The 72,089-nt window shown below is 31.6% G+C and overlaps 7 protein-coding genes across 8 annotated transcripts; 4 read left to right on the top strand and 3 right to left on the bottom strand.

Annotated features, from left to right (window-relative positions):
• Positions 1-12,302: 12,302 nt before the first annotated feature.
• Positions 12,303-12,737, top strand: LOC122723968 (S-protein homolog 1-like). Its single transcript, XM_043958102.1, has one exon. The coding sequence runs from the start codon at positions 12,303-12,305 to the stop codon at positions 12,735-12,737; it is 435 nt and encodes a 144-aa protein (XP_043814037.1).
• A 3,044-nt stretch (positions 12,738-15,781) lies between these two features.
• LOC110618448 lies at positions 15,782-17,790 on the top strand. Its single transcript, XM_043957979.1, has 2 exons — positions 15,782-16,346; positions 16,479-17,790. The coding sequence occupies exons 1-2, from the start codon at positions 15,963-15,965 to the stop codon at positions 16,569-16,571; spliced, it is 477 nt and encodes a 158-aa protein (XP_043813914.1). The 5' UTR covers positions 15,782-15,962; the 3' UTR covers positions 16,572-17,790.
• A 9,861-nt stretch (positions 17,791-27,651) lies between these two features.
• On the top strand, positions 27,652-29,548 carry LOC110619456 (putative F-box protein At1g23770). The gene has a single exon (XM_021762914.2). It carries the CDS (start codon positions 27,697-27,699, stop codon positions 29,326-29,328), a length of 1,632 nt encoding a protein of 543 aa, XP_021618606.1. The 5' UTR covers positions 27,652-27,696; the 3' UTR covers positions 29,329-29,548.
• A 3,301-nt stretch (positions 29,549-32,849) lies between these two features.
• LOC110619444 (tubulin alpha-2 chain) lies at positions 32,850-35,055 on the top strand. The gene is made up of 4 exons (XM_021762896.2): positions 32,850-33,087; positions 33,469-33,703; positions 33,795-34,165; positions 34,258-35,055. Exons 1-4 carry the CDS (start codon positions 32,995-32,997, stop codon positions 34,909-34,911), a joined length of 1,353 nt encoding a protein of 450 aa, XP_021618588.1. The 5' UTR covers positions 32,850-32,994; the 3' UTR covers positions 34,912-35,055.
• Positions 35,056-38,245: 3,190 nt separating this feature from the next.
• Positions 38,246-41,298, bottom strand: LOC110619840. Its single transcript, XM_021763408.2, has 4 exons — positions 40,958-41,298; positions 40,635-40,864; positions 39,413-39,520; positions 38,246-38,491 (listed from the first exon to the last, which is right to left on the bottom strand). Exons 1-4 carry the CDS (start codon positions 41,151-41,153, stop codon positions 38,369-38,371), a joined length of 657 nt encoding a protein of 218 aa, XP_021619100.1. The 5' UTR covers positions 41,154-41,298; the 3' UTR covers positions 38,246-38,368.
• A 3,927-nt stretch (positions 41,299-45,225) lies between these two features.
• On the bottom strand, positions 45,226-49,991 carry LOC110619369 (pyruvate kinase isozyme A, chloroplastic). 2 transcript variants are annotated; one of them, XM_043958432.1, is made up of 7 exons: positions 49,270-49,991; positions 47,701-47,787; positions 47,418-47,621; positions 46,797-46,915; positions 46,396-46,639; positions 45,854-46,088; positions 45,226-45,741 (listed from the first exon to the last, which is right to left on the bottom strand). In XM_043958432.1, exons 1-7 carry the CDS (start codon positions 49,798-49,800, stop codon positions 45,413-45,415), a joined length of 1,749 nt encoding a protein of 582 aa, XP_043814367.1. In that variant the 5' UTR covers positions 49,801-49,991; the 3' UTR covers positions 45,226-45,412. The 2 variants fall into 2 exon arrangements, with proteins under 2 accessions (XP_043814367.1, XP_021618462.1); XM_021762770.2 differs by having other exon boundaries at positions 47,418-47,608; positions 47,700-47,787; positions 49,270-49,989.
• Positions 49,992-50,970: 979 nt separating this feature from the next.
• LOC110619371 (pyruvate kinase isozyme A, chloroplastic) lies at positions 50,971-55,635 on the bottom strand. The gene is made up of 7 exons (XM_021762771.1): positions 54,760-55,635; positions 54,146-54,233; positions 53,854-54,038; positions 53,134-53,252; positions 52,277-52,520; positions 51,957-52,191; positions 50,971-51,613 (listed from the first exon to the last, which is right to left on the bottom strand). Exons 1-7 carry the CDS (start codon positions 55,285-55,287, stop codon positions 51,285-51,287), a joined length of 1,728 nt encoding a protein of 575 aa, XP_021618463.1. The 5' UTR covers positions 55,288-55,635; the 3' UTR covers positions 50,971-51,284.
• Between the last annotated feature and the right edge of the window lie 16,454 nt (positions 55,636-72,089).

The following is a 72,089-nucleotide window of genomic DNA, read 5'->3' as shown; positions in this document are numbered from 1 at the left end:
TGAAACATAAAGAGTTATTCTACTCACCTCAGGCTAGCTCTGACAAGACACTGAAGCAGCTATCTCACTGCTGGGGTCCTCGGTTCCTGGGGTCCGAACCTACACAGGTGGACTCAAATGAGGGACCAAATATACATGAACATGACTCTAAAATACTCCTCAAAAACCCTCTAAAACACCTTAAAACAATCATAGAAAACATGCAAATGAAGGCTGAACAGGGCACTTTCGGCGGCAGGTTCGGCGGCCAAAAGTCCCTCCAGAGTCGAAACTCAGCCACTTTCGGCGACACCTTCGGCGGCAGAAAATCCCTTCCAGAGACGAAACTCATGCATGTTCGGCGGCACCTTCGGCGGCCGAATCTCCCCTCTAGAGCCGAAAGTCCACTTTCGGGGGCAGGGTTCGGCAGCCAAAGGCTGGCCTCCACAGGCAGGTTCGACGGCCGAAAGTCCCTTCGGCTGCCGAACCTGAGTTCTTCCAAAGTGGCAGAACTCAGCCATTCAATGCACATTTTGCCTCCCAAACCATTCAACATGCATTTACCTATTCTACAACAAGCATACACAAGCCAATAAACATTTAGGGGTCTCAAACTATCCTAAACCCCAACACAAACACAAAAGGCAACTCAAACAACATACATTACTCATAAACTCAACATTAACCCTAACATGTAATCAACTAACTTACACATGCATTTCTACCCCATAAACTTCATAAAACTTGTTTAAAACATACAAGAAAGGTAGGATCTAAGCTTACCTCTTGAAGATCGAGAGGAAAGACGATCCTAACTTGGAGATGGGAGAAATCTAGCTCCTTGGACCTCCAAGCTCCAAAACTTGCTCTAAGCTTCAAAAATCTTCAAAACCAAGTTAAAACTTGTTAAAACTCGAAAGATTTGAGAAAAATCATCAAAACCAACCATGGGAGAGCGTGGACTCACTGTTGGCCGAAAATAGGAGAGAAAGCTCGCCCATTTTCGGCCATGGGTCCCTTTATAGGTGGCAAGCCAGGCCACCTTCGGAAGCCGAAGGCGACTCCAAAACGCATGCATGTTCGGCGGCCGAACATGAGATTCAGTGGCCGAACATGAGCCACATTTAGAAGCCTGACGTGCCCCCCTAAATTATCCCACGTTCGGCTGCCGAACCTGGAAATGCCTCCATGGTCTTTTTCATTCAAAACTCAATTTCTTTCTTACTTAAAACTTTAAAATACATTAAAACATTTTATGAAAACACGATTTTACTCTTCTAGAGGTTTTCGACATCCGAGATTCCACCGGACGGTAGGAATTCCGATACCGGAGTCTAGCCGGGTATTACAGGCGCCAACTACCTCACGTTCTCTTTTTTGCAAGTTTAGCCAATCATAGCACAATTCTTTTTTCTGGCCGCATCATTTGATTCCACTGCTGAGAATCTCTTTGTTTATCTGGATTAAAATTGGTCTCTTATCCTTTCTCTCTTAAAAAGAAATCTCTCTTTTCTCTCTCAAAATACCCGGCAATTCACGAGTTGCTGCTGCTAAAGTTGCTATCAATAAGGATGTTATCATTTCTTCCATTCCTGGCAATGGACAACACACACTCTCTATGGTCAATGAGGAAAATTCCAACATCTAAGCATGGAGCAAATACTCCAGTACATCAAAAAGTTGCAGGTTATTTTTAGCAATGTAAAGCTCGGGAGGAGCCATCACTCATGACTCCCAGGGGGCCTCCGTTGATATCTCAAGGACTTGGACAGGGGCAATCCAGATGCGGCCTAAAGGGAAGGACAAGTTTGAGGAATAGGAGTCATCAGACAATGCTCCAAAGGACGTCGGTTGGAAGCTGGTGTGGGCTGCTCAAAGGTATCAGGAAGGATAGGAAGAGGACAAAAGGATGAGCCAAAACAAAGACCAAAAGTTGGAGAAGCAAGGACATAAGGGAAACCATAAAAGTTACCCAGTCTCTCGAGGAAGGAATGACTGAGGTAAGTATAAGAATTATACCCCCATTGAATAACTCACAAACACACATTTTAATGTGGATTAGAAAAAACAACAAGGAGATCAGGTGGCATACCAAGCTCAATCCTAAGAAAGCCGGAAGGCGAGACAGGACTAGATACTGCCACTTTCACGAAGACCACAGACATACGACGAAGGAGTACCGACAACTAAAAGATAAAATCGAAATGTTAATAAGAGACAGTACACTCTTTGAAAGTTCGCCAAAGAGGGTAGGGAAGAGAAGAGACATGAACTCGAGGTAACAACCCTTGGAACCACCCCTAACAGAAAACCTGTAGGGGTTATTCATGTAATCACAAAAGGGCCCAATGATGGTAAGGGAAAAATAAATGAGTTGTAGAAAGATGTCCTGAACGGTCAATAGTATAGACAGGTCATGTGCCTTTAATGCAGGAGACTCAGTCCTCAAGAGAACAAATGTAGCAGATGTCGAGTCTGGTAAGTTGGGCAAAAACTGGAAAGGATCATTTAGGATCTTGAAGGTTATTCGTCTAGGGTCTTATATGCTGGCCAAGTTGGATAGCCGAGTCATTCTCCACTCCTGGAGTATTTGAGAAAATTTTATCAATAACAGTTAACAATGTATTTTTTTATGTGTTGTATTCTTTAGTGACAGTGAACATTAGGGTTGCCTTCTTCAAAAAGATTAAAGAGCATTCATTAAAAGTCATAAGGCAAGTTTCGTCAAGCCACAATCCGGGTGTTGGACCTACTAAACAAGGCCATAAGGTGAGTTCCGCCAACCTATAATCTAGATGTTGGATACACCAAAAAAGGTCATAAGGCTGCTTTAGCCAGGCCATAATTTGAGCGTTGGACAGTAGAAACAAAGGCATCTCATGCCAGGTCATAAGTCGGGAATTCGCCATGCCATCTGGATGTTAGTCCCACTAAAAGGCCACAAGGTAGCTTCTGCTAGGCCATAATCTGGGCATTGGACCGTGGAAACAAAGGCATCTCATGTCAGGCCACAAGGTAGGAATCCGCCAAGCCATCTGGGTGTTAGTCCCACTAAAAGGCCATAAGGCATCTCATGTCAGGTCACAAGGTAGAAATCTACTAGGCCATCCGAGTGTTAGTCCCATTGAAAGGCCACAAGGCAGTTTCAGCTAGGCCATAATCCAGGCATTGGACTATGGAAACAAAGGAATTCGATGTTAGGCCATAAGGCCAAAATACACCAGGCCGACCAACTGGGTGTTATTCCCATTTCATAAGAAGTTTTTAAGGCATTTCATACCCAAGCCATAAGGCAGGCATAAGTTAGGCCACGCGATCAAGTATTGGTCCTATTTTACAGAGTCTCCAAGACATTTGTCATTACTCTTATAACCACACCCGAAAACCCAAAACTTTTTGAAGGAAAAAGGCCCTTTAACGATTGGAGAAGGCAGGACGGGCTGCTCACATGGAGGAAAATGGTCGGAAGCTCGCCAGAGTTGGAAAATGCCCCAAAGCTCGAAAGTGCTCAAAAACCTGCTAGGGCTAGATAATGGCCAGAAGCATGTTAGGGCTGGAAAGTGCCCGGAAGCTCATCAGGGCTTCCAGGCTGGGAAGTGCTCGAAAACCAGCTAGGGCCAGATAATGCCCAGAAACTCGTTAGGGCTAGAAAATGCCTGGAATCTCGCAAGGACTAGTTGAGGCAACAGAAAGATCAAAAACTCGCCAAGACGTTACTATATTGCTCAGATCAATTTTGGCCAAGGAGATGGACAAGTTCTTAGATTGGGCTGGTTGGCAAGACAAGTAAGAAGAAAGCGAAGACAGCACGCGCTTAGCCCGAGTGGAAGCTGACTTAGTTTGACGAACTGAACTAAGACCGTACGGTTCCACTTGGGATAGTGGGTATGATGTATACTCTAGATATGATGTATACTCTAGACCATGACATATTTCACAACCAGACCACTAGGAGGGTATTCGCAAAGTCAATGACCGGGTGTCAATCCTGGTTAATAAAATTCTCAAGTCATTATCGTAACCGGGTGTTAAGTTCGATTTGTTATCTTTAGTTTATTTTATAGCTACAAAACAATTGTCATTTATGGGCAACAACAGACAAAGCGATACGAGTAGGAAGACCAATCCAAATAAGCTATATGCCTCAAATCGTGAAATCAACTGTCACCTTCAAATCTAAAGAATTGAAGACCAGAGGAGAGACTTCTGATATTACACAATAATCGTCTAGAGAAGGCCATGTGCTGGCACTCGAATATAGGATCATGTGGCAAGGGTCTGATCAGACGATACTCGGTCCCACCGAAGGAAAAGAAGACTCGCACGCTTCAGGTTGGCTCAGTTCGACTCTTCACAAGACTCACCCTCCCCTGGAGAGGTCAGGTCTTCATAGGAAGTTACCGTTAGCGGTTACAATCCAATAGATCACGCCTGTAGACACGGGATCCCCGACCAATTAACCGGTGAGATCCCTTATTAACGAGTCGGCCACATCATTGCTGGATTCTCAGAAAATACTATAATTAATTTTGTTCTCTTACAGTATAAAGCCAACTATAACAGAGATAAAGGTACACAATTTTCTTACAGTACTACTCTCAAGTTCTACATTCACCCTATTCTTCAGTTTACTGACTTAAGTATCAGATCTCACGTTCTCTTTCTTACATGCTTAGTCAATCACAACACAACTCTATTTTTCAGTCGCATTAAATATGATATATTTATAATTTCTAAATAATATAAAATATTTTTTATAAATTACAATATAACTCTATTTTTCAATCATATAAATATAATATATTTATAATTTTTAAATAATATAAAATATTTTTTGTGAAACGCTAGAGCCCGTACATTTTCTTGTACGCACTGTTTCATTAACTCGTTGCGCTACATTTTGTTTATTAGTCATTATTTTTTTGAGTATTTAAATAAAATTTATTTTTAAATTAGTAATTTAATTATAATAATTAAATAAAATTTAAAATTTTATTTTATTTTTATTTATATATATATATATATATATATATATATAGGGAAATTTACTTTTTAGTCCCTGAGGTTTAACGTAATTAACACTTCTGTCCCTCTATTTTGGCGACCCAACACTTAAGTCCCTCACTTTCTCTTCCGTCCAAATTCGTAGTCCTTCCGTCCATTTAAACCGTTTGGTCAAAGAGTCAAAAGTGAGAGGTGATAATTTTTTCCAGAAATACCCTTCTCTTAATGTGAAATTCCTTTTTTTTTTTCTCTTTCATGCTTTCTCTCTCCAGTTGCAGAAGAAGAAGAAGAAGAAGAAGAAGAAGAAGAAGAAGAAGAAGAAGAAGAAGAAGAAGAAGAAGAAGAAGAAGCTGCTGTAGAAAGAGTAGGAAGAAGAAGAAGAAGAAGAAGAAGAAGCTGCTGTAGAAAGAGTAGGAAGAAGAAGAAGAAGAAGAAGAAGAAGGAAGAAGAAAGAAGAAGAAGAAGAAGAAGAAGTTGCAGAAAAAGGAGGAAGAAGAAGAAGAAGAAGGTTAATTTTGTCAATTCACGTGTCCCAAACGGCTATTTTGGACGGAAGGACTACGAAGTTGGACAGAAAAGAAAGTGAGGGACTTAAGTGTTGGGTCGCCAAAATAGAGGGACAGAAGTGTTAATTACGTTAAATCTCAGGGACTACAAAGTAATTTTCCCATATATATATTAAAACCTTATCCATTATCTAAGAAAATAATGATTTTGATATGTGATGTAACATTAAATATTTTTTTCAACATAAACTAAAAAAATAATTTTTTCCTTTTAAATGGATTTGTATAAAAATTGATTAAAAAGTTAAAAAAATGGTTTTTGTCACCTTATACAACAAAAATTAAAATAATGATTTTAATATGTGATGTAACATTGTTTTTTTTTTATATATAAAAAATAAAATACAAAAGTTTCTAAAAATTGATTTAAAAAAATTAAAACTAATAAAATTTTAACTCTATTTAATTTAGAAAGAATTATAATATGTTACATTTAAAATTAAAAAAAAAGGTATATTCTATAATCTATCTATAATTTTATAAAATGTAATTTATAAATCTATTATTCATAAAATTTAGTGTTGTAATAATTTTTCATTACAATTAATTCATTGACATTAGCTGTACAGCATGGAAGGTGGAGATTATCAAGTGACGGTGTATATGGCGCAAGGTTATTTTATTAGATAAAAAGTTTTTTAAATTAATTAATAAATTGTCATTAAAAAAATTGAGAACTTCTATTTTATATTTTACTAATACGTGTATGGATTATGTCCACCGTCGTGACTATTTGATTCAATCACATCCACATTTTTGTTTATTAATATGTCAATTTTTAAAAATAAAATAAAAAATTATTAAATTATATTCTATTCCTCCTATCATTTTTTTAATAAATTTTATTATTTTAAAATTATTATTAATTTTTTACACTATAATAATATATAATTTTATTTTTAAAAAAATTTTTAAAAAAATTTTTAATATTTAATAAAATTTAATATTGATGGATATAATTAAAAATTTAATAAAAGAATTATCTTTTAATATATATAAAAAAAGATAAATAAAAATATGAAACTGATGGAATATTTATTAATGTTATAGATTAGAGGACAAAAAGTATTCAATTTTTGAATTATTATATTTACGTTTATTACAGTTATGTCAATTTTACACTACTTATTTATTTCACTTCACAGGTCATCAATGAGAAATTATTGATAGTTGTTAATGGCGATTGGTATAAAAAACGACAATTTAATTCAAAATTATAAAATTTTACATAATTTTTTTTAAGATGAGAATTAAGAAAATATGAAAATTTTTAAATATATTTAAATGTATTTATCAGATAATAATTTTTTGTTTGAGAGAGTATATTCTTGATGACATGCTATTTTATATAATTTTTTTAATTATTGAATATAAACTCATTTGAAATATAAATAAAAAATAATTAATATTAAAAGGTTAAACGTCTTTTTGTGTTTTCATAATTTTATTTAAATATTTTAATTTTAAAAATTATGAAATTAAAATATTTAAAATAAAATTATTAAAATATGTAAATATTTAATTTTTTTTAATATTAATTATTGGTCTATTGAAAGAAAACGCCAAAATTGTTTGGCAATTTGTAATTATATCAAGTTACATAAGATTTCCCCTATGCAATAGGATACTTTACGGTATTGGTTTTTTTTCACGATTACAAGTATGCTCGATTATTTATTTGATTTGATTCAAAATCAAATCAAATTAAATAAATTAAAAAAATTAAATTTTAATATTTATAAAATTGAATTAATTTTAAATAAAAATTGATTTGAATCGAACAGATTTAATTTAATTCGGTTCAATTTGATCAGTTAAAATCAAATCGAATTGAATTAACCAAAATTTTTAAAAATAAAACCAAACATACCTGGTTCCTTAAAGTTATAACTGTTTTTTAAACCGTTTCTAGCTCATAATTGAGCTCAATACCTATTTTCACATTTGGGCCATTAGTAAATTATTTTGAGTCCTTTATATTTAGTTAAATTAATTATTTAGTTCTTATTTTTAAATTACTTAATTAAAATATTTACTATTTCTAAAATTAGACTTTTTAATACTCCTGGCAAAAAAAAAATATTATCCAACTTGTTTTAATGTTGAATATCTAAATCATTGAGTTTTTGTAATTTCCTTTTGAAATAAGAGTTTTTTAATTTTAATTATTTATATTATTTTATTTTTATAATTTCAATTATTTGTACTATCTAATTTATTTGATAATATTTTTTATATTCTAATGTGTACAAATGTTGGATGCACTCTATTTTTTTGTTTTTAATAACATTGTGTCGTGGCTTATAGAAAAAGTAATTATACAGTATAATGGTTATACTATGTAGGCAATTTTATATATTGATAACCGCCGGATTTCTTTTTTTAAGGGGCAAGACTTAGCTCTAGAGCAAGATAAGAGCTTAAAACCTATCGAGCTGTATGTAAGTAGGAACGCGCGATTCAGCCTTGTGATTAGAAGCGGATCGGGTTGATCATACACGCGGGCATACTGAAGGAAAGTCTAGCCCAATGATGTAACAAGAAGCAAGGGAAACGAGTCCAGTCACCTCGAGGTCTGTCAACACGCGCACTGGGGAAATTAAATAGTCACCTGGTATGGATAGATATTCTGACTCGCCCGTACATACGGCTTGAGTAACAAAGACAGGTGACACTATAGTAAAAAGACAGTTATATGATACTGAAAAATAAAAGGAAAAGATATAAAGGATGAGAGACATGATTTTTCCGATTAATTTTAGACACATATTAAAATCACTATTTTTTGGCTGTCAGAAGATCACATATATGATAAATTAATAAAAATTGATAAATAAATATATATTTTCTAAAAATCAGATGAGTGAATCAAATATGATAATCAATTAGTTTTTGTTCTTAAAAAAACTTATTTTTTTACATATATATTTTTATTTTATTAATTTATCATACTATGCAAACATTCTATATATTACAAACGGCTATATTCTATAGTTGGACCCATCAATTGTAAATAGACCCTATTTCAATATTATACTTGAGCTTAAAAAAAGTTCACATTTTAATTAAAAAATGAGAAGCGAACCCATCAGTGCACATTTAATTGAAAAAAGAGTTCAAAATTAATTAAGCTTAAAAATACATAAACAGTATTATAATAAGGCTCAAAACTTAAACAAACACTTGACAACAAAGGATCTCCATCCCAAAATGTGTCATTTTCCTTTTTCACTCTCAAACTTTGCCCAAAAAATTAACAAAAAATATCATATAATATATACACTATTATATTTTAGAGTTTAGGTAACAATAACTTTCGCAATGGTGGTAAAATTATTATCTTAATATTATTAAAATAACAGTTTAACAACAGTTTAAAACTATTATAATTTTTTTTATGTCAAAAAATCATCTATCTAGCGGAATCCAATCATTAAGTATAGTAAATTCCAACCCAAAAAACCCCATGCCAAATATTTAAATAGGTAGTTCAGCACACTGCTTGGCGATACAGATGCTTTACATATTTTTTTAATTTATTTTTTTTACTATGTATAATAAGATATTTTAATAAAAAAAAATTATATCCAACAAAATCATTCACTATAAAAAAAAAATTAAATCATTATCTTCAACTTAACAGTAGAGGTAAATATAATAGTTATCAAATGGTTGCTATTAATCTATCACTACAATTAAAGTATATAAGTCAATAAATTAGAGAAAGGTACTCTCCTTAATGATCAGTACAAAGAGGAGTTAACGGTTTGCCACTTTCTTTCTCAACAAGCACTTTGAAGCGCTTGAAGACAACAAATGCTTCTAATTTTTCCTGCAAAAAATACACCCATATATTTCAATTGAAGTCATCAATAAATATTATGAAGCATCGTTTAAGACCATTGGAATTTGGTTTTATTGATCTACAAAGATCTGAATGAACCAATTCTGATACCTTTTTTGCTCTCCATTATTTGCCTTACGAAAATGGACTGTGTGATTGTCGGCTAACAATACAACTTTCACAAGTTTTAATAGGAGCTGAAATTTGAGGAAGACCGATCACCATGTATTTTTTTATGCAATTTTTTCAGTCCATTAAAGTTCAAGTGACCATAATGAAAGTGCCAAAACCATGCTTCATATTTTAATTTTGCAGAAAAACATATATGCTGAATGTTATGGAGATAGAGTGTAAACAATCTATTTTTAGTCATCTTGACTTGAGCAATTAACATCAGTTTGGCATCTAGAATTTTATAAATTTTGTCTTTTATGGAGATCTCATAATCTTTTTCTTGTAACCGACACAATGCTAAAAAGGTTAGTTTTCAAATCTGGAACAAAAAGAACATCAACAATAGTGTGAGTAAAATCTCCATTGATTTGAATTGAAATTTGTTCTTTTTCCGATTACTGTAATTTTGGAGTTGTTCCCAAACTTTACATTATCTCTAAAAGATTTATCAAGGATGGAGAAAACTGTCTTTATATCCATCCACACATATGATTGCTTCATCTAGTGTCAAGAAATCACATGTTATTTGTTTCCTCTTTTGTGTAACAAACCATGAGCAAAGAAATCTCTTCTTGCTCTTGTTCTATAAAATTTAATTCCTCTCCATGCAATTTAGACAAATCTGTTTGGCATTCAGATTTAAAATGAACGAACTTGTGGCATATACAATATTCAATTTTGGATTTGTCAAAAAATTTTGAGTTATAGCAACATGGTCATTTTCCTCTACCTTGATGGTCTTGGTGGTTACGTTGGTGCTTTCCGTGCTCATTGTTGCCTCGACCTCTACTTCTACTGTGGCCTTTACTGTTGCCTTTACAGCTCCCTCATTCTCTTACATGATTTTTCAGTTAAGGCATCAATGCTAGCTCCTCTTTATCTTGCTGAGTAATTTTTGGTTCATGAATCAACAAAGAACTTTATAATTCACCAATTGAAAGTGTATCAATCTTATGGGATTCTTCAATAGAACAAACCACAAAGTTAAATTTTGGTGTCATTGTATAAAGGATCTTTTCAATAATTGTAACTTTTTCAGTCTTGTCATTGTGGATCCGCATCTTGTTGACGATTGCCATCACTAGAAAAAATAGTCTATAACTGACTCTCTAGATTTCATTAAGTGTTTTAAACTTCAAACGAAGTACTTGAAGTTGCTGCCTCTTTGCTCTTGTGGATCCTTGATATTTTTTCTTTATGGAGTACCATATCTGCTTAGAAGTATTCTTAGGCTGAATAATTTCTAAGATTGAATGATCAATTGCTTGAAAAGGATAATTTTTCGCCTTGAGGTCCTTTAATTTTTCTCTCTTTATCTCTGCTTTGTGTGCATTTGAGAGTGCTGAGTCTGGCACTGGTTCTAAAATGCCCTAGAAACCACTTGCCAATACTCTTTTGATCTTAGAAAATTTTCTATCAACATGCTCCAATGATCATAATCTCTATCCAACCACTAATCCTACTTTTACTCAACTACCAAATATTCTTTGCATTGTTTACTCAACAGCAAAAGACTTATTCTACTAACATTAGTGACATGAAAAAGAAACTAAAAACATTTGCTTAACAATATAAACTAATATATGATGATAAATAGTTTGTTTCTATAAATAAAATTTATTTTTTTAAAAAAGACATCATTTTAAATTTTAGTATAATAAATTTGGTGTTGTGCAAGAAGTAATGCATATTAAAATTTCCCCCACAATTTAAGTGAATATCTCATACATTTAAATAATTCAATTATTTACAATAAAAAAATAATTCAATTATTTGAAATTTAAATAAAATTCTTTTAATAGAAAATTAAATGAATATAAATTGGAATATAAATTTAATAGATAAATAATATACATTTAGCTATTAAAATAATTTCATATAATTTCCTATAATAATAAATTATCTACTAATAAGTAATTTCTTAATATAGGTTATTAATAAATTACAACTACTAAACTATAGTTCGATGGATCTAAAGTTGTCGAATTCTTTTGAATATCCCAAAAAATATTTAAAAAATTATATTATATTATATAATAGGCATAGATATAATGAGTGATTTCTTCATATAGATAATTAATTAAATATAAGGAAAGTAGCTAGTCTACTTATGCAATACATCATCATACCATCTCATTTTTCTTTTCTTTTCTTTTCTTTTCTTTTCTTTTCTTTTCTTTTCTTAATACCCAATACAAATACATTGTATTTAATTATATTTTTTTGTACATTTTTATTTTCTCGAAATTAATATTTCCATATTTGTGAGAAATGTTTCATTTAGTACAAAATTGACTCCATACGGATCATCAAATTGGAATTTTATCTCTTTAATTCATTTACATATAATTAACTTATTCTTTATTTATTTTTTAAAAAAGAAAAATTATTCTGAAAATTAAATGACATTTCCCAATAAAATATAAGTGAATGAATCTATTTATTACAAAAAAAAAATAAATGAATCTAGATGAGCTGTTATTTCCATTAAAAAAGCTTTTAATTTATTTTTTATGAATCATTTAATATATATCTCGATAAATTTAAATTCGCGTAAATTCATTGAATTATAAATTACTAATCAAAGAAAAAAAATTTCTTATTAAATCATCTCGCTTAAGAATAAAAATTTTGATATTTTCAAGTGAAAATAATCAAAATCTTTCTAATTATGAATACAATCCTTGTATATATAGCTATCTAAGGTCTAAAAACTCAGAGAAAAATAAGAAAGAATGAGCTCTCACAGAATTACAATTTTTCTCATCTGTGTATTGCTACTAGCCTTCCAATACCCATCAGGAAGAGCGATCCGATTCAGCAACCATTGGCGAGTAGGCGTCGAGAACGGATTGAGCCATAAAAAGACATTGCTTGTGCACTGCAAGTCTGGAGATGATGATCTTGGAGCACATTACCTTTCTGTAGGATCTGAATTTTCATGGGAATTCAAGATGAATTACTTTGCAAATACTCTCTTTTGGTGCTATTTTGCTCCAGACAGATACCACCATGCCAGTACCAATGTGTTTTGGTATAGTGATCATCTCTTTCAAAGATGCTTTGAAAATAATTGTTCTTGGGTTGCAAGAGATGATGGAGTTTATTTAAGAAATATTCCTTTGAGAAGTGAGGAGTTCATGAAAGGTTGGGATCGTGGGTTGAAATAAATATTAGAAAAAAAAAAGAATATTATTTTTATTTTGAACGGCAATACACATAATCGATTCCAACTAGTTTGCAGTTAAGGTTTAGTTTTGTTCGATGTTCTTATTATGTTGTCTTTCTTTTCATAATATTAATCACATGCATTGTACAATGCCAAATAGTTTTCAATGTTTCTTCTTCTCTTTTAGAATATATAGTTTTGACTGAATACTTTTTCCGACTTTGCATCTTTAAACAAAATTTAATTAATATTTTAATATTTTTATAATTAACATTTAACATTTAATTTCTATAAATATATAAGTACGGTGAGGAATACTCGGTTCAAATTTAAAAAATTGATTGAATCGAATTAATTTAAAATTTTAGTTTGGTTTTTTATTCATTTTGGGTTCGATTCGGTTCGATTTTTAATTTCAAAATTTTCAATTATTTTAATTCGGTTAGATTTTGATCAGAAAAAAAATTAAAAAATCGAATCGAACTGATTAGTAATAATAATATATTATTTTAAATAATATAGAGAGATTAAATCATATTAAGATTAAAATATTCTAATTAAATTTTAAAATATTAAAAATAAGGTGTAAAAAATAAAAAAAATATTATTAAAAATTCAAATCGATCAAATCGAATCAGACTGGTTTGATTTGATTCAGTTTCTGATTAAAATTAATTCGGTTCAGTTTAAAATTGAATCGAACCGAATCAATTAAATTTTAAATATTTATGAAAATCAAACTGAATTAAATTAAAAGAGAATCGATATGAATCAAACTGGTATGATTCAGTTAGATTTAATTTGATTCAATTAATTAAACTTTTTATTTTTTATACCTTATTTTTAATATTCTAGAATTTAATTCATTTTAGTTAGGATATAATTTTTCAATGTTATCAAAATAATATAATATTGTTAATCAATTTGTTCGATTCAATTTTGTCAAAATTTTTTAATTAAAATCGAACCGAGTCAATATTACTGGATTTTTTAAAATTAAAATTAAATAAAAAATAATATAAAATCGAACTAAATTTTTGAATTGAATCGATTCATTCAATTATTTTAATTTGAACGGAATACTACTGTAAGAATAAATTTGTACTTTTTAATTAAAACAAAGAGTTCCAAACTTAAGCTTAGAAATACACAAAACCATCAAAAAGATTGAAATTGTAGAAGTATTAACTGCTCCAATGTACTAAAGAAGGCAAGAATGATAGAGTACTAAAATAATTCTTAAAACTTAAAGAAACACTCACAGGCCAAAATGTCACTTTCCTTTCACACTCAAACTTTGCCCAAACAATTAACAAAGTTTTCCATATAATATAAGGACTTGCATGACCACATGATGAATTTATGATCAGCCCCCCAATTTTTTAAATATTAGGGGACCAATCCCACAACATTTTAGTCCTCAATGAAAAGGACTCATAGTGTGATTTTTGGTCCCTTTGGAATGACACCCATTTGTAAAAAATATGTTACAAACACTTAAGTACCAAGGTGGGAGAAATGAAAAAATTTACTATTCAGTTCGAGAAATTTATTAATCGATTAATTTTTTAATTTTAAAAAATATATTAAACGTCTTTAACATTTTAAAAAATCTATTAATTAGTTATTGATTTTAGTCATTAAGTATTTTATATTATAGCAATACTTAGCCGTTTGTAAAAATTTATTAATTAATTTCTTTATATTAAAGACATTTTAAATCTTTTTATAAAATTTAACCGTTAAAGTTAACATAGAGATTAATTAGTAAACTTTTTAAAATATAAAAAACGTTTTATTATATTTTTTAAAATTGAAAAATTAACTAATAAATTTTTTTATAATATAAAAATTAAATAATAATTTTTAAAATTTATTAATTAAATTATATACTTTTAATCACTCAATTAAATTAGTCACAAATGCAATTTTTTAGCTGTTAAAATAAGATACTGTTTTTAGCTGTTAAAATAAGATATTGTTTTCTAGCTGTTAATCACTCAATTTGCTGTGAAACAACGAAGTCTAGTTGATCTTTGTTTCCAAATTCATTACTCCCATATCTGAATCCTTTTATAGTTGCTAATACCCACATGCCTATTCATTTTACTTACAAGTTATTGTGAGTGACCGATTGATTTTACTATCACGATTCATTGATATTCAGTCTTTTGTCGCTCTAATTTATAAAAAAATTCTTTATGGTTTAATTGTTGGAGTGAAAAGTATTAGATGCTTTTGACAAAAATTATCATGAATGGCTATTAGAGACCCAATAAACAACCAAAGTTTAAAACTAAAGGAGAGAAGAAAAGGGGAGGGAGAGAAGGGAAGGGGGTGGGGATGAAAGCACTTTCTTTTGCATTGTTTCATTCATCTTATTATCCTACACTATCATAATATGGTATAACAATCTAACAAAATCTGTGGAGATATCTGTATAAAAATAATTATTTTTTTTATATGATAAAACTGACAGTTACATTTTTTTTTAGGATTTAATTATGTATATATTTTTTATTCTGTTTTAACTATTATTGATTTATTATTTTATGTAAAATTGTCTACATGAATCATAGTTATACAATATAATTTCTCACATAAGAAATCTTGCCCACATGATGAATTCAAGATTAGCCCAAACATTAATTATGAGGGACCAATAGTAAAATATCCATTCCTGAAAAATGGACATTAATTATGAGGGACCTATACATTTATCCTAATGAATGTTGGTTTATAAAGAATTAATGGCCAAAAAATTTTGTATTTTTATTTAGTTTTAAATAGAAGTATATTTTAATTCGGAGAATCAATTGATTGATAAGCGTAACTAACAATAAAATTAGATGCAATCATAGGTTTTAGTCTCATGGTAAGTATATCTGATATTTGAGAGATCTCATATTCTAATTCTCCTAACATGGTAAGTATATCTGATATTTGAGAGATCTCATATTCTAATTCTCCCCATCTTCCGCCCGTTTCAAAAAAAACAAAACAGTAAAACTAGACAACCTTATCATTGATGGATGATTCCACAATGCTAGGACAATAAAATCTAAAGCAGATGCTCAAAATCTTTCCTTCTCCTCAGCTATTTAAGTCTCTCAAGTCCCACATCACTATCTCATATCTAACCTTCACTGTGACAGACAAATCAGTCAATGCCAACTAGCTCAATAATCCCCCCCCTTCACTCATACTCAGCACCTTCATTCCTTCAATGGCTGCTTCTTCGTCAAAAAAGATCTGTGAGCATCTTCAAGAGCAACAAGAATCCTTTGTATTAGACATACAGAGACCATCCATGTCCAATTTGACAAGGAGAAGGATTTTACACACCAGAAAGATTCTCAAGCTGATATTCTACAAGCTCATTTGCTCTAACCACAGCAAGCAGAGATTGAACTGCCATAAAGCTCACATATATGAGCTTAAGCTCTTGCAGAGTGGAGGATCAAAAAGGTATTCTAGTAGAGGCAGCTCAGTTGCATGGTATGAGTCCTCCATGTGTGGCATGAAAGATTCACCTTGTAAGAAAAATCAGGCTGCAGTTCTTGCAGAGACTTGCCAACCCCATGAACGTAGCAGCTTCATCGAGCAACAGGTAGGAAGCTGACAGGCTTTGAGATTCTCTTCCATGTGTGAACACAAAACGTTGATTCTGTCTCTATTTTAATTAGGCTCAATCACTGAAGAAGCTAACACTGTCGCTGATACCCTGTCTGTTTTCTTGTAGTGCAAAGAAGATGGTGGGAAACTGGGACCAGGATCATTGCCATTTGAAGCTATACGATCAAACACAGGTAGTAACATTAAGCTACTTATCTGATCAAATGAACTTTGAAAGAGGCTTGTTGCAATATGCTTATCTTTTTTTTTTTTTTGTGCTGTTCAAAAAAAATATAATGAAAAATTTTAGGAGAATAAGTCAGATACGATAAAGATTTAGTTTATTTTCAAAAAATAACAATGTATTTAGAAAAGATTTTCTAACAAAATAATTTATTTTTCATTATTTAATTTTAATTTAAAAATAAATTTATGTATACATCTTAACAATGTAGTGTTAAATATTTCAGTTTACCAGAACATAAATATATTATATTTGGATACAAAGAATAAAAAACTTGATACGAGGAGGTATGAGCAATGATTGTGGTAAACAATTTGCAATAATCCTTCAATTAATGAACAGGGTATGACCACCAACCAAATGAAGAAGAAGATGCATCAACTTCAAGCAACATTGTTGCAGAGGAAGACTCCATATTTTCAGCTTTTCTAAGGGAATTACTAGTGAAGCAACAGATTGAGAAGCAGAATCATGCTGGATTTCTGATTCAGCAGGGGAAAATCGATCCAGGTTTTTGTCAGATCCTGGAAAACAGAAGGATCTTGCAGCAGACAAAGCAGCTTCTGTTTGATTGTATTAAGGAAGCCATAGAAAGACATCAAAGGAAGAACAGAAATCAGAAGCTCACCCAGGAATCCATGGATCTAGAAGAGCTTGGAAAAATAATCTGTGAGAAAATTTGCCCATGGGGAAACCAAAATGGAGCCCAGCACTTCAATTTTGATGTCTCTAGCATAATAGAAGAATGGGATGATGTACAGAAACTGCACAGGAAGATTGAGAGAGACATTGGAGATGCTATCATGGATGAAATAATTCAGGAAATAATTGGTTTCCTTTGTTCTGCAAAGTATGTTCATTAATCAGGACTCTTCTTGAAGTGAAGAACTAAGCATGGTTCAACTACAAGAACCCAATCATAACCAGCAGCTGAACTAACATGAGTTCAGCCAATGAACCCGAGCTAATGAGTTTCAGGATTTCAATTTCTCAATATCATGAACTAACAGATTGGAACAGAATTATTGTAAGTGATAGAAAGAATGCAAGCAATTTACGTGGTTCAGTAGTGTGCCTACATGGACATAGAGAGATTTTTTTTTATTTGAGTATATTTTTCAAGAGACAGCACACATGTTTTTATATTCTACTAGAAACCAATTACAGTCATATATTATAATAACAAAATAGGAACAAAATCACCAAATCTATTTTGATTCCCAAAGACTTGGGAGTTATCAAAGAATGTTGCCTTATTTCCTTTTCCACCTCATCCCATACTGTCCATCAGGTTGGTGCGAAGATATCTCTTATACTCAACTTGTCCAATGAACTGTAAAAAACTTTGCCTAAGACAGTTTTAATAAGAATATTTGCCAATTGCTCTTCTAATCTAAGGAAAGAAAATTAAATAATCTTAGCTTCAAGTTTCTCTTTAATGAAATGTCTTTCAACTTCAATATACTTTGTTCTATCATGTTCCAGTGAGTTTTTTGCTATATTATTTGCAGCTTTATTATCACAAAATAGCTCAATCCCTTCTCTTTCGAGCTCCTTATCTCGGTTAAGAGCTCTTTCAGCCATAAAATCTCACACAAGTCTTTCCTCTAAATTCTGTCTTTGCACTAGATAGCGCCACCACTTTCTGTTTCTTATTTACCCCTCAATGTTGCCAAATTTCCTCCAATGTTACTTCCCACCTAGTCTGCATCCGTATATCCTTGAATGTCAATGTGATTATGTTTTTTTAATATCAAGGGTAAAACCCATATAAGATAAAGAAAAAAAAAAGAGCCCCACAAAAGAAAAAAAAAAAAAAAGAGAAAGAGAGGATTTAAAACCCTCATCTTTCTCTGGTTTCGAGAGAGTCCCCAAACCAGAACAAGGATTCTTCACCCCTCTTCATTTACATGTATAATTAACTACATCCTTTTTCTTTCCTCCATCCTTCATTTTAACCCTTCAATTTAAACCAAAACCCCAAACTAAACTTTGTTTTAGTTCTTTCAACCAAAAACCCTAACCTAAAATCTATTTTTCTCTCTCTTGAGCATCAAGTTTTAATAAGTAATTTTCTCTCATTTTTTTTGTAGATTTCTTAAATTTTATATATTTTCATAGTATATTACATGGTGATGTTTATGATTTGAGATTTAGAAGAGTTAAATGTTAATTTATAGGTTGATGATTCTTTGTTTAGGGGTTTTGTTCAATGAGTTGTTTTTATTATAATAGGTTATGTTAAAAGGAGGATTTCACCATGTATTAGGAATTTGAGATTTATTTTCTTAAATAGTTATTATATTGTTAGAACAAAAAAATATGTATTGAATAATCTTGGATTTATGATAATTATTGAGATATATAATAATATTGAAAAGTTGAAATTTAATATTGTAAAGAAGTTAAGTGGGTGTACCGAAGGAAATTAAATATATAATTGGAATGTGATAACATATAAAAAGCAATGATCATTGAGATCATTACACGTGTATGCGTGATTTGAAAAAGATGAGCTAACCTTTTCGCCAGGTCTGATCGAACCGAAGAAAGACCGACCTATAAGGACCTAAGATCAGGCCATTAGTACTCCAGACCTCCTCCATACCTAAAACAAGCAGGGTGACCTCTTTAGTGCTCGAACCACGCACTAGAAACAAATATAAAGACTACTGATCCCAATGAAGGTTAGGTAGACCGGACACGACCCGACAAAACTAGGGCAGGTCAAGCGACCTCCATGCAATAGTCGGTTCTCTCTAGCTCTCACCAAAATTCTAAATAAGCATGTAGAAAGGCTGCCCAACCATTTAACACGTCTGCCAAAGAGTATGGGCTCAACAGCTCAGTATTGATCTGACGTCTACCAGCTACTTGACATACCTGTTGTGCCACACCACCATCCAATCCGAGGGACATAGAGCTATACTGCGATTGGTCAATCTGCAAAAAAAAAAAAGAAATATGAGTTGGTTGATGCCTACAGCAGACACTCTGATATTCAAGTCAGTAAATTGAAAAGAAGGTCGTCTGTAATGTAATATTTTGAATTTAACAGTAGTTGTATAAGAATTGTGTACCTTGATCTCTATATCCATCTGCTTTTATAGTGTCAGAAGATAGAGTTAGTTATCATATCTCTTGAAAATCCAACTGGTACCGGCCAGTAGATAGGAAATCCTGTGATTATAGGTATAATGGGGATCTACTAGTTTGTATCCATTAATGGTAACTTCTCATGGAGTCTCGCCCCTGTAGTTAAGAGAGCGAGTCTTAATGAAGAGCTGAAACCTGCAGTGTCTGGGTCTTCTTTTCTGTCAATGGGATCAGGTATCATCTGATCATACCTTTGCCACATGGTCCTGTCTTTAAGTGCCAGCACATGGCCTACATTGAGTGATTATTGTGCTATCTCAAAAGTCCCTTCGCTGGTAATTGATTCTTCATATTCAAAGGTGACAGTTGTCTTCACAATTTTGGGGCATGTGGCTTATTTAGATTGGCCTCGCATTGCTTTGCCTTATAAATAATAGACCAAACTTATCACCCGGCCATGATTAGGGATGGCAACGGATCGGGTATTTTTGGGTACCCGATCCAACCGAACCCTAATAGAACGGATTTGGGTAGTTATAATCGGATTTGGGACGGGTTCGGATTTTAAAAATAATACCCGTTGCGGGTTCGGATCGGATTCGAGTTTTATGTACAGGGTACCCACTACCCGAACCCGTTTATATAAATAATTAATTTAATATAAAAAATATATTTTACAATAATATTTATAAATTTTTTTTATATATTTTTATTTAAAAATTTAAATTTAAATGTTCTTTAGAAATATTAGATTTTTTAAATGAAAATTATTAATGAAAAATATTTTTTATATAAATTATTAATTAAAATATATAAAATTAAACGGGTTGGGTTTTATTCGGATAATAATAATCGGGTTTGGGACGGATTCGGATAATTTAAATTAATTTTTAATCGGGTTCGGATATTACTAATATAAATCGGGTTCGGATTCGAGTAGTTTAATTTTCGCGGGTACCCTACCCGTTTACATCCCTAGCCATGATAACAGTTTAAGGATTTTATTAACTGGGATTGATCTCGGTGGTTAGCTTGGCGAATACCCGATGTGGCCTAAGCATGAAATTCTTTTGCAATCTTTATTAATCGGGACTGATACCCAGATATGTATCTGGCGGTTACCCGCCTTATTGCATTTCTTGGCAGAAAACTTTCCTTTGGGACTAACACCCAAAGATTCACCTAGAGGGTACCCGCCTTGTGGCAATTTTGGCAGAAACTTTCCCTTTGTTTTTTGGTGCTAACACCCGAAAACTCGCCTAGCGGTTACTCGCCTTGTGGCTTTGGCATAGAATGCCTCAATTAGCAAGACTAACACTCAAACCTTGGCCTGGCGGATACCCGCCTTGTGGCTTAGCATAGAATACCTTAGTTAGCGGGACTAACACCCGGATTATAGCCTGGCGAAACCTGCTTTGTGGCCTTGGTACAGAATGTCTTGTTTAGCGGGAGCATCATCCAGATTATGGTCTAGCAGAACCCATCTTGTGGCTTTAGCATAGAATGCCTTGTTCAGCAGGACTAACACCCAGATTATAGTCTGGCAGAACCTGCCTTGTAGTATAAAATGTCTTATTTAGCAGGACTAACACTTGAATTATGGCCTAAAAAAACTCGCCTTATGGCCTTAGCATAGAATGCCTTGTTTAGCGGGACTAACACCCGGATTATGGCCTGTGGACCTACCTTGTGGCCTTTAGCGAAACTAACATCCGGATTATGGCCTAGCGGAACCTGCCTTGTGGCCTTGGTATAGAATGTATTGTTTAGCAAGACTAATACCCAAATTATGGCCTGACGGAACCTGTTTTGTGGCCTTAGTATCAAATGCCTTATTTAGCAGGACTAACACCCAGATTATAGCCTGACGGATACCCACCTTGTGGCCTTGGTATAAAATGCCTTATTTAGTAGGACTAACACCCGGATTATAGCCTGGTGAAACCCGCCTTGTGGCCTTAGCATAAAATGTCTTCTTTAGCAGGACTAATACCTGAATTATGGCCTGGCGAAATCTACCTTATGTGGCTTGGCGAAACTTACCTTGTGGCCTGGCATAAGATGTCTTGTTTAGCGGGATTAACACCAGATTAGGTGGCCTGGTGGAACTCGCCTTGTGGTCTAACTAAAGATGCCTTATTTAGCGAGACTAACACTCGGATTATGGCCTGGCAGAATCCGCCTTGTGGCCTGGCATAAGATACTTTATTTAGTAAGACTAACATCCGATTTAGGTTGCCTAGCAGAACTCGTCTTGTAGCCTGGCATAAGATACCTTATTTAGCGGCTCTAACACCCAGATTATGGCCTAATGGAACTCGCCTTGTGGCCTTTTCTTGTCTCCACATATTCTCGCCTATTTGGCTTTTAGTTTTGCTTTTGACTCGTCCTTTTGTCCTCTCTCAATGCTTAGACTTCATCATCCAGTCTGATGTACTTTTAGGTTTTGTCCATTAGTTGTTGGTACGTAGTAGTTGGATTCTTGATTAGGGAATCCATAAACTTGATATTACGCGTTTCTTTCTTTAATGCTTCACATAATATCTTATGATTTAATTCATCCACCTGTATTGCTTCTACATTAAACCGTGAGATAAAACTCCTTAAAAACTCGCTCTCCTTGGCAGATCTTTTGCAAGTCAAACTTCACATGATATCTTATGATTTAATTCACCCACTTGTATTGCTTCTACATTAAACTGTGAGATAAAACTCCTTAAAAACTTGCTCTCTCCTTGGCGGATCTTTCACAAGTCAAAGGAAAATTTTTTAGGAGGTATAGAAATAATAAATTTGAATTTAAATAACATAGAAAATTGTGTAAAATTCTGAATTGAACCTAGAATAGGATGTTGGTACTATTTTTGAGCCAAACCTGTGAGTGTTGACAGAAACACTCGACACAACACAAAGTCATTGAAATCTTAGAGTTGCATTGTTGTTCTAAAGATTGTCAGGTGACTCTTAGTATATGTTGTTTCGTCGTATTTGTCCAAATTTGAGAGTTTAAACTTGGTTAGAAAAGTTTCTACTAAGATCTCTTCTGATAGGGGCAAGGCATCGTCCAGGCTATAGTCCTCCTCCTACTCCTCATTTTCCAGTTTGGCCTTCTCTTTGGACTGCGCTTGGATCGCTTCTGTCTAAATCCTTAGAGTATCAATGGAGGCATCCTCCCTTACTCTGAAAACCATAAATGAGCCTTCTCTTGAGCCTTATACTATTTAAGAGTGGCCTGCAGCCTTTTAATGTATTGAAGCATTTGCTCGTTATTCAGATTCTTGAGATCTGTCTCATTTACTATAGAGAATGTGTTTTGTCCACTGCTAGGAGTGGAAGAAATGATAACACCCTTATTGGCAACAGCCTTAGCACCAACTCATGAATTGTTAGCCACTTCGAGAAAGAAAGAAAAAAAACGATTTCTTTTTAAAAGAAAAAGAATAAGAGACTGGTTTTAATCCAAATAAATAGAAAGGATTCAATGGATTTTCCGGCAACAGAATCAAATGATGTGGCTGAAATAGAGTTGTGCTGCGATTGATCAATCTGCTAGAAAAAGAAATATGAAGTGATTGGCACTTACGGCAGTCACTTCGATGCTTAAGTCAGTAAATTGAAGAGAATGGCGTGTGTAATGTAATGTTTTGAACTTAATAGTAATTGTTTAAGAATTGTGTACTTTGATCTCTGTATCAATTTACTTTTATATCGTCAGAAGATGGAGTTAGTTATCGCATCTCCTGAAAATTCAACTGGTGTCAGTTAATAGATATGAGATCTCGTAATTATAGATATAATGAAAATCTGTTAGATTGTATCTGCTAATGATAATTTTTCATGGAATCTCACCCTATAGTTAAGAGGGCGAGTATTGATGAAAAGCTAAGACCTGCGATATTTGAATCTTTTTTTCTATCAATGAAATCAGATATTATTTGATTATACTTTTACTACGTGACCCTACTTTCAACTGCCAGCACATAGCCTACATTGAGTGAGTACTGAGGTATATCAAAAACTAGACGGCTAATTTAATTTACCTGTTTGGTCGATAATGATGTTCATGAGAAGCTAAATGGGTGATATGTCAATGAAGCTCCAGATTAGGGCGCCTGGGCTAAGGTTTTTTTTTTTTTTTTATCCCTAGTCTTATATATCTATAGCCTCTATTGGGTTTAGGCTCCGTTTCTATTTAAAATTAAAGTTAAAATTATTTATAGTTATTAATTATGACTTTTGGTATTTTAATTGGATTAAGTTAAAATTATTATTTAATTTTAATAATAAAAAAATTTAATAATTAGTCTCTCAATTTTAAAAAATAAATTAAAATATTTTTAATATTTTAAAAAATTTATTAATTACTCTTTTCTTTAATTTTATCGTTAAATATTTTATTATTTAATAACTATAATTTTAAAAAATTTATTAGTTAATTTTTTAAATTTATAAAAAATTTACTAATTAGTCTCTTCGTATTAAGAACGGTTAAAATTAATGGATAGACAAACTAATAAATTTTTTAAAATATCAATAATATTTTAATATATTTTTTAAAATTGAAAAACTAATTAATGAGTTTTTTTATATTAAAGAGAATAAATAGTAATTTTTTCTTATATTAATTATATTATTAAATAAAAAATCATTATATATTAATATAATTTTTTATTTAGTGATTTTTAATATTTATCATTCATTAATTTAAACTTCAAGTAAATATGACTTATTATTATGTTATAGTTTGTAGGATACTAAACTGTTATTTTATTTATGACTATATATGTAAACACACAAACTTCTTAATTAAAATATTTTACTTCTATAATCTTAACCATTATAAAAATCAAAAATATTTTATTTTTCTTTTATTTTTTATATTATTTAGTGAATATAAAAAGTATAATAAATAAATAATTTTAAAACTATATAAAGTTTAAAAATTACATGTAAAGGATAAATATAATACCCTTTCTTTATTTAATATTTTATTTTTAATTTCAAGAAATTTTGAGTTTTTTCCTTTTTTTTCTTTATATTTTGATTGAATTCAATTAGCTAATATATTTTAAAAATTAATGTTAAATCCATATCTCTCATATATATTAAGAAAAATATAGTTAATACAATTAAAAAAATAAAATTTATTTATTCTTTCCTAATATACCCTCCACCATTTGATTATTTAATTATTCCTAAAATAAATAAATTTTTACTTTTTGATTCCATATTAAATAGATTATATTATGAAACTAATTAATAAATTACTAACTCAAAAAAAAAAAAAAGGCCTATCCATAATATGTGGATGAAAAGGAAGCATATCTTTGTGGGTTAGATAGATATTTATTCATTATTAATCATGAAATTGAAAATCTAATCACAATAATTTATTATTTAAATATTAAAGCTCATGATATTTTTTCTGTTTTATTATTTTCAATATTCAATTTTTAAGAGATTTTGAATATATTTTTAAAATATTAAAGCTTTAATATTAACATTCAAAAATATAGAATACCGAATAAAAACCTATCAGATAATATTTAGTTTCATAAAAAAAACATTCGAATAATTCGGCTCTTTATTAAGACTCGCTCTCTCAACTTATAAGGTGAGACTGTATGAAAAGTTATCGTTATTATTATATTTATAATCTCAGAATCTCCTATTGACTAGCTAATACCAACCAAATTTTTAAAAGATGTGATAATTAATTTCATTTTTTATAGCATAAAAATTGATAAATAAAAGAATCAAGATGCATAATTTTTACATAATTATTGTTATGTTTAAATTAATATATTACTCACGTATCTTTTTTAATTTACTGACTTATCTATCAAAATGATTGTTGTAGACGTGAATTATGCAGATAGATCAATCACAGTATAATTTTATTTCAATCCATTAAAATATATAATTTGTTCGTAATAAAATCTTAAATGTTTAATGAATTGAAAAAATAAAATAAAATAAAAATTAAATTCCATTTTAAACCTTAAACTTTGGAGTGATGTCTAACTTTTTTTACCAAAATTAATATTCTATTATTAAAAATTCAAAAACTATTATTTCAATATAATTTTTTTGGCAAAAAAAAAAAAAGACTAATTTGATTTTGAATAAAAGAATTTGAGTAGGTAAATTAGTAAGTATCCCAAAGTTTGGGGGGTAAAAATGAAAATTTTCATCTAAAGCAATTCTAAGTTATAAAATTTTAAAACCCATGTGCCTCGTCAGATTAGTAATTTTAAAATTATAATTAATTGAATTAAATTTAAAAATATTAAAATTGAAATAATTAAATACAATTGTAATTTTGTAAAAAAAAAAAGATTTTTATTAGACAAATGAATTGTTGAAGTCATTTAAAAAATAATAATTTGTGAAACAATAATCATCAAAATGATCCACTTATTTGTTGAATGGAAGATTACGATATCATGTGGTTGAAAACCGGGTCTTCTGGTTCGATTCAAAACTCTATTTATTGAAAAATATTTCACAGAAATTTTATTTTTGGAAAATTTATTTTCCGATATAAATGTATTTATATGTAAATTAATTAATTTTTAATAAATAAATTTGTTGATAAGGTAAAAAGATAATAACTTTATCTGTTGAAAATGATTAATAATTAATAGAAATCCAAATAATTAAATGAAATTTTGCGTAAATTTTGAAAAATTAAAAGATAGTTTATAGCATTTCGGATCAGCTAAACAATTAGAAATGTTTTATATTAACTAATAATTATTTTAGTTTTATTTTTTATTAAAAAATGGTTATTATAATTTAAAATGCTTTTATTTTTATTATAATATAATTTCGGAAATTTTATATGAATAATAATATTATTCAAATATAGATAATATTCTATGTTAATTAAAATTTATTTATGAATAATTAAAATAATAATATTGGTAAAATAATTTAAAATATAATAAATTAGAAGATAAAATGATAATTCTATTTAATTAAAGAAATATGATTTACCAAATCCACTTAAAAGATAATTTTCCGTAATTCTTGGAAAGATTTAATTATTATTCTATTTATTCTAAATCATATAAGGCTTTAGTTTATGGTTTTACGTAATCCTGTTCTCATTTGATTTTAGGCTGGAATGGCCGGTTCAAAGTGATTTACAAATCAAACCGGTTTCGGTTTAAAATAATTATGGTTCGAAATATTTTTTTATTAAAAAATGGTTATAAATTAAAACGCTTTCGATTTTATTATAATTTCGTGATCCGGCGATCGAGGAACCACCACGATTTGGCCTTTTTAAAATTTTCAAAGATATAATAAATATTTCAATATTTTATACATTATAATTTATAAATTTGAGATATAATTAATTATATTTAATTATTATTATTCATATATAAAATAATTAATGACAATATGAATTAATTTATTATATGTTATTAATAAAATAAATATAAAAGTATAAATTTATTATATAACATATAATATAATTTTAAAATATAATTATTTTTATGTACATGTATTATTTTTGTTATATAAAAATAATATTATAACTATTTTAATTATTATTTATAATATTTTTAATTTATATATTATAAATTTAAATAATTTATTAAAATAAAAGTTTTAATTTTTAAAAAATAATATAATTTTGATTCAAAAAAATATAATTTAAATAAAAAATAAAATTAAAATAATTATTAGATAAGAAATAACTCTAATTTTAAAATTAATTTGAAATGCCGTATCGGATATTGATTGTATCCAACAAAAACCAAACACCCTCCAAAGCGTAACCAGCACTTAATATACCTTCCTTATCTAGTTCAGTAACTGAAACGGTTTGATCAGTTTTAGTTTCGAGTCTAATCGGTCTGATTCCCTTCCAATCCAAAGTCTGAACCGGCCACGGCCAGGACTGGCTTTACCCCAAAGAAATCGAAATCTCTGTTTGTATAAATATAACATTCACCTACCTCGTCTCTCACGCTACCCAATTCTTGTTTCCACCATGAAGCTCCGACTGAGATCTCTGCAAAATAAAGATACTTTTAAATTGGATTTGCCTAATGACTGCACTCTGCAACTGCTCCGAGAAACCCTTTCTCATGCCCTCTCTTCTTCTTCTTCTTCTTCTTCTTCTCTTTGTTTCTCTCTTAACAGAAAGGAGGAGCTTTCCTCGTCTTCCCTCCAGGACTCTCTCCGATCCCTGGGTATCACCTCCGGAGACCTTATCTATTTCTCTCTCAACCCAGATGAATTTTCACCGTCTCCTCAAATGCTAGTTTTAAGCTCGGATCAGTTCTTGCATGAACAGGATGGAGCTCAACAAGGTAATCTTCAAGCACAATCCCCGAATTATGAAGGATCTGCAACTTTTGATCCGAGTTTGACTGAAAATCGCGAAACCCCAGATCAAGATGTGTCTGTAAAAGAAACGAAGTTCTCAGGAACTAGTACTTCAATTAAGGAAACCCTAATTCAGGATTTGCCTGTAGGAGGACAATCTGACATGGGTGATGAAGTTATTCAAGAACAGCGACCTCTAATTTCAAATACTCAGATGGGAGAAACCCTAGAAACCGATGAATTGTCAAGTGAAGAAGGTATGGATATTGATACTGGGTCTTTGGATGTGGATTTCAAGAGGGTTTCTGAGCCGTGTTTCTTGAAGAGGGTATTGAGTGAAGAATTGGGTGCTGATATTAGTGACAATAAGCTTTTGTTTATAGCTATTCACGCTGTTTTCTTAGAATCTGGTTTTGTTGGGTTTGATTTAGTATCTGGATTGCGAGTTGATCTGTTCCATCTTCTGGAAGAGCAGTCTTCTATGTCTTTCACTACGTCGGTTAGTTATACTCTCCCTGAACTTTTGCTTGATGATACTGTTACTGAATCAGTCATTTTGAAGTTTCAGACTTTAGGGAATTTTGTCAATGTATATGGGTCATTGGCCAAGAAGCAGTCATGGCTGCATAGATTGTGCGTGAATAAATCTAAATATGTGCCCTCTATTGGTTGCCTCTTGCAAAATTGTGACGAGAATAATGGGGTGAATGAGAATTATGAATTGTCTAAGTACTCCCCTGAAAATGAAGTTTTTGAGCTTTGGAAAATTGTGAAGGATCAGCTTGCTTTGCCATTGTTGATAGATCTTTGTGAAAAGGCTGGTTTGGGTCTTCCCCCATGCTTGGTGCGTCTCCCATCAGACCTAAAGCTCAGGATTTTGGAGTTCCTTCCTGGTGTTGATATTGCAAGAATGGCATGTGTATGTAAAGAGATGCGGTATTTGTCTTCAAACAATGATTTATGGAAGCAAAGATATGATGAAGAATTTGGAATTGGAAAAGGATTACAGGGAATTACCAATTGGAAAGCAAGGTTTGCTTTATTTTGGGAGATCAAGAAGAAGCGAAAGAGGGAGCGTCGGTTTCGATTTACCCCCTTTCACTTGTATCTTGGAACTGAACCTGAACCTGGACCTAATCCATTTGGCCTTCCTCTTCCAGTGGTAGGTGGTGACTATGACCGGCTTCCTGGCCTTGGTGTTCCATTCCCTTTTGGACCACCTAATCGACCATTTCAAAGACGATCGCGTAGAAGTTTTTCTCCCAGTTGTAATCTTGGAGGATTCAATAGATAGTTTGGTCATATTGAGGTTTTTCCTATATCATGCTGAATGCTATAAATTGGCTCGTTGAGGACATTTTGGAGATAGTTTGCAATTGCATGCGCATCTAATTTTAGTAGTTGTAATGGTATCTCGCTAGAATGCTTGCTCCTGTGGGAGTCCCTTGGTTATATTCTGAAAACTGAAGTTTGATTTTGTTTATATGGCAAAATAAAAGTACATATTGTCATTGCTAGTTACAATGTTTGTACAGATTTAAGGTCTTTTTCCTTTACTGTGCAATTTTGAAAGCTGAAATTAGTCATTCTTTGCGTTTAGAAATTCTCTTATTACAATCTTACTTGGTAGAATTTTTGTTTTAGTGATACTGATGTTCTGAACAAGCAATTTTGAAATTCTCATATATTGGGATTATCATAGTGAACTGTCAACCTTCACTAGGGAAACCATAAGAAGATGTGATCCTTCATGTTATTAGATATGATTGCTGGAGAGTTGTTGCTTCCATTTCTCTGTGTTTCTTCCATTTTCCCTATTTCTTACCTCTGTCTGAGCAAAATGAGTTTTGGTCCACTTTTCATTGCATACTAACACTACTATGTAATATACCCTGCAAATCTTTGACACATGTTTTATCTCACATGAATATAGGAGCAAGTCTGTTTGTTCTTGATGAATAGAGATCATATTATCTGTTAAAGGTACTCTCTCTCTCTTTGGGGGTTTACTAACATTGTTTGCTTAGGTGGAAAATCAGCAAGCAAAATGCCCTTCAAATGAGAAGGGGAGTTCGAGTGGAGGCTTTGTTTTGGAGTAGGAGGAATTGCCTAGTGTATGTCAGTTTGCAGTTAGCTGAGTGTACCCATATGTTAGAAATTCGAATTTTTGGCTGGTCCTTTATCCTTTGTTCAATTAGCCAATTAATATTTTGTAAGGCGAGAAACGTATAAACCAAAATCAAGAAGAATAATCGAATCTTATGACTAATTTGTTAACTGTTCTGTCCTGTTTTGTGCTTCATAAATTTACTATGACATGACTTCTTTCTTCGGGCTTCAATAGCTATCTTTTTAACAACATAACAAATAGCTCACAAGCAACTTTCTGGATTTCTTTTAATTTGTATCTTTGTTGAACATAGGTGGAGTTGTTGGCAATTGTGTTTTGTGAGTATGCTGGCAATTTTGTGGCTTTTGTAGGCATCTCTTGAAGTAATACACTACTATACCATACACCTTCAACTTTGCTTTGCCTTATAATGTACCATTTTGGTGATTTTGATATTGATATTTTCCTCTTGTGTTTTTTTTTCCCCTTTTATGTTGATTGCTTGCTGTGACAGATCATTTTTAAGGATGATTTCCTTTTATTTGGTAAGTTATGGACATGGGATCAAATAGTGAAAACGTTAATTCTCCTTGCAATTGATATTATCTTATCTCTCTATAATATCTTCGCTTTTGCTATCTTCAAACATCAGAAGTAGCAATCTTTTAACCCTTCATTTGAAATAAAAAATTTTATTCATTTTTCCTATGTTTAAAAGACTGATTTAAATGTAGATTTCTTACCTTATGCCAATCAAGAACAGAGAATCCAAAAGATAAAGAAAAAAAAAAGATAACTAGAAGATGAGAGGATTATAATTTTAGCAAATCTAATTTAATTTAATTGCATGTTTGTTGTAACATATGGATCCAAATGAAGACTACATACGCTTGTGAGCTGGAATGGAGTGTGATCATGTATCATTATTGGGTCACATTGTCCTACTTACAGCTAACCTGTCTCACTCTTCACCAAACCTAATTTCATCTCCTCAACCAACAAAGCTAACACCACCTAGAGTGAGTCATCTACACACCATAAAATCCTTTTTTTTTTTTTTTTTTTTTCTCATTCTGTTTCATTTGAAATAAATCATTTGTAAGGAAAAAAAATTAACTCTATGTTTAGATAATACAATTTGAAATATGACATTTGAATTTAATAAAACATATATTAAATTTTATAAATATAGAAAGCCTATAACTCTATGTTATTGGTACAGAAATTAACAATAAGGCGATCTAATTGTGAAATAGAAAAATAAGTTAAAAATAAGCTAATAATAGCATACTAAATTTAAATGATAAATTAAATTAATATTTTCTAAATTCAAAAACCACATAATTATTTATTGCCATTCAATTTAAAAGGGTACTAATTATCCAAACATATAAAAATATATGATCAAAATAAAATAAATTAATTAGTACATCAATGCGATTGAATATTTTTTTTCATCTCACATTATTCGGTCATAATATTTATAAAATATTTGAGTTACATAAATCATATTAAATTTTAAAAAAATATTTTCATATATAAATTAAAGAATAACTTATTATTATAAGTTAAAAAAAATTATACATGTGGTGATGATAAATTATTTAAAATTTACTTATATTAAAAATTGAATAATATTATTATTATTAATGCGATCATCAATAAAAAAATGTAAAATGTGAGGTAATTAGCGTCTATAACAACTAATCAAGTGATAATAGATTAAATAATGAATTGTATTTGATCATATAAAAAAATTTAATTGTGTGATAAAATATTTTATTAATTAACCGGCATGTGATTTTGTAATGAAATACGCATAAACTGTGTCTGTAAAGTGTAATTTTATGTTGAGATTTGACCTTATCAGAAAAGCTTATCAGAAAAGGGTGAATTTTAATAAAAAATCAAATGTAACGGTATTTGAATTTTTATGGGATTGAATATTAGCTTATTAAATTCTTACTTCATAGATTTATTTTATGGTCATAATTCATAAATCACTTTAAACGGTTATTATATAATATCAATTATAATAAAATTAAAGTTGAAAAATGAAATTCAAAAAGTTAAAATCGTATCAATGCGATGATAAAAAGTATATATAGATAAATTTTGATATCTTAAAATCGATTTCTACTTTTTATAGTTTGCTTTTAATAAAATTTTATGTGTGGTAAAAAAAAATGAATTGAAAAATAATATAAAATATTATATGAAAATTTAAATTATATAATAATTCAAAATTAATTATATTAAGTCAGAGGAATTTTTTAAAAAGTTAATTTATAATCATAGAAAACAATGAGCAAAACTTAATCAGAATGAAAATTGTAAATTTAGAAAATTTATATCCAAAATGAAACTGCACTATCCCAAAGTAAGAATAAAAGTTGACACAAGGTAAGAACTACACTATCCCAGTTCCCAAACAGATGGTGCAACGGTCATTTCATCACCCAAAGCATCTCCATTTGTCTATCCAGGGCCACGTTCCTCCGGGTGGTTACGAGCGGCAAAATTTTTAAATTTCAAAACTCAAAAAAATAGAGAAAAAGCCTAACCAGAGTTAACTGTAAAAACCAATAAGATCCCAACACGTCATCACTCGCATAACGCTACTTAACCTAAATCTAACCCCAGTTAAATAAACCAAACGTCTCAACCTCCGGTAATCATTTCTCTAACCATAAATACCCCCTCCCAGCAAGCGCTTCGTCTCCATCCATCCATAGGGTTGAACAAGAAGGCGTCTTAATAAACGCCTCTTTCTAGCTTTTCTGAATATTTTCAATCTGTTCTGTATTTTCTTTGTGTCTTTTCTTGTGTTTGTGAAATCAATCGGCGAAAATGAGAGAGTGCATTTCGATTCACATTGGTCAGGCTGGTATTCAGGTCGGCAATGCCTGCTGGGAGCTTTACTGTCTCGAGCATGGCATCCAGGTATTTATCTTTCTTCAATTCGGTGCTTGGATCTGTGTTTGTTAGCTTCGTTTGCATTTGTTTTGCATTGGATCTGTATATGTTTGCGGATTTGTAGTTATTTTTAGCAATTTTTGTGTTAATTTCTAGTAGATTTGTGTTTAATCGGTCTGAAATTTTTTATATTGTGTGTTCGATGTTGTCAATTTCTTTATTCCTTCTTCGGATCTGTAATTTTTGGGGATTTTAGCAATTTTGCTTTAATTTTTCTTAGATCTGTGTGTATTTGTTGTCTGCTTCTAGGTATAGAATCAGATCTGCAAGGTTTTATTCAAATTTTGGTTGTGTTCTGTCATTAATGGGTTATTGATCTGTTTTTGAATTTGTGTTTTCTTTGTTCAGCCTGATGGCCAGATGCCAAGTGACAAGACCGTTGGCGGAGGTGACGATGCCTTCAACACCTTTTTCAGTGAAACTGGTGCAGGGAAGCACGTACCTCGCGCTGTCTTTGTAGATCTTGAGCCTACTGTCATTGATGAAGTTAGGACTGGAACTTACCGTCAGCTCTTCCACCCTGAGCAGCTCATCAGTGGCAAGGAAGATGCTGCTAACAACTTCGCCCGTGGCCACTATACCAGTAATAATCTAATCCTAGTTTCTAGCATTTGGATTTACTTGTTGAATTCGTGCTTTATCATTCTAATGATTTGATATGTTGTTTGTTTCAGTCGGCAAGGAAATTGTTGATCTTTGCTTGGACCGCATTAGAAAGCTTGCTGATAACTGCACTGGCCTCCAGGGATTCCTTGTGTTTAATGCTGTTGGTGGTGGTACTGGATCTGGTCTTGGATCCCTTCTCTTGGAGCGTTTGTCTGTTGATTATGGAAAGAAATCCAAGTTGGGTTTCACTGTCTACCCCTCTCCCCAGGTCTCTACATCTGTTGTTGAGCCCTACAACAGTGTCCTTTCAACTCACTCCCTCTTGGAACACACTGATGTTGCTGTGCTTCTCGACAACGAGGCCATCTATGATATCTGCAGGCGCTCTCTTGACATTGAGCGACCCACCTACACCAATCTTAACAGGCTTGTCTCTCAGGTGAATACCTATATCTTCGTAGTTTTAGGTTTGTCATGAGTAATGATTAGAGGAGAATTCTATTTTTAACACCATCTCCTGCGATTGTCCAGGTGATTTCCTCCTTGACTGCCTCGTTGAGGTTCGATGGTGCTCTGAATGTAGATGTGACTGAATTCCAGACCAACTTGGTCCCCTATCCAAGAATCCACTTCATGCTTTCCTCCTATGCACCAGTTATCTCTGCTGAAAAGGCTTACCATGAGCAGCTCTCAGTTGCAGAAATCACCAACAGTGCTTTTGAGCCGTCATCTATGATGGCCAAGTGCGATCCTCGACATGGAAAGTACATGGCCTGCTGTTTGATGTACCGTGGTGATGTTGTACCCAAGGATGTGAATGCTGCAGTTGCCACAATCAAGACCAAGCGCACCATTCAATTTGTTGATTGGTGCCCAACTGGGTTCAAGTGCGGTATCAACTATCAGCCACCCACTGTTGTTCCAGGTGGTGACCTTGCCAAGGTGCAGAGGGCTGTCTGCATGATCTCTAACTCAACCAGTGTTGCTGAGGTCTTCTCCCGAATTGACCACAAGTTTGACCTCATGTATGCCAAGCGTGCTTTTGTGCACTGGTATGTGGGTGAGGGTATGGAGGAAGGAGAATTCTCCGAAGCCCGTGAGGATCTTGCTGCCCTTGAGAAGGATTATGAAGAGGTTGGTGCAGAATCAGCTGAGGGTGACGACGGTGAAGATGAAGAATATTAAGTTCTATTTAGCAGTATATTTGTTTTTGTTCCTTGTGATGTTTACTTGAAGCCAGCTTGCTTCAGGGATGCCTAAAAAAGTTTTATTCTATGTTTCAATGCATTTGCTGTCTAGTATATAATTTGGGGATTGCATTTCTTATAAGCTTAGTTTCTCGCTTGCTTGTGCAAATTGCTGTTTATCATCGTGAAAGCTTAATGGGTTGATTGATTGATTTGGCTGTTTAGAGTAGGTAAACAAGTCATAAAATGTCTCACTTATTTTAAATGGAATACTTAGATTTTATCATTTAGGTTTAACAACAACAAAGCCATTCAACACCCACTAGTCCGAATTTGAGAGCCTGCATTACTGAAGCTCACATAAAACACCCAAATCTAACTTGCAGTTGAAGGCCGACGGAGAAATCCCCGCAAGCATCAAGAGGAGCAAGATAATGAAGGTTAAAATGTTAATTTTAAGGTTTGAAAAAAAAAATTCAAACTTTATTATTTTTAACATTTATATTTTAATTTTAAAATCTTATATAATATAATAAAATTAATCTTTTTACGTTTTTCTCAATTTTAATTATATGTTTTAATTATTTTTTGACTTAAAAACTTTTTACATTAATGTGTCATGCAAGATAATTCAAATATTTATGTTAATTTATATTTATATTTAAAATGTAATATAAATATTTTAATTTTTAAATAATAAAATAAAATATTTTAATATTTTAAATAATAAAATAAAATTTTTTTCAATTTGTCACTATTATAATTTAGACTTCATTGAATTTAAAAAGTTAATAAATTATAGATTTATTGGATAAAACCATCTAAACATTATTTAATAGATAAAACCATCTAAATATCCAAAATTTTAAATAATAAAATAAAATCTTTTTTAATTTATCAAAATTATAATTAAATACTAAATTAAATTTTAAAAATTAATAATAAATTATAATACAGTCACTACAATTTTTATGTTAATAATAGTCATTTAATTTAAAATTTATATTGAAAGTATATTTTTATTTTATATTTATCATATATAATATTAAATAAATAATTATTATAAATAAATTCACTATATAAAATATTATATATTAAAATATTTTATTAAAAATTTATACCTATCATTATGTACATTTTTAATATATAAAAATTTATATTTTACATTAATTATATTTATTCACCTATTAGTAAACTTGTGATGTATATAAAAAATCTGTATTTCATATAATAATATTAAATAAAATGAAATATTATAATATTTCATACTATAATTTTTTACATTTTAAGTTTTTATTAAATTACAATATGAATAAAAATGAAAATAAATAATAAATAATGAGATTAATAAAAAAGACATTATGAAAATAAAAATATATATTGTGAGGTTTATTTTATTAGTCAAATAAAACTTTAGGGATTATATTAATTTTTCAGATTCAATTTAATTCTCTTAGTTATAATCATGATAAATTTAAAAAAATTTAATTTTATTATATAAAATTTAAAATTTTGGATAAAAATATTGTAAACATTTAAATTTTTTTATTCAAAGATAAAAATATGGCTTATCTAGAAGTATATATTCATGTTTTTGTTTAAAATACTGGGCAAATGAAAAATGCAATAATTAATCAGCTACCCATTCGATTGAAAAATGAGGAACATTTATATTCACTGTGATTTTAATTTAAATATTTAAATTTTAAATAAATTAGCACAAGATATAATTTTAGTTAATTTTTAAAAATTAAAAATAATAATAAAAATTAAAAATTAAAAATTAAAAATTAAAAATTAAAAATTAAAAATTAAAAATAATAAAGCCAATTAAGTTCCAAAAGGACACAAAAGTTTTAAAAGCTAAAAAAGCTCCAAGATTAAATCGTTGTCTAAGCTTGTGGAAAAAGAGGTAGAGGAAAGCTTACCGGCAAAACTTATGCAGAGGGATTAACTGCTCACCAATAAAAGAGAGCAAAAAAAACTTCACTATTCTCTACCCGATGTAAAGGAGTATCTTTCCACTGCTGAGATAGATTTGCAACATGGAGCAGCCAGTGAGGATGAGAGCAAAAATAGTTGAGAGTGACATGCAAGAAACCATAAAAAAACACACACAATCAATAACAGCAGATCAAAAAGAGTAACATGTAAGAAACCATAAAGAAAACACACACAATCAATAACATCAGATCAAATAAAATCCTCACTATAACTCCAAATCTGCAAATAAAAAAGAGATTATTTATTCACACAACCCTGCCCAGAAGTGAGTGAAAGAATAAACACACTCTAGGTGGAAGGAAAAAATGGTCATTCTCTGTCTAGTAAGGAGTCGGATAGATTTAATTTCTTTTTTTTGTTGTCATTTTTTTTATTTTTCTCAAAATCTTATAAAAGTAATGGAAGGTAAAATATTAAAAATTATGAAAGAGTTCTTGCAGGAATGAAAAGTGATAATTTGTACTTATAATTGCTCAACTTTAAAATTTGTTAGATTTAAGTCTATTATATGTAATTTATTATTATAAATGTTATTGTCTTTATAAATATTACACAAAAATCCTTTATTTTTAAAAATATTACAGAAAAACTCTTATTTTTAGAAATGTTTCACAAAAATTTCCCAAACTATTTTTTAACTTTTTAATCAAGCAAAACTGATGCATAAAAACATCATAGTAAAAAATTAAAAAAATTATATTAATGCTTATTGCCCATTGTGCTGATGATAGGATTGACCAGTAGAAGACGAAAATATGCCGGCGAATCGATTGGACAAGTGGTAAGGCCTATCATTGATATTATCAGAAAAAGACTATTAGTTTTTTAATTTTAAAAAATATATTAAAAGTAGGTTTAAAATTAAGAAAATTATTAATCAATTTATTCACTATTTTTAACCATTTAATATTTTACTATTTAATTTTTTTAATATAAAAAATTTATTATTTGATTTCTCAATTTTATAAAAATATTAATTAATTTTTCTATATTAAAAATATTTTAAATTTTTTTATAATATTTAATAATTAAAATTAATAAAAATAAATTAATTAATATATTTTTAAAATTTCATCATTTTTTAATATATTTTTTAAAAACCGAATAAATTTCTTTAAATTTTTTTCCCGACTTTTTTTTTTTCTCTATAAAAAATATTTTTTTTAAGTCCCCAACAAAAACCCCTGGCATCCAGTCATTGCATGTGCCATTAAATCCTAAACCGATAAGTTCACCAAAAAACAATCCTAAACCGATAAAAGAAAATATAAATAATTATTAAAAAAGATCTCAAACACAGATCCCCCCATGCCCATTAAGCAAGCAAATGGACTGAAAATACCATTAAAGATGCTGACCATTAAGCTGTTGAGTTGTTCTAAGAGTTATGAAGTATTTACATAGGCAAAGAATTAACAAGGGAAAAAGAAAACAAGTTACAGAGATATACTTCATTTTAAACTAGGAGCTATTCGTGATATTCTTTCATCTTCCAGGAGTTCATACGGATCCACATATGGTGGTGGTGAGACATTCACCTTGCTTGCATCATGGACGAAGTTTGGTCCAAAATACTGCCCAAGGAAAAGCCAACCATGTCAATAATTGGCTTTGATGAAACCCCAGCTCACAACAAATTTCTGTAAATCTAAGCATATATACAAGAAAAATAACAAAATGAAAAACTTTGAGAAACATCTATAGCATGTATACAGGACTTCAGGCCCACAACATGTAGCTTCACTTCTCAAACTCAAATTCTGTCTCACTTCTAAAAGTTGTAGGCCTTACAACCAACAAGTTTAGTTGCAGCTCAATTTTTGAAAAATTACATGGTAACATGATGAAAAAAAGGTCCAATTGCAAATGTCCCAGTGGTGCTAAATATTGCTAAGAACTTCACATGCCTGAATCAGCATTAGCAAACACCATGGCCGTTAGGATCTTCAATATGATAATTTCAGAGATGAACTAAAACAGCAAAAAATCATTTGGAACCAATATGGCCATATCATTGTGCAATGTTTTTGTGCTTTTGGACCCTTTCCCATTGTTTGATAGTCATTTTCATTACCTCTGCCTATCATTTATTGTTCGTAACCTCACAAAGATTTGGAAAGAAAAAATAGAATACCCTTCTTTGTCTTTGGTGAATATACACCAAGTAGTCTTAATGGCCAAGTTAATCCTATTCATCGATAACTATAGTTGAGAACTTTAGATCAATGTTCATGTTGTGGTCTATAATACATCTAAGGCTACAATCCCTACAGAAACAGACTCCAATGCGATAGTCAGTTCACCACCCCTCCAGAAAGTAGCCAACTGCTAATAGTTGCTACAAAAGAAAAAAATTAAAAAGTGTAGAACCTCAACTATTGACATTTGCCCATTGTAAATTAAGTGTTTAGCTCATGAAAAGAGTTCTCTCAACTTAATGTGGCACCAAAATAAATAAACCTTAAAACAGGCAACAGATCAAAGAACAGACTTACAACGTAGAGAGCACAAAAGAATGCCACAGTTATGAGAATCAATGGCCAAAACCCCAAGAAGAAGGTTCCTCCAATTGTAAGCAAAAGTTTAGCACGAGGAATTAAACCCTGAAACCGACAAAAAAGTGAGTACCTTTGCTGAATGTGAACATGCATACTTCATAGAGAATAAATGTTTTAGCTCTAAGAAAGGGACCAAATCATAATACACCCATATCTGATTTATAGAAAGCAACAAATTTAACCAGCATATAATGCTACCCCTTTTAGATGTCACATAAAAGGTATTCCCTTTCAATCAAATTTAAGATACAAACAGTACCAAGGTGATAGGCATAGCAATATTCGACATGAGAAAGAAACAGTGATACGCATTCCTTCCATACAAGTAATGGATGATAAAACAAAAATGGCCATCATCTTTTTCATAGAAATAATGAATGGTTTAAAGAATTATAGCCTAAAAATTATAGAGGTAATGATCTTTAATTTATTCTTATTATTATTTTTTTCCACTCAATTATAATGCCGGAATAATTCCATAATATAGTTGGGTCGCGAGTGAATGAGTTCTGAATTATGACCCAATCAAGTCTTCAAGAGGCACATATATCTTCAATTACCTAAAACATTTCAAATTTCAAACACCAGTAGTTGGATATTGATTGTTTCCTTTTCTTTGGACTTGTTTTTTTTGTTTGTTATTCTGCACATCTTTCTAAAAAATAATATCATAGAGAAAAAAAATAGGGAAGAACTCATTCAGTCAACAGCCATAAACTGATCCAAAAGGTGATCAAATCAAGTCTGAAAAAAAAGCAAATATAAAATACTATAAAAGACAATCGTTGCAACAATGTTTCTATCTTTGCCAAAATATGCACTGAAATTATGCTTGGATGGTTTTAATTCAAACAGAACATAATCAAACCATGATTGCAGGATTCTGAAAGTACTCTTGGAGATCATTTGGTTTAATCCAGAAAAGAATTTTTTGAATTTTAATCCCAGAAGAGGAATTCATTCATCAATTCAATATAAGAAATCTAAGTTGCTTGCTATCTTTCTGTGCTCAATTAACAAAAACCTTAACTTAAACATAATTTCCAAAACTAAAATAAAAAAAAGTTCAAGCATCTCAAAAAATGATATCCATTCGCAGATTCATTAACACTCTGAGCAAGAGTTTCCAAAAAGAGAAGAAGGTCACAGAGAGGTTAACCTCAAGGCCTTCACTGTTCAATGCCATGGAACGCTCTCTCTGATTAGAAAGGCTTTGATCAAATTCAGTAGAGACAACATTTCTTTTAGAAAATCCTCTACCTACTTCCTCTAGCTTTATCTTATCCTCCACTCCATAACTCCCTCTATTGGTATCCTCAAGCAATGAAGTCGGAGTCATTCCTCTCCTCTTCAGCTCCTTCATGAACAAGGATTCCGGTGGTTCCTCACCTGAAAAAGAAAATAACAACAAAAATTTCAAATTTGGATGAAGAAATCATCAACACAAAATCTGAAAATTTAGCTGAAAGAACAAAAACTTGCCATTGCTTTGATTATCTTCTTCTTGTACTGAACATCTAACACTAAACTTTGGTCTCTGAAAGTATTTTCTCGAGCTCCCAGTACTAAAACTTGTCAACCTGAAAATCGCTTTCCTAGAATCCAATTTCCCAGGAAAATTCGGGTGTGAAAGGGAAATTGGAGATAAAATGGATTTGAATAAGTAAAGAGAAGCCATTTTTTTTAGGTCCTGTTTGGCATCACCACTTCAAATCAGTGGAACCTTTAAAGAAACGACGTTTCAGTTTCTAGTAGTACACAGGAAGAAAGCAAAAAGGAAAAAAGAAAGACAACTTGGTTTTTGCTTTAGGCATCACCTAATGAGCTTATGTTAGTGAGAGTGCTTTACATGAGCTAATGTGCGCATGAAAGGTTGCGTATATCTGCCCGTCGGGTGGCTGTGGTGGCTTGTAGAAGTCGAGCGACACGTCACTGTTCACAGTGAGAATATTGCCCACACAATTGACAATTCTATTCTCCACAAGATTTATATGTTTATATCAAAAATATTTTTTTTAACAAAAAATAAGCATAATAATAAATATTTATCACAAGTAAATTACCATTAAATTTTAAAAAAATTTATTACTTCATATCTATTTAAATATTATTCGATTAAAATATTTTCATATTTTATAAAATTTAACTTTTAATTTTATTAAAAAATTATTAATTATATTAAATATTTATATTATTGATATTGTTTAAGTAAAATGAGATTGATGTGATCGAAATAAAATTATATGGTGAGGCGTGATATGATTTAAGTTGGTATCGACGAGTATTAAATAATATAAAAAATTATTTAAATTTTAAGATTATCATTTTATATTATAAAAAAAATAAAAATAAATAAAATATATTTTAGTAATTTAGTGATGATGTGACCGATTGCTCGATAAAAAATATTATTGACTAACAGTTAATAATCCCGTGATTATAAATTAATTAAAATGTTTTAAACTATACTTTAAATTTTAATTATATCTTTTAATAATATCTCACGGTGTACTTTGAACCGTTGTCCCATAACATTTATTATTTAATTAATATAATTTTAATTATATATTATTTAATTTTTATAAATTTAAATATTTATATTATTTAAATTTTAATTTAATTAAGGACTTTAATCATTCTTAAAGAAAATAATTAAAAAGTTTAATTTTATAAAATATATAAATATTTTAATTAAATAATTTTTAAATAAAAATAAATTAATAAATTTCTTAAAATTTAAGTATCTGATATTAGTTTTTCCTTACCATTATCAAGTTTTATCGTTATTTATATTTTTAACAATTATTAAAACTTTCTTAAATTTTAATTATATCTAATACTTCCAATTTTTCATCCACATAATTTTTAATATTTAAGAAAAAATTGAAATATCTTTTTTTTTTAAATGAAAAGTGAGGAATTTTAATTGGATGCATTTACTATCCGGCTAAGATCAACTATTGTAATGATATTTTAAAAATACGTACATATTATTATTCATAATAACAAGAAACTAAATCCTCATATATTCTGAAATTTAATCGAATATAATATAGTGAAATATACTTATAAAATAAATTAAATAATTAAAATATCTAATAAAATCAAATTTAAATATATTTTAACGAGCATCTAAAAATAAAAATAAAAATAAAAATAAAAATTATCTATCATTACTTGAGATTTTTTTTATAATGTTTTCTTTTCATTTAAAATAAAAAATTGAATAAATTGATTTTTTTATAATTTCTTTTATTTAGAATGAAAAAATTTATTTTTTAAATTAAAAAATTTTCATTCAAATCTTACCTGTATTTTGTAAAAGTTTATTTAATTTTTTTTTCTTACAGATTAATCAATAAATTTATAAAATATTCTTTATAAGTATTTGTTCAAATAGAGGCTTTAATCTAATTTCTATTATATTGGAACCATGACAAGATAATTTGAGATTTTTTTTAATAATTAAAATAAAAAAAAAAGAAAAATTAAGGGTATTCTTGTTAGAAAATATTTGAAAATTTTTTTCCTCTATGCTTATAATAGATCTTAATAAAAACAATAAATATTATTATAATAAAGGTAATTTTTATTAAATAAATAAAATACACGTTTAAGTTTAATTAATTTAATAAAATATCAAATCGAAATTAAATAATAATTTCATTAATTTTTTAATTAGAGCCTTATAAATGAATCACATTATTTGAATATAAATAATAAATTAACATTAAAGTCAATAATCTTTTGAGAATTTTAAAAAAAAAAGATAAAAATTTATTTTTAAATTATTATTTAATATATTTTGTAATATTTAATAAAATTTACAGAATCTATTTAAAGTAAAAATAATTAAAAATTATATTTTATAATATATATAAAAAATAAATTAAAAAAAAGAGTAATTAATTAATGGTCTTGCAACAAAACATTATAAGATATCAACAAAGAATTAGTTAATTAAATGAAAGGTCAATTGTAATTTCTTCTTTGGATTTAATCACTATTAATAGATTAATTTTATATTTTAAAAATTTATTAAATATTTATAAATTTAATTATATCAAATACTTTTATTATTTTTTATTTAATTATTAATTAATATTTAAAAAAATATTAAAATATTTTATAGAAGTCAATAATTATGAGGATATTTTAATATTATTCTTTAAAAATAAATAAACGAAGGCGATAGCAATAATGTAATTTAGAAATTAAATAATAATTTATCAAAAATTTTATTAAAAACACCTAAAGGAAATAAATCAACTAAAGTGTTTAACATAATTAAAATGCATGAACATTCTTTATTGAAAGAGCAGAGACATAGAATACAAAATTTAATTTTATAAAATAGAAAAAATTTTTAATTAATTCTTTAATTTTAAAAAATATATTAAAATATTCATAACATTTTAAAAAAATTATTAATTTATTTTTTATTAATTTTAATAATTAAATATTTTATTATTTAATTTTTATAATAATTTAAAAAATTTTATTAGTTAATAATTTTAATTTTATAAAAAATTTATTAATTATTATTTTTGTAATGGAGATATTTAAATTTTTTAATTAGTAAATTTTTAAAATGTTAATATTTTAATAAAAAATTAATTAATAAACTTTTTCATAGTAAATTTTTTGAAAAAAACGGGAACATGGTATAGTAGGGCTGACGTGCACGCAAGTTTGTCCCGTTGGGTACAAACACGGCCCATCTAAATTAATGGTAAGGAAAAATATATAATTAAGTCCTTATAATTATTGGCTTTTTCTTGCAGGACCACAATATTAAAGCCTAAGACTTGCAAGTTTCGTTTGCTGCTCTTCACAGTTAGCTTCCAAAATTTGTCATCTTAGTTTATTAAGACAAGCTACTTTAAATTTATAACTCCTTAAAATTTCAAATGAGTAAGTTTTATTTATAAATAATTATTAATTAATTATCCTATTAATTAACGAATGTCGAAAGTAGTATAAACGATATAAATACGTAGGAGAATATTTTATTTTTTAATGGACCGATTCAGTGTAAATGAAAATTATAAAATAATAAAGGAAAAATAGTTTTTATATTTTATTTTTTAATTTTATGTTTGAATGGAGGAAAAAAAACAAACTTATTTTCTTTATTTGGAAAGTAAAAGAAGGGGAATGAAAATAATATTATTTTCTTGAAATTACTATTTTGTGTTTTATTTTTAAATAAGGTTAAAAAATTAAAGGAAATGAATGTAATTTTCAATTGAAATGTTGTTTTTCTTGTTTTTTTTTCTCCAATTTAAAGAGAAAATAATCAAAGTAAAATAGGTTTTATTTTCACTCACTCACTTATTTTCCTTCACTTTCCAAATAAAGGAAAATATAATTTCAAACTTATTTTCCTCAATTTAATTTCCCTCCCCCAACTTCCTTTATATCCAAACACGCCGTTAGAAATGGGTTAACTAGAATTTGACACATAGCTTAGCTAATAGGAAATTTCTTCCATGCTCTTGTTATGTATCTGGCCAATAAGATATATTTATTTAAATTTGAAAATACAATTAATATCATATAAAAATTATAATATTATATTATTTAAAAAATAAATTCATTTTAAAATATGTCAAAGAATATTCTAGCATTTTCCAATAAAAAATAGTTAATAAGACTGGTCGATAAAAAAGTCAGTGTTTGATCAGTCGCTAAAATATAATAATCGCTAATATAGCAAATAATATAATTTTAATGGGCAATTCTTATCTGCATTCGAATATAGATATATTCAAAATCATGATATAATGATGAGTGATCATAGTGAATAAAACCATTGATCCTCGTGTACAGGCATCTTTCACAAACCTCCTAAGAACTTGAAGTTTCTTCCGTTTACTTTGCCTTATTGTTCTTACCACAAACAGACAAGTGACCAACATTATAAGAGAAAATCCACTAAACTACAGTCCTCACCTGGATAGATTGGAATGCTGATGAACTTGCTCGTGCCGGAGTTAAATCTGAGACCACCAAAACAAAATCTCCTGCTTTTATCATTGCCTTTGTTTGCATAAGTTCAATGGTTTTTGAGATGTTGTCTTCCATATCATCCGACAAATCAACGAGGACGGGGGAAACTCCCCATTGTAAATTCAAAGCCATCTGAGTAGTAGTATCACTTGTGAATGCAAATATGGGCGAATGTGGGCGGTTTCGAGACAGAAGAGATGCCATTTCTCCATGCTTCGTGTAGACAAAGATTGCATCTACTCCGAGGTTGTTAGCTGCAGAACAAGCACAGCAATGTACATTTCAAAACTCTTGGGGTATTTTGGAAATGTAACGTTGAAATGAAAACTATCTAGTTTTGGGAACTTAAAGAAAAAATGAAGTTACCCATTTCAGCAGCAGAATTGCATATTTCTTCAGCAATGCACTCTTGCAATGACTCTCCAAGTTGATGTGTCCGGAGATTGGTTTGTCGGTTTTCTTCACGACTCCATAATTCCATTCGACTACTAACCATTCGCAAGACAGAAAGAGCCTTCTGTCCGTATAATCCAATAGCTGACTCACCAGACAACATTAATGCATCGGCATACTGTCGAACAGCTTCAGAAACATCTGCCACCTTATTGCAGCACAAAAGAAAATCACAGTTCTCAATATAATATCATGGGTAAATAACTATCAAGTCCCTAAGTATTTATGAAATTAACTAATTAATTCCTATCTCATAATTACTCGGAATGATTAAAGAGTTGGATTTTACAAAATATAAGGATGTCTTAATTGAGTGGTTTTGAAATAAGGATGAATTAGTAAATTTTCTAAAAATTTAAAGACCTAATAGTAATTCTCCCTAATATCATATGATAAAACGTGTAATATTTTCTAGATTTTTGCCCCTTTTCTCTAAAGATTTTGTGGCATATTACCTCAGCACGTGTTGGGGTTGGATATTCGACCATTGACTCCAGAAGTTGAGAAGCTACAATCACAGGCTTGTTTAGTTGCCTGCAGATACGAGTTATTTCTTCTTGAACAGTTGGAATCTGTTCAAGAGGGATTTCTACTCCAAGGTCACCGCGAGCCACCATGATTCCATCAGAAGCCTCAGCAATTTCTTCCAGTTTCTGAAGAGAATCCAAACTCTCTATCTTTGCCAATACTCTTATTGATCTGTTAATGACAATGTACATGAAAATCATTAATTCCAGCATATATACAAGGAAGCAAATCATTCTCATTCAACAGAGAAACTAATATAAGCCATCTATTATAGAAGGAAGAGCTTTGGAGAATTACATGCAGCCATTACTCCATGAATCATACTCACTTGTCTGAATTAGAGGAGAGGTAGTCTTTTAGATGCTTGACAGAATCAGCATCATTTACGAATGACATAGCAATCAAATCAACACCTTCTGAGATTCCAAAGTCGACATCGGCCCAATCCTATAGGAGAAATATAAAAACCACATGTTATGATCACGACTCGCATCACGAGATAATTGATGGGGAAGAAGCTCATTGGAGGATCTCTTAACAACTCAGACTCGTTAATAAGAGAGTGTCTTATAATTAATCTGCTTGCACTTTATTCAAGATAAATTGGCTCTATATCGAAGGCTTACCGTAAGAGTCCTACCCAAATGCTGAAAATTAAACGCATAAAACATATCTTCTTCGATATTTGGAATCCATTGAAGAATGGATTTGGTTTATCCATTATCCATAATATCAAATGATAATCACTTGTGTGCTATCTTTGTTACTAGCTACGAGTTTATTTCACAACTAATATCCCACATCTAAGAAGCAAAACTCCCTATGCATATCGACAAATTGTCCATACACTTACTTGAAGAAAGGATTTAATGGTGCATAGAAGCAAAACAAAATTAATAACCTTAGAGAAGAAGAAATAAACACAAGGATAGATGCATATAAAAGTAACCTTTGCTGATAAAGTTGGTAGTCCATAGTTCCTCTCCACAAGCACACCTTCTCTCCAAAAGCTCAATTTGGCTCGAGGCAGAAACAGACCAGAATCTGTGCACTTACAGCGCAAATCATTTCCAATCTTTTCAATCACTTCAAAGCATGCCATTCCACCATCAATAACTAGTTCATCACCAACTACAATTCCTGCCAATCGTTCGACATTTATAAACTTAATATTTGCATTTACATACCAAATGTATATGTATATATGAGCCAAAAGGAATCATTCAGCTACCTTCAGAAAATCCTTCATAGTTTGCTTGAACTGTGAATGGAAGAGACCCCTCAAACTTTTTTGCAGTAAACAACCAAATTGAACCTTCCTGATTTCAGGGAGAATGAAGAACATTAATCAAATCTTCAAATTCCTTCGAACAACTACAAACAAAGACAAGATACTCATGTTTGCATAAGTCAAGAAAAACAGTTGCTGGATTGTGAGGATGCTAATGCCCTCAATGCTGAATCTTACTCCAAAACAACATAAACCAGCAGTCCATAAACCAACATAAACAAGGGCATATGGAGATGCTTGTTACTAATGCAAAATCAATGTTGGATTCTATTTGGTTATCTAAGATGCTCCAAAGAGAAAAGAGGCCATAAAATATTTCAGTTTTCCTTTTCTAAAAAAATAAAATAGGGAGATTTATAATTTAGTTATTGAGTATTGCCATTATTAACAAGTCAGTCCCTATATTTTTAGAAATCTATTAAAACATCCTTATATTTTCTTTCCGTCAACGAAATAGTCCTTCCGTCCTCTTTTCTGTTAAAATTAGATAAAGGAGAAGAGAGAAAATTTTTAAAATTCAATTTTACCCTCAAATAAAATCATTTATTTAGTCCTTGGATATTGCTATTATTAACAAGTTAGTCCTTACATTTTCAAAAATCAATTAAAACGTTTTTATCTTTTTTCATATCTATTAAAACATTCTTATCATTTTTTTCAATCAATAAAATAGTCAATATCTTTTCTCATATCTATTAAAACGTTCTTACCGTTTCTTTCCGTCAACGAAATAGTTCATCTTCATCATTTCTTTCTGTCAACGAAATCGTCCCTCCCTATATTTTTTGAAATATATTAAAACGTCCTTATTGTTTCTTTTTATTAACGAAATAGTCTCTATTTTTTTTTCAAATCTATTAAAACATCTTTATTGTTTTTTTTTGTCAACAAATAGTCCTTATTTTTTCTTTCCTCCTCCTCAAAAGAAGAAAAAGAAGAAGCGAAAGGAGGAAGAATTGATGAAGAAAAAAAAGTAAGGAGGAAGAATTGATGAAGAAGAAAAGGAAGGAGGAGAGGAGGAAAATAATGGGGTAATTTAGTCTTTTATTATATTTTTAACGGCAAAAATAGACGGAATAACTATTTCGTTAACGGAAAGAAAACATAATGACATTTTAATAGATTTATAAAAATACAGGGACCGACTTAATAATGACAATACCAAGGATTAAATTATAAATCTCAAAAAAATAAAAAAAATTACTATTTAATCCTTATATTATAAAAAAAACTCATTAATTACTCCTTTAGTTTTAAAAAAAATATATTTACAATATCTTTGAAATTTTAAAAAAACCTATTAATTAGTACCAAATTGCATACATCCATTTTCTATATTTGTGGAGTATTATGTGAAATGATCATAACCTAAGAAAAGATATCCTACACTTACAGGAAAGGAAAGGAATATTTTCATACTTTTCCCATAAAACAAAAACTAATTGAAAGATTTTTACTCAGTCACCTAATTTTGCCACTAATTACCACTGAATTCTAATTAAACAAATACCTCAGCTTTTAAAGAGGAAGGAGCTCCATGATCCACCACAAAAATCTGACTCCCTTCAGTATCAATCATCACAGAAACACAATACCCTTTTTGCTCATTCAATTTCTTGATCAACCTGATCACATTTCGGTGCCATTCCCTTGAGCCATGGCACATGTTAAGCCTAGCCACATTCATCCCTCCCATTGCCAACCTCTCAAGCTCCTCCGATGAACAACAAGCCGGCCCAATTGTACATACCAGCTTCGTCTTCCTCATCCCCAAAAACCCTTTTTCTCTCAGCTCTCCTTCTGCCACCACATCCATGCCCAAGAGATCTAAACTCTCAGACTCTTTAACGCTCACTTCTGCTACTGCACGCACAACTCCATGCCTAATTGCTCCTTTCTTCACTTGCTTCACATTCCGAGAAACGCCATTGACAGGTACGGGAAGGCCAAAAATCTTCTTGTTCAAACGACCACGCTGGCTCTTCGCAAGGATTGAAGTATGAAATGTAAGAGCAGAGCTAGCAGTTCTTGCTGCCGCCATGGATATTGAACAAAATGAAAAGGGTAATGGGAATGTAGTTCGGGCGAAGAAGATCAGGATTTAGAATTTTCCCAGGTGATTAAGCATGAATTGGGCGACACATTGACGTTGGGATTATCGATATTTTTGGATTTTCTTGGAAGCAAAAGCAAAAGCAGAGGGTGAAGCTTACGAGGTGAGAGAAGACTTAAAAAGGGGTGATTATATTACAACTAAACAGGTATTACTGTTGTGGTAGTTGAGTCGGGAGATTTTTTAGGCATTAAATTATTTAAAACTTAATAATTTTTTTTTTTTTTCCATTTCTTTCTCAGGATATATCAGAATTTATATACATATTTTTTATTTTTAAAACTCAACAATTTAATTTCTATATTTTAATATTATCTGTATTTCTGTGTTTTTTAAATATAAATATTATAAATTTTTATTAATACAAACGGATAAATTCAATAGAGTTAAAATATAGAGATGAAATTAGAAAATTGACATAATTTTGAAATAATTTTATTGTAGAATGCATGAAGATCACGTGGCACACCTGCCTTAAACTGTACGGACAAGAGACAATAAAAATGGTGTGGCAGATGGAGGTGTGTGGTCCTAATTGCTATCCATTACAAGTAGAAGTGTTTGGATTTCAGCACGGACATCATGTGATGCTTTCTGTTCTTCTTGTTGGTTGTTGAGTCGGTATTCTTTCAAGCTATGCCCAAAAATAGTAATTATGAAATCCCTTCACTATAGATCAAAATAATTATAAAATCCCACCGTTTTTTATTATTCACATTAGTTGTGAAAAAGGTAATTACCCTTACATGGTCGGAATTATAGACATTTTTCTCTTTTAATTTTTTAGAATGAGTTAAATTTAATCCAAATTTAATAGAAATTAATTTTTAGAGCAAATTAAACCTGATTTAAATTTAACATGGTATCAGAGAAGTTAAACCTGATCCAAGTCTCCATGTCCGATGTCGGACCTCCTATAAATATGTCACGCATCAGTAAAATTCTGAACGTAAGAAATATGTTGAATCCCACATCGATCGTAGAAAGAGGTAATGAGTCTCTTATATGAGACTAGAGGTATGTTGAATTCCACATCGATTGTAGAAAGGAGTAATGTGTCTCTTATATGAGACTTATATAGGCCATAAACACTCTTGATGAATTAATTTTTTGGTGAATTAGATCTGATCCAAATTTAACGACATGAAAATCACAAGTTTAGGGGAAAACATGTAAACAAATCATAACACAATGATCTGTAAAATCTGGTTCAACAATCTGTGCTAAGCTAAACAACTTTTTCTGCCAAGGCAACACAAAGAGATTGTCATTGCAATTTGACCATTTGCAAGATGCATGGAAAAGGCAGTCGAGCAGTTTCAGTTTCACCATAGACTCTTGAGAGTTTCTGCCATTACATTACCTTCCCAAGTATCTTTGACAAGTGGGTATTTTGAAGATGACCGTTTTTCCTACACAATGGTCTTCACCTGGATTGACTGGAAGGCTGTTCGAGTTGCACAAGCTGGAGTGAGATCTGAGACTATCAAAACAGCATCTCCCTCTTTCATCATGCCTTTAGATTTTATAAGATCAATGGTTTTCGATATGTTGGATTCCATGTCATCTGATAAATCAGTAAGGATGGGGATAACTCCCCACTGCAAAGTCAAAGCCATCCGAGCATCGGTATCATCGGTAAAAGCAAATATGGGCGGATTTGGACGGTTGCGAGAAAGGAGTGATGCCATCTCTCCATGCTTTGTGTAGACAAAGATCGCGTCTATGCCAAGTTTATTAGCTGCAGACAGAATACAAGGACGATAGATTAGAAGGATGCTCGACAGAAATCAACTGACATGTTCAGTAAAAGTTTACGTGTGCTAGGAATGAAGTCGCTTATAGATTAAACTACCAATCTACTTCATCAGTCCTCCAAAGTGAATCCTCAAAAATAAAAACTAATAAATAAATGCTGTAAATTCTTTTTTTTTTTTTTTTTTTTCGTTTTGCTTGCAAAAATAAAGAACCAAATGTTTTCACAAGATTGATAAGTTGTTCAATCATAGGACTCGAGCAGACATTCCTAGCAGGAACTTTGTATATTATGCAACCAAGACAATGCATAAGAGAAAAGTCAATACCCATTTCAACCGCGGAATTGCATATCTCTTCAGATATACAATCAAGTAATGAATCTCCAAGATGACATTGATGGAGAGCATTTTGACGGTTTTCTTCACGACTCTGAAGTTCCATTCGACCACTGACCATTCGCAAGACAGAAAGAGCTTTCTCTCCATATGATCCAATAGCCGACTCACCAGACAACATCATTGCATCAGCATATTGCCTAACTGCTTCAGATACATCTGCAACCTTATTGCAAGAAAGATGTCATTGAAGGTGTATTCAACCATTCTATAATGCCCAGAACAGAGTAATAATCAGCGCATTATAGTACCTCTGCACGTGTTGGTGTTGGATATTCAACCATTGACTCAAGAAGTTGAGAAGCTATAATCACTGGCTTATTCAGCTGCCGGCAAATATCAGTTATCGCCTCTTGGACTGCTGGAATCTGTTCAAGTGGAACTTCTACTCCTAGGTCACCACGAGCCACCATAATTCCATCAGAAGCCTCTACAATTTCTTCCAGTTTCTGAAGAGACTCCAGGCTCTCAATCTTTGCCAATACTCTTATTGATCTGGAAATTAAAATAATTATATTTATTGAATTGCAGAACATTGCAACAGCAGTTTCAACCTTCATCTGCCAGAGAACATTAAAAATTTTCATTTCTGCTGTTTTAATTCCAAAAACCATGCAGAAAAAGGGGGGAAAAACAAATAAAAAACTTTTGCAGCAGGTGTACAACTAAATTAACAAAATGTTGGACAGAAAAATTTCAACACTACAGCACAAATATCGCAACACAATCTCAGAAATCAATTGCAGAATAACATTCTCTCCAGTTTTTCCCTGCTGTTTCCTCTCTTTTTCTCCATCCACAAATTAATAAATTAGCTGTTCTATCAGCCATTGATGCAGCATTTACTGGGCACAACTGAAGAAGAAATTGAACCTAATGGAAGATGGAAGCATAAGGAATAACAATGGACAGAGAGCAGCACAAGTTTTATTGGACAACCAGCTCTCATTTCTTATGTTAGCCTTTATTACTGAGACAAAATCTAAGCTGAAACAGCTACTTTTATTCATTTTTTGAACTTTTGGCTAATAAGCAGCTTGTCAGCAATTACACGAGGATTATAGTGAAATAATATGAAATGTTAATTTTGTGATTAGTACTTTCTTACTTTGATGCCTTGGTTGAGAGATAGTTCTTCAGATGTTTGACAGGCTCCGCATCATTTACAAATGACACAGCAACAAAATCAACACCTTCGGAAATTCCAAAATCAATGTCTTCCCAGTCCTGAAAAGAGGAAACTATGATTATGTGCAGGAGAACATATTGGTTGGATGTTTATGGTTTCTGCTAACACTAACCTCCTTATCTATTTAAAATTCTGTTTTGCCAGATGGAAAGAGCCAAACCACAGCTCTTGGAGATGACAGCTTAGGAAGACAGCTCCATTTCATCCCCCCCCCCCCCCCCTAAAAGCTGTGGTTCAGCCCCACATGCAGAGCCAATTGAACCCTAAGGAACGTTATATTTAAAATCTAATAGCCTGAAGCAATAGGTAAATTTTTTTGTGGTACATATAAATTATAAGAAAAGAAAACAATATGTGCAACATTTTCAGTGAACAAGTCATTAGCATAAGAGGTTAACCTACAACTTCTATTTTTCCTCCCGACTTTTTTGCTAAATTTACAAGCTTCCCTTTAGAAAATCTCTAGAAAGTTGAAGAGTTAACAATGAGATTTCCATTTTGCGACAGACCGAATTTTGACTTTAAATATTTTTATTCAAACAACCTACTGGCAAGCCAGCTAAAGTAATATCAAGAAAAATCTTGAACACAGGAGAATATGAGGAAATTATTGCCAGAATTAAATAAGCATAATTCAACCTTTTCTGATATAGTTGGTTGACCTTGGTAAGAAAGTTTCCCATTCCGCCAGAAGCTCAATTTGGCTCGGGGTAGGAGTAGACCAGGATCTGTGCACTTACAACGCAAATCATTTCCCATCCTTTCAACTACTTGAAAGCTTGCCATTCCTCCATCAATGATCAGTTCATCGCCTACCATAATGCCTGCAAACCAACCATTCAATTATGCAAATTATCTTTTCTCTCTCTCCCTCTATTTATATATATATATATATATATATCAACTAACAAATAGGCAACAAATTCACCACCTTCAGAGAACCCTTCATAGTTTGCTCTAACCGTGAATGGACGTGAACCTTCAAATTTTTGGGCTGTAAATACCCAAACTGAACCTTCCTGATGCCACAAGAACAAAAATGCATTAGATATTATATTCCCACTTAAGAAATGACTATGAAAAGCCAATCTAAGAAACAGTAGATAGGCCTTAGTCATTGTCTTTCCCAAATTAAAACAAAACCAATTACTAGTTCTGCTATTTATCCATGTACACAATGATAACATCACTTCTCCTAAGCATATAAACAAGTCCAGAATCATGCCTCCACTATTTTTTATTTCTTACTGCAAATGCTCCAAAGAGAAACAGAGCCTCAAAAAGAAATTGCAAGTCTTTCAAGTGAAAATTATGATCCTAAACCTAAAAGATAAGGTCAATTATTGTATGTACCCTAATTAAAGCATATCTAGTTACTAGTTTCAGGCTTCGGCTACTCAACTCATTTTCCTCCCAATCAACAGCTACCAAAAGAAATGTTGAAAAATTCAGCAAAGATAAATTAATAATGACATTGTAATTAATGCCACTAGCCCAGAAATAAGTGACAAACCAGAAAGTGGGATCATTTAAGATTTTAGATACCTCTGCTTTCAGAGAAGAAGGAGCTCCATGATCAACTACATGAATCTGGCTGCCTTCAGTATCGATCATCACTGAAACACAAAACCCCTTTTCGTCATTTAACCTCTTGATCTTCCTAATAACATCTCTGTGCCACTCCTTTGTATTATGACACATATTAAGCCTAGCCACATTCATCCCTCCTCTAGCCAATCTCTCCAAATCTTCCAATGAGCAACACGCCGGCCCTATAGTACACACCAGCTTCGTCTTCCTCATCCCTGAGAACCCTTTTTCTGTCAACTCCCTCTCGGCCGCAGCATCCAATCCAAAGTCTAAATCCCCCTCAAAATTCTTCAAGCCCTCAACACTTGCTTCTGCCAATGGTCTGACTCCAACTCTAGCCTTACTTCTTAGCTTTCTTGTACTGCAAGAAACCCCACGAGCACCCACAGCTATTCTAAAAACCCCATTCTCTAATTCAAGAATTGGGTGCTTTGCAAAGATTTTCTGATGGCATCTAATGATTGAATCACTAGAAATTGCCATTACTGGTGAAAGTTTCTGGTGATCAAAGGATGTGATGTGAAAATTGAAAGATCAGGATTCAGAATTACAGCAACTGGGTTTTGAGCTGCAAAGACCAGGTGGGAATTAACGACTTTGCCTGGTTTTGGATCGAAAACTCCGTCAAATCTACGGCGGAGATTCCAAGTTTACAAGGAGGATTTAGTGGTGACAACTTGTAATTAATTATAAAGATGATATATGCAATTTATTAGGGTTTTTGGTGGGTCCATCAAATTATTTGAAATTGGAAGTTAGGTAGGAGAGGTTCACCGTCTGAATTCATAACAATCAACTGCAGCTTCAATGGACATTGAAGCTGCAGCTGGACTTGTGAGTTATTTCAAATATTCTATTGAATATAAATGAAGACTGAAGGTGGCAAGTAGATTCAGTTATTTCAAATGTGACTCAACTCTCATTTTCTTCATTATTTGATCATTTCTAAATTATTAGTAGGGATTAAAGACTAATTTGCTAGGGAAAGTCGATTGAATTATTATTTTAAAATAAAGTAATATATTTTTCATTTTATAATTTTTATTTATTTTTTATTATTTTAAAATTATTATTTATTTTTTTAATTATATAAATTAATTATTATAATTCTATTTAATTTTATTTTTAAAAAACTTCTCAACATTTTTCATAATATTTAATAAAATGTTTAATATATTTATTTAAAAAAAATTAATAAATTCTTATAAAATGGATCCACATAGTGGATAATTTCCCTTCAAACCTAGGAGTGATACCACATTTCTAGGGATAAATCTTTATATTTGGATTATATTTATTTTTATTATTTATCTTATTAGTTATTTATATTTTTTTTACATTTAATATTTTAAATCCTTAAAAAGGCATTCCACTTTTAAAAATTTCAATTTCAGACAAAGCGAAATCGAGTTCGAAACCAAGAAACCAACATAAATTTATTACTGAATTATTTATGACTTATGCTTTTATGTTCAATTCAGATTTATATAAAATAAAACTGTTTAAATGGCCATTACAACTATTAAAAGAAAAAAAAGAAAGAAAGAGTTGAAATTAGGGTGATGATTAAATCGATTTAATTTTAAATTGAATTAAACTGAATAAATTAAAATTTAAAATTTTAATATTAATAAAAATAAAATTGATTTTAAATAAAAAATAAATTGAATTGAATCGAATCATTTTGATTCGATTCAATTCGATTTAAACTGATGGGTTAAACTTTTTACTACATTTTTTATTTTTTATATTTTATTTTTATTATTTTAAAATTTAATTAAATATTTTAATTTTAATTATGATCTAATCTTTATATTATTAAAAATAATATATTATTATCTGATTTAAGAGTAAATCTATTTAGTTCAAATGAGAAAAATTGATTAAATCAATTTAAAATTTTAATTTAATTTTTTATTTATTTCGATTCAGTTTAGAAAAAAATTCACATAGCTCAAACGAGAAGAAGCCACGTCAAGGAGAAGAAGCTATGTCGAGAGTCACTTGATCAATTAATTAAAAAAATCAAGTGTTTGAAAAATAAAATGGATGGACAAAAAAAAATATTCACACTCTAAAAAAATAGAGTTAAAATAATGACGATATTTTTTTTAATTGTGCAAATTAGTGAAAGTTATAAATTAATCTTTGTATTTCTAAAAAATTATTTATTTAGCTTTTATGATTAAAAAAATCAATAATTTAGTCTAATAGTTTAAATAAACAAGGTGAGTTTGTTTCTAAAAGTACACAATAAAATTTTGTTATTTTTGAAAATTATAAAAATGAAACAGCTAAATTTTAGAAATGTAAAAACTAATTTATAAATTTTATTTATTTTTTGTCTCGCTTATTTTACTTGTTATTCTTCCTTGCTGGAGTGTTACCACAGTCCCAAATAGTGATAATGACAATAAATAAATAATATGAAAAAAAAAAAGAAAAATGCATATATAATTTCTAAAAATAAAATTTTACCATCAGCTGAATAAAATTTCAACAATATTTGAAGTAATAAGTTCATGTTGGATTCATTGTTCCTTACTATGAGAACAAATTTATTCAATTAAAAAAAAGAAATATTATTATATAATTATTGTATTATAGTATTTAATATCCGATCGATTCAATTTAAAATTAAATTAAATTCAACTCGCTAAATTAATACAGATTTTAGAATAAAATAATAATTAGAGCATGTAGCATAAACCTCTCTTGTTCAATTTTTACTTTGACGTAGACAATGGGGTTGAGGTCAATTTGAGAGATATGCTCACATTCTATGGAGATTGTTCTTGATTTTTTGAGTAACTTTGAAAGTTTTGCTTAAGATTTTAGCTGCTGTCAATTAGTCTCAAGGGTGTTTAGTGCATAGTGTTAGATACCTTTGATTTGGTCAGTTAGCTGAAGAAGAAGAAAATAGGAAGGAACTTGTCAACTTGGTCCTCGGAAAAACTGGAACTTATCTCTTCTCTTCTTTTAGCTTGTGTCAACCTTAAAGCGCTACCACAGGGCAAACGACTACATGCCCTCGTTATCTGTTTGGGATTTGAGCAACATCCCATTTTGGTTCCCAAGCTTGTCAATTTTTACTCGAAATTTGATCTTTTAATTAATGCTCAGATCATTACTGAGAATTCCAATATTTTGCACCCATTTCCTTGGAATCTGCTTATCTCTTCTTATGTTAGAAATGGACTATATGATGAGGCTCTTTCTGCCTATACGAAGATGATAAGTAATGGCATTAGACCCGATAATTTCACCTATCCATCTGCTCTCAAGGCCTGCGGCGAAAATTGTATGGAGCTTATTTGTACATAATTCCTTAGTTTTAATGTATGCGAAGACTGGTGAATTGGAGATTGCCCATTGCTTGTTTGACAAAATGCCAGAAAGAGATGTATGCGAAGACTGGTGAATTGGAGATTGCCCGTTGCTTTTTGACAAAATGCCAGAAAGAGATGCTGTTTCTTGGAATGCAATGATTTCTGGTTATGCCTCCAAGGGAATGTGGAAGGAAGAATTTGAGCTGTTTGAAAAAATGCAGATAGCAGGTGTTGAATTGAATATTATAATTTGGAACACTATAGCTGGAAGGTGCTTGTCGTCGGGCAAATTTAGGGTGGCACTTGAATTGCTTTCTCAGATGAGAAGTTGTGGCATTTGTTTGGATTCAGTTGCATTGGTTATTGGTCTCAGTATAACAGAGAAAAAAGAAGAGCTGGTGGAGAAAGGAAAAAGAGCAAAAGCAGGTAGAAGGTGTAAGCAGGTAAAACTGGATTTTAAAAGTTTTTTCTCTTCTTTTTCGGAAGTACTTATGATTTAATGTTTTAATATATTTTTTAAAATATAAAACTTATTTATTAATAATAGTAAAATTTAAAAATTAAATAATAAATCTCCTTAAAAAAATAATATTCTTGCTATTTAAATTAGGCTTGGCATTTTTGCGTTCATAAATTATCTAAACGGCTTGGTCATGTTGGGCTTTAAATGGTGAAGAGGTCTTGCGCCATTTGCTGACTGATTCATCTAATGCTTTTAACGGTACAAATTCAGATGGGCCCAAAAACAATATATTCCAACCACACACAAGAGCCATATTAAAAAAAAAAATCTAAACGTTTTAATTTTCAAATTTTAGTAAATATTAAAATTTAATTGACTCATTAAAAATTAAAAAAATATTATTTAATTTATATGGTATAAAAAAATTCAGTAATTTTTTTAATTTTAAAAAATATATGACGCTTCTTTAAGCTTGCAACGAGGTTCGGTAGGTTTCGGTTGTGTAATCCGGAAGGATGATGGGAGTTTTGTGGCTGCTAGAGCAGTCTCTTTTTATAGCCAGATGGATGCAAAGTGTGCTGAAACTATAGCATTCCAGGAAGCATTGAGCTGGATTAAAGAGTGTGGATGGGATCGAGTTCTTTTCGAATTGGATGCTCAGGTACTTGTGATGTCAGTTAATTGTGTTTTGTTAGATGATTTATCGTCTTTTGGCCTTGTGGTTCAAGATTGTAAATTGCTTCTATCTAGTTATGAGGAAGCAAAGTGTGTTTTTGTTCATAGATCTGCAAATGATGTCGCTCATGTTCTAGCAACATCGGCTCATTCTGAGTCAGGTCAAGGAGTTTGGATTGATATACCTCCTCCTCATATTGTTTCTTTGTTCTCTTTGAATTAATGAAGTTTTCTTGTTATTTCAAAAAAATATATATATTAAAATATATTTATAATTTTTAAAAATTATATTAATTAATGGTCCTATTAATTTTAACTTAATAATTTGAAATATTTTTGATAAGAGAGATTAATTAGTTTATAATTTTATAAAATTGAGAGATTAACTAATAAATTTTTTATATTATAAAAATTAAATAATAAAATACTTTTAAAATTAACGAAAGACTGATTAATATATAAAAAGAGATGAAAAATTATGGTGATTCACTAATCTTAACTTTGCCCTTAGATTTTGAGCTTCTAATTGGCATAATTTCCAAAACAGTCTTCATTAAATTTGAATTTGATCAGTTCTACTCTAATTTTATTTGAACCAAGTCTAATCCATTTCAGTCCAATTTCAAACCAGCCCATGTCTAAGTTGCAATCAAAGCTGAATGATCAATAGAAGCTACTTGTATTTTCTCTCCCTATAGAATCTCTCTCCATATCCCTATCTCTTTCCTTTGAAATAAAAATTTTTTTAATTAAGACGTTGTTTGGTTAAAGATAAATTAATTTAAAAACTTCAATTTATCAAAAAAATTAATATATTCAATTTATTTGATTAATACTTAGACCCAATTTCTAAAAATTCAAAAAAATTACTTCTTTTATTTTAAGGAAAGTAACTTATTTATTTAAATAGAAACTAGATTTTCCAAGAAATAGAGAAGTTGAACCAAACAAAGCCTAAAAAAATAAGTTTTCTATCACCACATCCTTTTCATTTGAATTAAATGATATAATCATGCTTGTATTTTCTCTTCCCTTATAATCTCTCTCCATATTTATTCGTTTAACATGATTTATTTTATGAGAAAAATTTAAATAAATTTTTGTAAAATCATATATAATTTTAATTTTTTAAATTATAAAAAGTAATTTAAATAAAAACAATTAAATCAAATTCCCCTGAAATTCTTGATTTTTAAATTAAGAGATTATGAAATATAGTATGTTGGCAAAATTACAATTCTCAACATAGAGAATTATTTTCACATGACATGTTTGGAGTTAGTTAAAATATGGTGTGGTCCATAACTTTTAATTGAAAGCAATGTCTCATAACATACATTAAACCATTAAGGTCAAAAGATAGCCTCAAATAAAAAATTTATTAAAAATAAATCCGATCAAATTAAATTGAATTATAATTCTATTTAAATCAATTTTTGTTTAAAATTAATTTAATTTTAATTTTTATAAATATTAAAATTTTAATTTTTAATTTATCTCATTTAATTTAATTTTAAATCATAGTGATCGAATATTTATGTGTATTTTGAAAAAATAATTTTAATAAAAATAGGGAATGAATTTTGGGTGTAGACTTCAACCACATAATTTTTTTTCTCAATGAATGGTTTAGAGTCAATGGCTTAAAAAAGAAAAATAGTGAGTTCACATGCAACACATTTGGCATGAGATTGTCTACAATGAAAATATCAATTATGGTGTGCTTTGCTTTTAACCACAAATTTACATTTTGTTTTTGATTTCTTATGTCACCTTGAAAACAACAACACATTCAACCAAGACTTGGTTTAATTGTGACCACTACTCAAAGATTTGTGCATATTGACAAATATAAAGTATTTTTATTTTAAAATCTTTAATTTAAATTTATATTAAAATAATATTTTATAATATAATTTTAATATAATTATTTTTTTACAATATTTAAAAATTATTATTATTTATTAATGACGAACTACTAAACCATAGCACCCAACCTCAAAAGCAAATTGCATTGTCATTTGGAGGTGTTATAGTAAAAAATGTATGTCCCTAAAATGAGTGGTGGTATTTTTCTGTTTCATCCCTTAAAAGCATCTTTAATGGGAGTCCCAAGTCCCACTTTAGAGGGTCCTACTTTAGTGCCACGTAGGCACTACATCCCTTAAAAAGAAGGATGGAGGCATTCACATGGACAAAGATTTTAACAATTTCATTAAGCATATTTTTGATAAAAAATTTCACCTCAGTTTTTTACTTTTTGACCAAATGGTTATTTTTTATGGAAGGATTACAAATTCGGACGGAAGAGAAAGTGAGAACTTAAATGTTGAGTCGTTAAAATAGAGAAACAGAAGTATTAATTATGTTAAATCTCAGGAACTAAAAAATAATTTTCTGTTTAAAAAATTAGAGTCCTTTCAAAAATTTAAAAATTTTATGGTCTCTATTTCTTTTAAAAATAATATCCATTTGAAATTTTAAAAAATATATATATATTACATTATTTCCTTGATTTTTAATAAAATTCACAATTAAGGCTCAATAATTTTATTGGTTTTACCCTAAATTAAGACCTTTTAATTTTATAATACTTCTGCCAAAAATTTTATTAAATATATTCTACCGAAGAACTAAAATTTCAATTTAATGTTAATATTTTTTTATAAACTAATAAGAAAATATCAATTTGGTGTATACTTGATGTTGCTGAAATCAAATTGATGATATGGTCGAAATAGAGTTATACTGTGATTGGTTAATTCTGCAAAAAAGAGAGAAATGTGGTTGGCGCTTACGGCAGCTATTCCAATGCTCAAGTAGTAAATTGGAGAATAGAACGACTATAAGAATTAGAATACAAGAGTAGTTGTATAATAATTGCATATCTTTTTTTTTTTGAATCAAAATAATTGCATATCTTTGTCTCTGTGATCCTTAACTTAAATCCGACAATAATATAGCCGGCTTGTTGATAAGGAATATCGCCGGTTAATTGATTAACGATCTCATGATTACAAGCGTAAAGGGAATCTGTTAGATTGTAGTCGTTTATGATAACTTCCTATAGAGCCATGTCCTATAGTTGATAGGGTGATCCTTGACGAACTGAACTGATTTGATGTCGACCTAAAGCGCTCGGTTCTTTTTTTTTTTCTCGGTGGGATCGAATATCATCTTATTAGACTCTTACCACATGGCTCTTTCTTCGAATGCCAACACATGGCCTTCTTTGGGCAATTATTGTTGTTGTCCCTTGAAACAACCCAAGAGGGGGTAAATTGGATTTATAAAAAATTTAAGACAAAAAGACAAATTAGAAGACAATAAGAAAGAAGATAATCAACACTAGGATTTATAGAGGTTCAGCTATCTCAAGCCTACGTCCTCTCCTCAAGGCCCTCCTTGAGAGTTCAACTCCACAATCTTAGAGCAAACCTTTGCTCTTAACAATTCTCTTTTTCACTCAAGAGCAATCATTTGCTCAATACCACACCCACTACAATAGAAACAATCAACAACCTTCACTCACTCTTAAAAAACTAACCAATTACAACTCAAGACAGGCTTTCAAGAAATTAATGCTTTGGCTCAAGGTTTTGAGAGAGAGAGAGTGAAAAATGCTTTAATCTCAATAAGTATTTGCTTAGATGGTTGTTGTAACTTTTTAATATCAAAAACACATTATATTTATAGTTCAGTCATAAATATGGCCGTTGGGTATGCATTAAATGCAAATAGAGCCGTTTGTGTACAGAAATAATCGTTATATTGTGCTCAGAAAAACTCAGGTTCGGCGGCCTAAGCTTAAAGTTCGGCAGCCGAACTATTTGAGGCGAAGAACATCCTCCTTATAAAAACACTTTCGGCGGCCGAAAGTCAATGTTCAGCGGCCGAACATATGGGACTTTCGTCTCTGTCCCTCACTTTTGGAAGCCGAAGTTTTGACTTGGGGAAATATTGAAAACTCACTTTGGAGGGCTGAAAGTCAATGTTCGGAGACCGAACATATGGGACTTTCGTCTCTGTCCCTCACTTTCAGAAGCCAAACATTTAACTTAGGGGACATCTCACCTTCGGCAACCGAAAGTCAATGTTCGGCGGCCGAAAGTTAATATTCGGCGGCCGAAAGTCAATGTTCGGCGGCCGAAAGTCAATGTTCGGCGGCCGAACAATCATTTTTATTTACCACTTGAAAATATTTTTTTTTTAAAATCATTATTAATATTTTTAACAATGTTTAGAATCTAAACTTTACATAGCATTTTTATTAACAATGTTTAGAATCTAAACTTTACATAGCATTTTTATTATTAGAAAGTATGAATTATGAGACTTTATTTTTTCAAAAAGTAATAAAATAATATATAGATTTCTTAATATTAATTATAAATACATTATATATTAATATTCGATAGTAAATTAAATTAAATTCTAAAAAAAAGCAACTATTAATTAAAAAAATTAACATTAAATTATATTTAATGAATAAAATAATATATTAATTTTAATTTTTTATTTAATAAATTTTTCTAAAATAAAATCCTGAATGATATTTCTGCATCTTATCATATCAAGTTAGATTTTTAATCTGTTTCTATTTTGAAATCCCACATTATTTTCTTAATTAAAAAAGACAATAAACATTTTTTTTAATAAAAACAATTACCAAACGTAGCATAGGAGAAGTAGGATATCCCACTCCCTACAATAAAGGACAAAGACTCTTAAAAAGAAAATATTTTTCTAATTAAATAAAAGTTAAGTTATTTATAAGGAAAATGATTTTACTTTTTCAAAAAATAAAGTTATATTATATGTTTTTAAAATTTTATTAACATCATTAAATTTTATACATATAAATCTTATTAAAATTCTTAATTTTTAATATTTCAGCAAACAATAAAAAATATATCTTTAAGAAAATATTTTACACATGCAATTTATTTTCTGTTACTGCAGTCTCAGTCTATTCACATTTGATAGATTTAAATTTAACTTTCGTTTATTCGTGAAATATAATTTATATGTTTAAAGAGATTTTTCAAAAAAAAAAATTTATTATTTAATTATAATATTAAAAAAACATATGTTTGTTAAACTTATGTATAGAAAATTTACTGTGTTAATAAAATTTTTAAATTTTAGAAAAGTACTTTTTCTTTTTAAAAAATTATTTTTAAAACAATAACTTAATTTTTTATTAATATTTTTTTTTACTAACTCAAACATCTGTAATGCTGAGGATTGGATCACAGGAAATATTCTAATGGAAAAGGCTTAAGTGTAAGGGACACGGTGGCCCACTTTCTTTGGAACGTTGTGCTGGTAGTTATGGAATCGAAGGAACTCCTTCGTCTTTAATGGGAGCTTACAGAAGATGGAACGAACAATTTTGCTGGCAATAAGGTAGTCGAGTGTGTTTAGTTTGTAATATTCCAAATGTATTTATCCTATTGGTTAGAATTGTTCAATTTTTTTTTTTTTTTTTCATTTAAGAAGTGAGTTATCAAACTCTTTATATATAAAGGCTTTTCTAGCAACGAGAAAGTAATTGAGTTCTTCTTTCCATTTCGTGATTTCTTTTCTATTATGGTATCAGAGCATTTCTGCTTCTATAACCGTTTTCCGTCTTCTCGATAATTTTTCTTCTCTTTTCTTTTTTTCTCAATGGCGAATCAACCTGTTGTTGTCGTAAATCAAGTCAATGACTACTTGCAGAATCCATCCAATCCATACTACCTTCATCCCAATGAAAATCCGTCACTTGTACTCGTGTCCACTGTTCTCAATGAGAAGAACTATCATCCTTGGGCTCGTGCCATGAAAATGGCATTATTATCCAAAAACAAATACAGATTTGTTGACGGAACTCTACCAGCACCGCCGATTGCGGATTCGATGCGCGTTGCTTGGCAAAGATGCAACACAACAGTTTCATCTTGGATTACAAGATCCTTATCTCCTTCCATCTCACAGAGTATCATATGGATTGATTTAGCAGCTGAGATCTGGAAAGATCTTCAAGAAAAGTTTTCACAGGGAGACATTTTCAGAATTTCAAATCTGCAGGAAGAAATATATGCCTTTAAACAAGGTGATCGTACTGTCACTGAATATTTTATAGAACTCAAGATACTATATGATGAGCTAATGAATTTCAGACCTATACCTATTTGCACATGTACTGATCCTTGTGCTTGTGGTGCTGTGGCAAAATTTATTACATATCAGAAAAATGACTATGCAATTCGCTTCCTTAAAAGATTGAATGACAGATTCACTCATGTTAGATCTCAAATTATTCTTATAGATCATTTGCCTTCCATAAATAAAGTTTTCTCACTAGTTGTACAGCAAGAGAGACAATTGGATCTTGGTGAAAATGTGAAGGTATTTGTTAGTGCAAAGGCATCAAATTTTGAAGGAAACTCTCAAAGAACAATTAGTTTTAATCAGTCACAGAACAGAAACACTTTCTACAGAAATCCTTCTGGCAATGCAAAGGTGTGCACCTACTATGGAAAACAGAGGCATACTGTGGATACATGCTATAAAAAACATGGATTCCCTCTTGATTTTAAGTTTAGAAACTCATCTATCAATCAGATTGCAATGTATGATGCTACTAAAATATATGAGAGTGTACAATCGTATCAGATGCCGACAACTGTAAATTCTGGTGGATCATGTGCTCCTTTTACTCAAGAGCAAATCCAGCAGTTATTAGCTTTAATTCAACCTTCAGATTTAGCAGTTTCACACACCACTAACCAAGTCAGTACTAGTAATACTTCAATCTCAATTCCCACAGGTAATTCAGTGTCACTGTCATGTTTTTCCAAGTCTCATTTTTGGCTCTTAGACATAGGAGCAACATATCATATATGTTTTTCTCTGTCTCTTTTCTCTTTTTACAAAAGAATTCACCCTATTCATGTCAAGTTACCAAATGGTGAGCAGCTAATATCACATTTTTCAGGCACAATTGGTAACGGGTCGGATTTCCAATTAGCCTCAATGATAATCTCTGCCTCACAAATGTCCTTTATATTCCTTCCTTTACTTTCAATCTAATCTCAGTCACTAAACTTACTGCTGCTCTTAATTGCTGCTTGGTATTTGGCAACAATTATTGTTTCATTCAGGCAATGAAACCTTGGAGGACGATTGGTACATCTAAGTTTGAGGAAGGCCTATATGTGCTGCATCAAAAGAGTATTAACCAGGTTTCTCAAGCTGCCAGCAGCATTGGTTCTCACTCCTTTAGTGTTTGGCATTACAAATTTGGTCATCCATCTACTTCTAGACTCAAAGTTTTGCATTCCAAATGTCCATCTGTACTTGTGGATCATATATCAGATTCCTGTGATATATGTCATTTAGCTAAACAAAAGAGAATACCTTTTCCTGTTAGCCAATCCCAAACTATTAGACCTTTTGACATTGTACATGTGGACATTTGGGGCCCGATTTCTACAGTTTCAATAAATGGAGATAAGTATTTCCTTACTTTGGTGGATGACTACAGTAGATATACATGGATATATTTGATGCAAAATAAGTTCGAAGCAAGAAAATTATTGCAGAATTTCATTCAAATGGTGGAGGTTTAGTTTGAAACAAGTTTGAAAAATATAAGAAGTGATAATGGTCTTGAATTTAACATGGTTGAATTCTATCACAGTAAGTGAATTATACATCAAACAACATGTAACAGCCCGAAAAATGAACTGCTACTGGCACTAGGATCCAGATCGACTTAAGGTCGCCGGGACCCGTAGTAAGTCTGCTATACTGTCTGTGTACCTGTAAAATCCCATACATGATCATACATTTTCTGTCAAATCATTAAAACTTTTCTTTCCTCCAGGGCTTAACCTGTGCATGCACTCTTTCTGATCTATGAACTCATAATGTTAAGCCTGGTCATAACAATAAACGAAAACATACATAAACTGATCATGTGTATACACAAAGGGATTACACCTCTTATAAGTCAAGCACAAATCTATACACTGTACACTATCTCTTTACATACATGTCCACACTAGCTATTACAGTACTCTTCTTCTTCCATACCCTGCTGGACTTCCTCTGGACTCTGAACCTGCACAACTGGGGTTAGGGGAGAGGGATGAGCTATACAAGCCCAATGAGTAGAACTAGAAAACAGGGTATGAAAACATGATCTCATGAAATGCATCACAGCACAGACATTTCATCTCAAGGACAGACATGACCACCAAAATTCCCACTGGGAGGATGCCTGGCCTAGCCAGGTCTTACAACCTCAATTTGCCTGGCCCGGCCAGGTCTTACAAACTCTGCTCGCCTGGCCCGGCCAGGTCTTACGATAATCTGCTGCCTGGCCTAGCCAGGTCTTACCTACAGAAGGCTGCCTGGCCCGGCCAGGTCTGTAATACCCGGCTAGACTCCGGTATCGGAATTCCTACCGTCCGGTGGAATCTCGGATGTCGGAAGCCTCTAGTAGGGTAAAACCATATTTTTATGAAATGTTTTAATGTGTTTTATGTTTTAAGCATGAAAGAAAATGAGTTTTTGCATGAAAATAGCATTGGAGGAAAACTCAGGTTCGGCCGCCGAACCTCAAGTTCGGCCGCCGAACATGCATGCGTTGCGGGTGTGCTTTAGGCCCCCGAAAGCATAAGTGAGGGAAATCCAGGTTCGGCCGCCGAACCTCAAGTTCGGCCGCCGAACATGGCATGCATGCGGAGGCACATTCGGCCCACGAACGTGGTCTGGCCAGCCACTATAAAAGGGTCCCTTAGCCGAACACGGGCGAGTTTTTCCCCATTTTCGGCCAAGGTGAGTCTCCGCCGCCCCCTCACCCATCTTTGATGTTTTTCCTCTAAATCTTTCAAAGTTTTCACTTGTTTTCACTTTGTTTTGAAGATTTGAGCTTTTGAGCAAAGTTTTGGAGCTTGGTGGTTCAAGAACCCAATCTCTCCCAACTTCGAGTTTCAGTCGACTCTCTCTCGATCTTCAAGAGGTAAGAGCCGATCTTAAGCTCATTACATGTTTTGAATCAGTTTTATGCAAGATCTATGGGTTAGAATGCATGTTTAGGTTATGATTATGTTTATGGGTATAAATGTGTGTTCTTGAACAATGTGGATGCTTGATGTGTTGTAGATGGGGTTTATGATGGTTTGAGACCCCTAGGAACATGTATGCTTGCGTTTGTGTGTTGTAGAATAGGTTTGATGCGTGTTTGATAAGTTTGGAGGCGAAATGTGCATTGGGAGCCAAGTTTCTGCCCTTTGGCAGAAACCAGGTTCGGCAGCCGAAGGAACTTTCGGCCGCCGAACATGGCTGGGGAGGCAGTCTTTCGGCTGCCGAAGCTGCCCCCGAAAGGAGACTTTCGTCTCTGTCTGGCAGTTTCGGCCGCCGAAGGTGCCTCCGAACATGCATGAGTTTCGTCTCTGTCTGGAAGTTTCGGCCGCCGAAGGTGCCGCCGAACCTGCCTGACTTTCGGCTCTGGAGGGACTTTCGGCCGCCGAACCTGCCGCCGAAAGTGCCCTGTCCAGGCCTCCTTTGCATGTTTTTCTATGGTTGTTTCATGTTGTTTTAGGGGATTTTTGGGGAGTAGATTATAGTTATGTTCAGGTATGTTTGGTCCCTCATTTGAGTCCACCTGTGTAGGTTCGGACCCGAGGAACCGAGGACCCCAGCAGTGAGTTCAGCTGCTTCGGTGTTGTCAGAGTCAGCCAGAGGTGAGTGGAACTAAACTTAATCTTTTAAATTAAATGTTTTATCATGTTTCATGCATCATGGTTGTGCAATAGGATGATTGCATTAGTTTCCACGAATATGCCGCATTGCATCGATTGTTGTTGATGTGGGTGAATATTGGATGACCCAATTAGTCCATGACAGGAAGACCAGGACCCCATGCTACGGCCTGGCACTATGTAAGGAAAGACCAGGACCCCATTCTACGGCCTGGCACGGTTATGAGACTCGAAGACCAGGAGCCCAGAGGAGGCCCTGGGGAAATGGTAAGTAATGTATGTTATGACAGGAAGACCAGGACCCCATGCTACGGCCTGGCACTATGTTAACTTGGACTAATTGGTGACAAGTTCACCCAACCCATATGTGAACTGTCTGTGTTATGATGCATTTCATTGGAGCATAGTGTTAATATGTTTTATAGTCCTACTCACTGGGCTTTTAGCTCACCCCTCTCCCTTTACCCCCAGGCTTGCAGGTACAGTATAGAGCGGGAGTCCGGATAGAGTAAAGAAGTCATGTTTATGTAATAGCTAGCAATGGACATGATCAAATTGTAATGTAATGTCTTAAGTACAGTATAGTTATATAATGATGTTTATGGATGATTAGAGGTGTGCTTGACCCTAGATGTTGTAAACCCTTTTAATACATGATCTTGGTTATTTTATGTCATTTATGTAAACCAACTCAGCATTTGTTGTGTCACCCTTTGGGGGCACTGATGAGATCCCATTGAGGGATCAATATTATGATCATGTTAAGTATATGTATTTGCACAGGTTGAGTTTGGTTGATGTATTTGGAAAGAAAAGATTTAATTTTTATGTATGTTGTTGATCATGTATGGGATTAAGCAGGTTTACAGGATGCATGTTAGGCTTGCTACGGGTCCCGGCGGCCTTAAGTCGACCCGGATCCTAGCGCCAGTAGCGGTCCGATTTTCGGGTCGTTACAAGGTCTTACACAGAGCTAGGGCTATTGGGGTCGCCTTGGTCCATCCATCTCATCATATACATCGTATTATGCAATGCAATGCGCCATATTCGTGAAACTAGTGCAGTCAACCTACTAGAATCATCATGATGCATGAAGTATGCTATAAGCCTTGTAAAATGTAGAAGTTCCACTCACCTTTGGTAGACTCTGAACTAACTCTGCAGGTTACTGCTGACTTCCCTGATTCCTCTGGTCCGTACCTACACAGGTGGACTCAAATGAGGGACCAAACCTAGTCAAGAACATTCCTAAGCAACTCCCCAAAAGCCCTCTAAAAGATCCTAAAACAATCACAGAAAACATGCAAAAGAAGGCTGGACAGGGCATTTTCGGCGGCAGGTTCGACGGCCGAAACCCCTCTCCAGAGACGAAACTCATGCATGTTCAGCGGCATCTTCGGCGGCCGAAGGTCTCGTCCAGAGACGAAACTCACATACTTTCGGTGGCCGAAAGTCCCTTTCTAAACCGAAAGCCTAGCTTTCGGGGGCAACCTTTGGCAGCCGAAACTGCCTCCACAAGGGGTTCGGCGGCCAAACCTGGTTTTGCCCGCTGGACAGAACCCTGTTCTGTTTCATGCAAACCTTTCCCCCCAACTTACCCAACATGCATATCAACTACTCCCAACTAGCACATACCATAAAACATGCATAAAAGGGCCTCAAACTCACTTCTAACCCCAAGAAACATATCAAACAACACTTAAACATGCTTAAACACAAAATCATGCAAAACCTCAACCAAAACCCTATTCATGCATACTATCCATACAACTCCCATAAAACCTTCAAAAATCAGTAAAAGAGGTTCTGGATCTAAACTTACCTCTTCCAAACACGAGATCAAGTGATCTTCACGTGGAGATATGGAGAAATCTCCTCACAACTCTCCAAACTGCAAAACGTGGTTCTTTTGCTCAAAACACTCAAAACCTTCAAAAACACATGAAAACTCTTCAAAACCTTACAAGATTTGAGCAAGATCATGAAAGTCAACTAGGGAGGGTGTTGGACTCACCTCTGGCTGAAGATGGAAGCAAAATATCATCCTTCCACCGACTTGGCGCCCTTTTATAGGTGGCTGACCAGACCACCTTCGGCGGCCAAACGTGAATCCGAAACCATGCAAGGTTCGGCGGCCGAAAGTCACCTTCGGCGGCCGAACTTGCCATTTTCTCCCTTGGCTCTTTTCTTTCAAAAACTCATTGTCCTTTATACGTAAAACCTTAAAACAAGGCAAAATACATAAGACAACATATGTATTACCCTTCTCGAGGGTTCCGACACCCGAGATTCCACCGGTCTACAGGAATTCCGATGCCGGACTCAAGCCGGGTATTACATTCTCCCCCCCTTAAGAACATTCGTCCCCGAATGTTCCTCAACAACTAAACACATAAACACATAGAAAAAGGGAAAAATGAACCTTAAAACAGATATGGGTATTGCTGGAGCATGGACTCCCGAGTCTCCCAAGTGCACTCTTCTAGGTTGTGGTGGTTCCACAGAACTTTCACCATTGGTATTTCCTTGTTTCTCAGCTTTCTGATCTGAGTGTCTAAGATCCGCACTGGCTGCTCTACATAGGTGAGATCGCTTAAGATTTCCATCTCAGGCTCACTAAGAACCTTCTCTGGATTTGATACAAACTTCCTCAACATAGAAACATGGAATACCGGGTGAATTCTTTCCATCGATGCAGGTAAATCCAGCTTATACGACACAGGCCCGATCTTCTGCAAGATCTCAAAGGGACCTATGTACCGTGGAGCTAATTTACCCTTCTTTCCAAAGCGAACCACTCCCTTCATTGGAGACACCTTCAGCAATACCATATCCCCCTCCTGGAACTCTATCTGCTTCCTACGGATGTCTGCATAGCTTTTCTGTCTGCTTACAGCTGTTCTGATCCTCTCTCTGATGATAGGCACTAACTGGCTGGTAATCTCAACTAACTCTGGCCCTGCAAGAGCCTTCTCTCCTACCTCTTCCCAGCACACAGGTGTTCTGCACTTCCTCCCATACAGAGCTTCATAAGGAGCCATCCCTATGCTAGCATGATGGCTG

Source organism: Manihot esculenta, chromosome 7 (genome assembly GCF_001659605.2).
Source record: "Manihot esculenta cultivar AM560-2 chromosome 7, M.esculenta_v8, whole genome shotgun sequence".
NCBI classification, from domain to species: Eukaryota; Viridiplantae; Streptophyta; class Magnoliopsida; order Malpighiales; family Euphorbiaceae; genus Manihot; species Manihot esculenta.
Note: the sequence above shows the minus strand (reverse complement) of the source record. Positions and strands in the feature narration are given on the sequence as shown.

Bases quoted from the DNA above. Each gene is read 5' to 3' on its own strand.
- LOC122723968 (XM_043958102.1), top strand. From the start codon at position 12,303: ATGAGCTCTCACAGAATTACAATTTTTCTCATCTGTGTATTGCTACTA.
- LOC110618448 (XM_043957979.1), top strand. From the start codon at position 15,963: ATGGCTGCTTCTTCGTCAAAAAAGATCTGTGAGCATCTTCAAGAGCAA. The intron at 16,347-16,478 runs GTAGGAAGCTGA...GTTTTCTTGTAG, and splicing joins GCAGCTTCATCGAGCAACAG to TGCAAAGAAGATGGTGGGAA.
- LOC110619456 (XM_021762914.2), top strand. From the start codon at position 27,697: ATGAAGCTCCGACTGAGATCTCTGCAAAATAAAGATACTTTTAAATTG.
- LOC110619444 (XM_021762896.2), top strand. From the start codon at position 32,995: ATGAGAGAGTGCATTTCGATTCACATTGGTCAGGCTGGTATTCAGGTC. The intron at 33,088-33,468 runs GTATTTATCTTT...TTCTTTGTTCAG, and splicing joins GTCTCGAGCATGGCATCCAG to CCTGATGGCCAGATGCCAAG. The intron at 34,166-34,257 runs GTGAATACCTAT...GCGATTGTCCAG, and splicing joins TTAACAGGCTTGTCTCTCAG to GTGATTTCCTCCTTGACTGC.
- LOC110619840 (XM_021763408.2), bottom strand. From the start codon at position 41,153: ATGGCTTCTCTTTACTTATTCAAATCCATTTTATCTCCAATTTCCCTT. The intron at 39,521-40,634 runs GTTAACCTCTCT...TGTCGGTTTCAG, and splicing joins TGAACAGTGAAGGCCTTGAG to GGTTTAATTCCTCGTGCTAA. The intron at 38,492-39,412 runs GTAAGTCTGTTC...TTCCTTGGGCAG, and splicing joins TCTTTTGTGCTCTCTACGTT to TATTTTGGACCAAACTTCGT.
- LOC110619369 (XM_043958432.1), bottom strand. From the start codon at position 49,800: ATGGCGGCAGCAAGAACTGCTAGCTCTGCTCTTACATTTCATACTTCA. The intron at 47,622-47,700 runs GGTAGCTGAATG...TTTATAAATGTC, and splicing joins ACTATGAAGGATTTTCTGAA to GAACGATTGGCAGGAATTGT. The intron at 46,916-47,417 runs GTTACTTTTATA...TTTCTCCTATAG, and splicing joins TACCAACTTTATCAGCAAAG to GATTGGGCCGATGTCGACTT.
- LOC110619371 (XM_021762771.1), bottom strand. From the start codon at position 55,287: ATGGCAATTTCTAGTGATTCAATCATTAGATGCCATCAGAAAATCTTT. The intron at 54,039-54,145 runs GTGGTGAATTTG...GTTGGTTTGCAG, and splicing joins CTATGAAGGGTTCTCTGAAG to GCATTATGGTAGGCGATGAA. The intron at 53,253-53,853 runs GTTGAATTATGC...TCCTCTTTTCAG, and splicing joins AACCAACTATATCAGAAAAG to GACTGGGAAGACATTGATTT.